The 60,948-nt window shown below is 40.4% G+C and overlaps 2 protein-coding genes across 5 annotated transcripts in view; one reads left to right on the forward strand and one right to left on the reverse strand.

Moving 5' to 3' along the window:
• LOC137622238 (transmembrane ascorbate-dependent reductase CYB561-like) overlaps nt 1–9,740 on the forward strand; it is a 335,839-nt gene extending 326,099 nt beyond the window's left edge. For all 4 annotated transcript variants that reach the window (XM_068352736.1, XM_068352739.1, XM_068352740.1 and 1 more), the window contains 2 exons: nt 6,066–6,142; nt 8,158–9,740. In XM_068352736.1, the coding sequence (XP_068208837.1) occupies nt 6,066–6,101 (36 nt within the window). In that variant the 3' untranslated portion in view covers nt 6,102–6,142; nt 8,158–9,740. The remainder of the gene's footprint in view (nt 1–6,065; nt 6,143–8,157) is intronic.
• A 10,176-nt stretch (nt 9,741–19,916) lies between these two features.
• Nucleotides 19,917–58,903, reverse strand: LOC137622241 (piRNA biogenesis protein EXD1-like). The gene is made up of 8 exons (XM_068352745.1): nt 58,766–58,903; nt 57,129–57,253; nt 51,673–51,786; nt 44,725–44,841; nt 42,906–43,160; nt 39,577–39,852; nt 38,414–38,557; nt 19,917–22,645 (listed from the first exon to the last, which is right to left on the reverse strand). Exons 2-8 carry the CDS (start codon nt 57,180–57,182, stop codon nt 22,328–22,330), a joined length of 1,278 nt encoding a protein of 425 aa, XP_068208846.1. The 5' UTR covers nt 57,183–57,253; nt 58,766–58,903; the 3' UTR covers nt 19,917–22,327.
• Nucleotides 58,904–60,948: the final 2,045 nt, after the last annotated feature.

Below are 60,948 nucleotides of genomic sequence, written 5' to 3' on the forward strand. Positions count from 1 at the left end.
ATGATAGTTTTTTTCTTTGAATAGTCTTCGTACTGTTTCAAAGATGAACTAACGTTTAGTTTATTTATGCTACGCAGTTTGCGCTCTATCGTTACGATAGAGAGAGAGAGTATCACGGTTTCACTTTGCAGAAAGAGTAAATCGATTCTGACGTTTTGTTCTTTTTTCTTTCAAAGCTTAAATGTTTTAAAGACTATTTTAAAGGAACTTTTAATTGAAAAACCTTTCAGTTTTTTTCTTTGGTCAAATAACCTGTTTATTGACGAAAGGTAAGTGGGCTTTCTCTTCGATGCGAAATCGAGAGAGAGAGAGAGAGAGAGAGAGAGAGAGAGAGAGAGAGAGAGAGAGAGAGAGAGAGAGAGATAGAGACGGAGAGAGAGAGAGGAGAGAGAACGTTCCGATCTTTATCTCGTCCCAAGCGAGTAACGTTGTTCTCGAGTTACTCTCGTCCCTAGTCTCTGTACGGGGAGAAAGGATAAAACGTTTTTAGTTTTTATTCTCGTCCCAAGGCACTGTACGGTGAGAGATTGAAAACGTAGTTTTGAATGAACTAGTGTTTAGTCTCTTCCCCAGCCACTGATTTTTTTATCTTAAAATATGTTTACTGTTTTTTGCTGGTATTAATGTGCTTACATTATACGACTGATTTCGCAATTACAACCTTTTGATGAGGGTAGAATTGCGTGCTTCAGGTAGAAATCAGTTTTATTCATACCTAATGTGAATTGTTAAAAAATTCAATTTCAGTGAAATAAGTGCAAAACAGAAAATCGTAGTCATAAAGTGATATTGCGCAAAGTGTTATCAGTGTTGCGACCGAGGGTTCGTCTGTTCGTGCCTGTCGTTCGCCTAGTCCGGGACCTCTTGCAAGCTCCCAAGCCCAGGGGAGAAGTAATGTCGTACGACTTATGGGTTCGAGAGGCCTTGATCAGCGAACAGACGTTCCCTCTATGGTATCAGGTGTATCTTACCAAGATCACCCCTACCATAAGGCGAGAGAGACGATTTTCTCCTCGTCATCCGAAGGCTTTTCGCATAAGAAACCGTAGAACAAGGTTTCGAGGCCCTTTAAGCGAAAGTCAGTCCTTTCAGGACAGGTCCAGCATCCTGGTTTTAACTATTAGGACAGCTCTGACCCTATGCAGTCATCGGAAGACTGCTCGCCGCCTAACAAAAGCGTAACACAGACTCCGAGAGTCTTTTTGTAGGCAAGGTTTTGCGGTCACAGACGTTACCCTCGTCTCTTACCGCAACCATTCCCGTTGATCCTAAATGGGTTGTACGGCAAGACATGCAGAATAAGCTTGCCTCCCTTATGGAAGACTATTCTGCCGATAAGTCCGTTGAGCCTAGCCGTTTATCTCATCGAGATCCTGGCCTTCAGCCACCCTAACGTTCCTTTGTGCGTCCTGTTGACGTTGGCGTAGCCAAGTTACGTCAGTCAGGTTGTTTAGAACCACACTCGATGCGGTCTCGTGTGGATTTTCAGCCACATTTGGACGTTAGGCCACTTGCTGATGCTCCTGTTGACGTTCAGGACGTTCGCCAACAATCGGAGTTGACTTGTTTTGACGCTGAGCGTCAACCTCCGCATTCTAGAGTTGTTTTGACTGCTCAGTCTAGGCGGTCAAAGCAGTCTCGAGTGGACGCTGTGCGTCCTCACGCACCTGTTGTTGTTGACAGTTCACAGACTGTCAAGCAGTTACATGACGTTGCGTCCTGGTCCGCTACTAATGCACCAGTGCGTGTGGACTCTGCTTGTAAAGCATTGCCACCACGGTAGGTCTCTCCCTTGCTTGAGACTCGGCTATTGTCGGACAAGGTTCCTTCAGATGAGGAAGTTGCTGTTCCCCCTCCTACTGATATTCCCTTGAGGACTCTGTCAGACGGAGAGGAGCCTAAAGCTGCTTATCCCTCTATGGACTTTAAATAAATCATGCTGATTTTTAAGGATCTTTGTCCGGATCTTTTTATAACTGCTGCTCCTCGTTCGCCTAAACGTCAGAGCTTACACTAGGCCTAGCTACTTCGAAGCCGTTGTTTTATAAGCTAGTGCTCTCTCGCTCTTCTAAGAGAGCTTTACGTTTGCTAGGCGACTGGTTTATCACCAGGAGGAGTTTGGGGGAGACAGCCTTTTCTTTCCCTTCTTTTAAACTGGCTTATAGAGCGAGAGTCTGATATGACACGAGAGAAGTTCTCGGCTTGGGAGTTCCTGCCTCTGCCCAGAGAGACTTCTCAAACCTCATAGACTCTCCCCGGCGCCTGGCCATGAGACGCTCCAAGATTTTACAGGTCGACCTCACAGCTATTTTCGAGCCTTTGAAGTTTTGCTGTACAATTATGTCATGCATAAACAAGGCTTTCAGGGATGGCTCCAATGATCTGACAGCCACGTTCTCTGCAGGAACAAGTCCCTCAGGGATGGCTCCAATGATTTGGCAGCCATGTTCACTGCAGGAGTACGTAAGAGGCAAGTGCGCTCAATGTGTTCATTGTCAAGACAAACTTCACGATGAAGTCTACCAGGCTGTCTTGACAGCATTTATGGAAGGCGACTGGATGGTCTCTCGACCTTCAGGAGGCATACTTCCACATTCCTATACACCCGGATTCCCAACCGTTTCTGAGGTTTGTTTACAGGAATGTGGGGTACCAGTTTCGAGCCCTGTGCTTTGGCCTCAGTCCTGCGCCTCTCGTGTTTACGAGGCTCATGAGGAATGTGGCAAAATCCCTCCATCTATCGGGGATCCGAGCCTCCCTGTACTTGGACGACTGGCTTCTCAGAGCATCGTCCAGTCTTCGCTGTCTGCAGGATCTACTTTGGACGTTGAGTCTGGCCAGGGAGTTGGGACTTTTGGTCAACCTAAAAGTCCCAACTGATCCCATCCCAGATTATTCTATATTTGGGGATGGAGATTTGCAGTCAAGCCCTGCTCGAAGTCCAACTAATGCTGAAACGAAACGTTTATTCAGTCAGGAGTTGGAACAGTCTCGTAGGGACTCTCTCATCCCTGGAGCAGTTTGTCTCACTAGGGAGACTACACCTTCTGCCTCTCCGGTTCCATCTAGCCTCTCACTGGAACTAGGACAAAACATTAGAGACGGTATCATTCCCAGTCTCCGAACCAGTAAAGGCATGCCTGAAATGGTGGGACAGCAATATCAGTCTGAGAGAGGGACTATCCCTAGCAGTCAAGAACCCAAACCACGTGTTGTCCTCAGACGCGTCGGATTTGGGTTGGGGTGCGACCCTGGACGGTCGGGAATGCTCGGGTCTGTGGACCTCAAGTCAGAAGAGCATGCACATCAACGGCAAGGAGCTATTAGCAGTCCACTTGGCCTTGATGATATTAGAAAGCTTCTTCGAAACTTAGTGGTAGAGGCAACTCAGACAACACCACAACTTTGGCGTACATCTCCAAGCAAGGAGGCACGCACTCCTTCACGCTACTCGAGATCGCAAGGGACCTTCTCTTATGGTCAAGAATTTGAGGCATCTCCCTGTTGACGAGGTTCATCCAGGGGGACTTGAACGTCTTGGCAGACTGTCTCAGTCGGAGGGGTCAGGTGATACCCACGGAATGGACCCTCCACAAGGACGTGGGCAAGAGTCTTTGGGCTACTTGGGGTCAACCCACCATAGACCTCTTTGCCTCCTCGTTGACCAAAAGGTTACCAATCTATTGCTCTCCGGTCCTAGATACAGAAGCAATCTACATAGACGCGTTTCTACTGGATTGGTCTTTTCTGGACTTATATGCATTCCCACCATTCAAGATAGTCAACAAGGTACTGCAGAAGTTCGCCTCTCACGAAGGGACAAGGTTGACGTTGGTTGCTACCCTCTGGCCCGCGAGAGAGTGGTGCACCGAGGTACTTCAATGGCTGGTAGACTTTCCAAGAAGTCTTCCTCTAACGGTAGATCTGTTACGTCAGCCCCACGTAAAGAATGTCCATCAAAGCCTCCCCGCTCTTCGTCTGACTTCCTTCAGACTATCGAAAGACTCTCAAGAGCTAGAGGCTTTTCGAAGGAGGCAGCCAGTGCGATTGCAAGAGCTAGGAGAGCTTCTACCATTAGAGTATACCAGTCGAAGTGGGAAGTCTTTCGAGACTGGTGCAAGTCAGCATCTGTGTCCTCGTCCAGTACCTCTGTAGCCCAAATCGCAGATTTTCTTTTACATCTGAGAAAGGTTCACTCCCTTTCAGCTCCCACGATTAAGGGCTACAGGAGCATGTTGGCTTCGGTCTTTCGACATAGAGGCTTAGATCTTTCCAACAATAAAGATCTCCAAGATCTCCTTAAGTCTTTCGAGACCTCTAAGGAATGTCGTTTGGCAACTCCTGGATGGAACTTAGACGTGGTCCTAAGGTTCCTCATGTCAGACAGGTTTGAGCCATTACATTCAGCCTCCCTGAAGGATCTCACCCTCAAGACACTTTTCCTAGTGTGCTTGGCTTCGGCTAAAAGGGTCAGTGAACTTCATGCCTTCAGTAAGAACATCGGCTTTTCTACAGAAAAAAGCCACTTGTTCACTTCAACTTGGTTTCCTGGCCAAAAATGAACTGCCTTCTCGTCCTTGGCCTAAATCTTTTGATATTCCTTGCTTATCAGAGATCGTAGGCAACGAACTGGAAAGAGTATTATGTCCTGTTAGAGCTCTTAAGTTCTATTTAGCTCGTACTAAGTCATTACGAGGGAAATCTGAGGCATTATGGTGCTCAGTTAAGAAACCTTCATTGCCTATGTCAAAGAATGCTTTGTCATATTTTATCAGATTTTTTTAATACGAGAAGTTCATTCTCACTTGAATGAGAAAGACCGATGTTTGCTTAAGGTTAAGACGCACGAAGTTAGAGATATAGCAACCTCCGTGGCCTTCAAGCAAAATAAATCTCTGCAAAGTATTATGGACGCGACTTTTTGGAGAAGCAAGTCAGTGTTCGCGTCATTTTACTTAAAAGATGTCCAGACTCTTTACGAGGACTGCTACACACTGGGTCCATTCGTTGCAGCGAGTGCAGTAGTGGGTGAGGGTTCTACCACTACACTTCCCTAATTCCAATATCCTTTTAATCTGTCTCTTGAAATGCTTTTAATATTGTTTTATGGGTTGTTCGGAAGGCTAAGAAGCCTTTCGCATCCTGGTTGATTTGGCGGGTGGTCAAAGTCATTTCTTGAGAGCGCCCAGATTAGGGGTTTGATGAGGTCCTGTTGTATGGGTTGCAACCCTTGTTACTTCAGCTCCTGGGAGTCTTTCAGCATCCTAAGAGGATCGCTGGGCTCCATGAGGAAGACAGACTTACAAGGCAGAGTAATCGTCTAAGTCAACTTCCTTACCAGGTACCTATATATTTTGGTTTTGTTATATTGATAACTGTCAAAATGAAAAAACTTTTAGCTTATACGCTGTAAACTTAATTAACTCTGGTCTCTACCCACCGCCTTGGGTGTGAATCAGCTATTATATATTCACCGGCTAAGTTAAATATTTAAAAATGATATTTTAATTATAAAATAAATTTTTGAATATACTTACCCGGTGAATATATAAATTAAATGACCCTCCCTTCCTCCCCAATAGAGACGCAGCGGGACGAGAAGAATTGAAGGTTTTGTTTACATGCAAGAGTGGTATCTGGCCGACAGTTGGCGCTGGTGGGCACACCCGCAACCTTCATAGCGATCGCTCGCGAGTTTTTTGAGTGTGTTTTCTGTCGAGCCGCAGAGTTGCAGCTATTATATATTCACCCGGTAAGTATATTCAAAAATTTATTTTATAATTAAAATATAATTTTTTTGAAAAAATTCAGGCATTTTCCAAGAGAATGAGACCAACCTGACCTCTCTCTGACAAAAATTAAGGCTGTTAGAGCAATTTAAAAAAAAATATACTGCAAAATGTGCTGGGAAAAAAATAACCCCTTGGGGGTTAAGGGTTGGAAATTTCCAAAGAGCCTGGGGGTAAAAGGGTTAAGATATACATAATACTCATGGACATAAAAGTAATTCCTGTTTTACTGTACATTGAATAGTGTATTTATTGTCCATGTGTTTGTATTTTCAGAGGCCAAATTACCGAAGGATAGTTCAGAATTGGTAGTGCCACCAGCACAGAGACGAATTATCAGTTCATACTTTCCCGTAAGTTTTTTTTAAAAAATAAACTTGGTTGTGCATTTGAACACTTGGCATCAGTAGATTTTGGGGATTGGTACACAAAATTTATAGTATTATGGTAGACTATTTTTGACACAAGTTCTAGAATGAATTCGATAATTATTTAAACATTTTTCATTTATGCGATAATTATCTCAACATTTTTCATTTTTGCGATAAATATCTAAACATTTTTCATTTGTGTGAGGAGGATTGCATTCTTATGAAAAATGACGTGTAAAAATTTCTAAATTCTTTAAAAACTGATATAAAGTGCAGAAGAAAAATTAAAGTAGAAGAAATTTTGTAAATTTTACAAAAGTAGATAACATTTTTGTATTAAAAAATAAAATTACAGAAATTTTTGTCTTTGGTAATAGAAATTTAATTTTTTAATTTTACGAAAGTAGATGCAAATTTTTTATTAAAAGTAAAGTCATTATTTTTTAAACCAAAAAAGGAAATTTTGCCATAAGTTTACCATCTTATAAAAATTTATCATATTTGACACGAAGAATGAGAATTGTAGGCATACAGTAGTTGATCACATTTAATCATTTCCTTCTTCATATATTGGGAATTGCACAAATAGTTGTACAGTAGAAGATAAAGCAAACAGGCCTCCAAACTGCATCAATGCAAATCTCAACAGTGTATGGTAATCACTTGCAGCACCAGATTTGAAAATTGCTTGTAAAGAAATTTGCATTCTGCACTTTGTCTGACATGTTGGGGCACAAGGAAATCTTGCATTGATTTGTATTTTGAGGGAGTGCGAAAACCATAAGGACAATACCCAAATAGTATTACACATGTCCGGTGATTGAATATGTGGTCGGTACTCCTATCCAAAGATGAAATCTCTTGTTTACCTAACAATGCTATTGATACGGAACCAAATTGTAGTTTAATTTAAGTGTAAATGGGAAAAATTCTATGAAGACATATCAATCTTTTCAACACTCAATGAAATTTTGCTGCAGGTACAATTTGGAAGATTATTTTTGTTAATTCCTCGATAGTCAAAGAGGCCACCAAATATATCCCTTTGTGAATGGTGAGCGACATGTTATGTACCGACATTGCTAATCTGTCTTTAAGCCTGGATTTGCTACATCTAACATGTTATATTACCAAGAATTGAATAATAACGTTTTTAAAGAATCACAGCCATAGTAACTTTTTGAGTATTTTCTACAAGGAACCATTTTCTGTAACAATGAAAGGACTATAAATATTTATAAAATCCTCTTTTCTATCAGTAGGTAGTAAAAATGCATATTATCCGCAAAAGTTTCCTAAAGGATGAACGTTCGGCGTAATCCTTAAAGAATATGAGATAGAAATATTTATTTGTGCAGATATAAAGCTATAGATATACTTAATAGACCATTTTGAACGCAGTTCCACATCTTTTTCATTTGTGCCATCAAGAAAAATGCAAGTTTTAGAGACTGGAGTGAGATCATTACATCTATTGTAGAACTCAAGTGGTATTGACTTCTGGTACATGTATATAACACTCACAGCTACAGTATTTTACCTCCCATCCTAATGGCCATTCATAGGTGCACTGCATGTTTAGAAAATGAAAGTAAAGAGCTTTAATGAAATATGCCCTCTTATGTTCCCTCTGATTTTTCAATATTCAAATAACGAAGTCTTTTAAAATCGTACAAAAAGTATGTAATAAGATCCAATGCAAGTTTTGGTTTTGATCAAGATAAAGAATAAGATTCATTTACTGAAAATCCTTTTTTAGAATCAACTTAAACTCATGAAGGCTCATGCATTTCCAAACAGGAAACCTACCCGATACAATTTTTTTTTCTTTTAAAGAAAACTTTCTTATTAGAGACCATGTTTTTTCTTTTAAGGGAAACTTTCATGTTAAAGTCATTCCCACACCACCAAATAGGCTGCAAAATTGACGAGTATGGTGGGAGGTTCCTATTTTCTCCACGGTTAATTCCAAGTTAACTGCTGTCTCCCAATTGCAGCTTTGTTGAATGGCTGACCTGAAAGAGATAATTGAATCCGAGGCCTTGTGAATTCCAGCTCGGCACTGTACCACTCTCAAAAATAAAATATTTGTAAGGTTGACAGGCCACCAAAATAGCCAATCATTTTAAGGTTGAGAATTTTTAATTTCCGTAAATGCCAATACAGTACTGTGCCAGGTAGGTAAGCTAGGTTTTTTATTATTCCAATCTAGTGAATTTTGGAATGGATTCCATAAATTAATAAGTAAAATTTGAACTTGAAAACTTGAAGTGTTTAGCAAATGATACGATTATTGTTCACACATTCAAGTGACTAGATAACATTTTATTATTTCATCCAGTTTAGAATATTTGTAAGTAAATGAAAGTGAGAAAAATATTTATTATACAGTAGATTTTAATGGCTTCTCTCATCATTATTACCTGTCATTATTGCTGTGGAAACTTTATTAAATGTTCATTGATCTGATAAGATATTTTGAAATTTTGCAAATCTCTCATCATTTTCTCCTCTTTAGTTATATTAATTATTTTGTGTTTTGAGGTCAAGAGACATCCATGTTTAAAATTAATAAATGCAGGCCCATTTGAAACTTTCAGAAAAATTATACCCGGTAATTATAAAACGGCGTTATTGTGTAATTACTAATGTTACTTAATTTTTTCTTTGCTATACAGTGTTTTATATACTTTATTGAAATGTCTGAAACTTTTATTTGATGTTTTGAGTAAGGTTCATCTCAAAAGATTTGTAGAAAAAGAACTTATCTTTTTTTATGCCATTAATTTCATTTCCATTTGCATAATAACTACTCTATTAAGTAGTGTTATGATAATTCAAGTTTTGCTTTTTATAAACTGTTTTCCATTTGTTTCTGCTTTTTAAGATGCCATAAAGCGCAAGGGCTCCAAACAGGAAAAATGGCCCAGTGAGAAAAGGAAATAAACTATGAGAAGTAAAAAAGAATGAAATATCTTAGGATCACTAACAACGTTAAAATAGATGTCATATATAAACTATGAAGACAGACTTGTCAGTCTGTTCGTCATAAAAAAAAATCACATGCCAAGAAGGCTGTATTTCATATTCACTTTATTACATTACTGTAATGCATAACCACTGTGTAATCCCCTTCCACTTGTGAAATATTACTCTCGATAATTATTCAATGAGTTTCATAACTTGAACACTGTGAAGCCGCCAAAATCTAGTCATTTAGGGGAACATTTTCTATAACACATTTCAGGTTGAAATGCCCCAGGGTTTTACCATCTGTAGCAATGTGTACTACAGATTTAATGAGAGCAGTGTAACCATCTGTACCCATGTAGTGTTTGGCTGTGTTATAAAACCTGGCATATAATATTGACAGTAGGTTAGGTCACATGTTGTAGTGCCACTCTATAATCATCCATTATTGTTTGACACTACATACAATATTCAATGTGTGGATGTATAAGTATTTTACATAATGATTATTTTTTTACACATAAAGAACATAAGGACTTTAAAGATTTCTTGATTGTTATGAATATGCTGAATTATATATATATTAATGTCTTTTATATGGAGTACAATACCTCTATCTTTCACTTATGCCTAAATGCAAGGTTATTTTCAACAAATTGAAAGCTTGATGACTGGTAGTTTTATTTTAAGGAAGAGCTGACCTTAAGGCCTTTATCACATCTGCCAAATTCTCCCTTTGAACAGATTTAGTGTTAATTGTTAATGGTATGGTACACTGTAAACAAAACTTGATGATGTTTCCATTTTGTTGTTCATCAGTTTAATCTTAATTCTTTGCAGTTCCGCAGTTGCAAAGGTTTACCCATCTGTCCTTTGCCACCCTCTGCAGGCATTACTTGGAGGTTATTGTAGTATCCATTAGGCTCCTAGGTGTGCTTGCTTCATGTTCTACTTTTCATTCTTGCTGCAACTTCTCGTTACTTAATAGTGCAACCTCTTGGGTTTCCCATCAGGTACCATTGAGCCTCTCACAAAACCTACCACTGGAGTATATGGCTCAAATTCATAAATCCAATACAAATTAACCTATTTTTTAACATTTTGCAATTAAAGGGATAACTATTCTCTTATGTGAAACTTGTTTATGTTTCTGTCCAGTAGTAGGTTTTGTGTTTAGTTTCTCATTTAGGTGGAATTGGGGCAGTAAACTTCAATGTATGTTATTTAATATTGTTTATTAATCAAGTTTTTATTCTCTGAGTAAAACGTATTGACCCATAGAGGATAGGAGAACATGGCCAGAACTCATTTCACATCTATGATGAGAACAGGCAACAAAAACTAAGGTGCTAAAATGTCTTAATTTTAGTGTCACCTTTCATAACCCTAATCTTCAGACCTTGCATATACTGTTAATTAACGATAGGATATCGGTCAATACAAACAGGTGATCAAGTTGATTACATGATTTACTGTGCCATACCAGAGAATGTCATATGACTCAGGCTACTGGCTTAATGATCAAGCTCTTCATATGAGCAGACAAGTTATATTTCTTCAAATGCTGTGACCAGCCTTGATCACTTATTGCCTTGTGTGCTAAAACAACTAGATCTTGAGGCATTGTGAGCAGATGGGGCATAATGGTAGTAACCTCCTCAGAAATATGTAACCAAGTGAATAGAATAGGCAATCCTATGTTTATGTGAGACATGATTTTGATGTACAGTACTGTAGTGAATTCTCTTATACCCACAAATAAGAGAATTATGAATGCTGGGACCAACCCAGTAGGAAGGAAATAATCAATTTGATATAACGAAGGTAAAGTTTTATCAGAATAAATACTAGCCAGATCATCAGCAGTGACCTCGCCAGTAAACGGCTTAAACTATCGGTACCGGGTTGGGATCAATCTGCTGCCATGCAAATGCTAGGCAAAGACGTTACCACTTTATTAGCCAGGAGGCTATGAATTTGACTCCATTCAGCATGATCAAGTGTCAAGAAATACCCTATACAGTTTATACATAACCCAAGAGGAATATGGCTTAGGAGAGCAATTCCAGCCATAGAGTGAAAAAGTTACTTTTACGCTATCATTGCTTTTGCCGGAAAATATCTACAGGAGACCTGTTATCGTTGAATTGTAAAAATTCTTTTGTTGCTCATTGACATTTATAATGCTTTCAGCATGAACTAATGGTAAAAATAAGGCTGACCTTCCAGGTAAAGCCCTCATCCAAAATCAAATTTAATTCAGGACAGATCTGAGCAGTACAAACCCAGCAAGTACATAGCTAGCCTTCTTAAACTGCTGGGGTTGACTCGGTCAACAAAATTCTTTTAGGAACCTCATACTTAATGATATGGCAAAGTACTATACTAGGTGGACCTGTCTGTCAAGACGCTAATTGACCTAATCAATTAGCTTTTGTCTGTATGAAAGCTACTGAATACCGTTATGTACACCCTGGACTCAAACATAAGTGAAAATAATTATTTACGCTAACAATCTGTAAACAGATACGAGGAAGAAATGTGACAAAGTTGGTTTACAGCCATTCCGAAGAATTGTTTTGAAAAGAACCTACAAGTGGTCTCAAGCTGAATTGGGCAGTGCAAGGTGCTTTTTCATTTCCATTTTAATGCACTCCTTTGAGTTATTAATCATAAAACTTTTACTGTTTCTGATGGATGTATAAGAGTAATGTAATTAATTAATCACTAACCTGTTATTGAGGCATGAAGACGTGGCTTTAACTGCGTACCAAAATCAGTGTTCTAACTTGATATCGTAATGCAGCAATCAAAGCAAGGCTCAAGAGTTTAGAAAAATAATAGTATATCCTATAGCTCTTCGAAGTCTCCCTGATGCTACTTAAGGTGCGTTCACACGGTTGGACAGTGTCCGTCGAATACAATTGTTACCAGGTAACATTGTGAAAGAAGCATTAATGACGTCAATAACGAGCACCAGTTGGTGTGTGGCTGTGTTTGTAGTTTCTGAGATTCAGACACTCTACGGAGGCGGAGTGGCACTATGGACCAAGTTCTACTTGTTTACCGGATTAGCTTCAACTTTTAGAAGATTAGGTATCACCTTCCCTGTAAACATAACTAGTTGTAATCCAGTTACGGAGAAAAGCTGACTTTGAGATAGAAGAGAGGCTCAGTTGCTAAGCAAACAGTACTGGCAGAGCTCATGCTTAAAAAACATCAAAGCAAATGTTTACAAAGACAAATAAACGTGAAGCAGCAATAAATAAAATAACGTCAGAATTTCTGAGAAGTGGAATCCATAATGGATCATTACATGGAAGAGCTACACAAATTGAAGATATAAAAAAATTCGGAGGTTGGTACAGAAGACATTTGCACAACCAAATTATGGCGTTTCGATATACGAGTATAGCATAACAGAATCCGTTTCAATTAAGGACACGGAAGTCTCATTTGCCAGAAGTGTTTGATCGTGAGGAAAATACTGTACACAATTATCTCTCTCTCTACGAAAACAGGAGAAACAAATTTTAAACAATTTATCTTCATCACTGAAACAATTTGGATTTAGTTAGCAACACATAATCCGAAGTATGACCAGTCAGTCTCAAACATCAGTTATTTCTTGAAATAACAATGGCTATGCATTGCACGTTAATAACTATTTCACTGATAGGTTATTTTAAGTCAGGCATATGTGAGTCTGTAATGACTCCTTGAAAAATGCTTCCTCTCATACATGTGTCCTGCTTAGTTATAAAAGGTTTCAAGTTCTCCGGTAAAATGTATAAAGTGTTTGGGCCCATCAGTATATAGTTTTTAAAGCCTGATTCATAATCCATTTGAAGTTTCTTTACAATGGATGAATGGCTTCTCTCTCCACTTCGTCTTTGCAACTAGTCCTACAATGCACCATTCCATTGTTATCAAAAGGTCAGGAATAATCATGCTACATAACTTAATTTATTGGATTGTGCATTTATTTTATGGTGTACTATGGTTATGATGCTGTGTACTTGAAGCTGATAACTACTACTTGATTCTCGAGTACAGATCCCAGCTGACATCAGCTTTCAGCTTCGATCATTTCTTCCGGTCTTTGTCTGGTAAAAGGAGTAGAAATCGTGGTAGTCAACTTCATCTGGTACCACTGTTTGTTACCATATCAACTTCCCTCATTTCAACGCTTATGACGTCATTCTCTTTCAATTTAGATATGGTAAGTGTTTGTCCGACACACACTGTTCGACTGTGTAAACGCACCTTTAGAGATTGTGTTTTAGGATGTAATCTAGAAACTAAAAAACAGCATGATAGCGACTTCCAATTGTGATAGAAAACCTAATGTCATGATATCAATTATATGCAATCACATGAGATTCAAATGTGTCTGCTTCATTCAGCAGCAATTTATCGCTGTTCTAACCACGTATTTAGGCATAAATAAATGAGATTTGTATCTAAAAGACATGAAATTTATTTTATTTGTAATTGCAAGGCTGTTCTTGTCTTTTCAAGGTCATTCTCAACTTTGCATTTGTAAAACTAATGTCACTTGTGGTAATATTTCTCAAGGTCGTTTACTTCTACTTGATGACCAATTCATGTACCACTTAAAAGCTTTTGGTGATTATCAATTCACAAAAAAAGTTAAAATGCATCTTTTGAGTTGGGGTTAAATATTTGTGGATTTTATGCAGTAATTTCAAGTAATCGGTTAATAATTCTTGTAAGAAAATTTGTTCAAACTTGTGCAAGTTAAATCATTTGTGTGATTGCCGATAATGTTTAGTATACATCTTAACTTTCTTTACATCACGGGAGTGTAGAGAGCATAGTATTTCAGATATATATATTCTATATGTCTTTTTATCATATATGTAGTAAAAAGGTAAATGAAATAAATAAAAGTTATACAGTGGGAGATTTCTACTTACGAAGTCCTGGATTTAATTCTCATGAGATATGTCTCCCATTTGGAATGCTGGTGCACCTGATGCCCTCTCCTCTTGCTAGGAAAATATTTCTTGGATGAGAGTTTTGTGTTACCTTTTGAGAGTTGAGTCATCAGAGGTATCCCACTTAACCGTCGAAGTAGGATACTTGTGAAACTAATGAAATTTTGGAAAGTGATACGAACTGAACACTTATCTAGAAAATCACATATTTTAGTCATATGCATTTCTTTTATCTCTGCAACTCTCATTCTTTTAAATAGGAGTAAGCTCTACTATGCGGACCCGGCTGGAAGAAAAACAATGCATCCTGTAGGAGAGTAGCGGGAGTGTGAGGGAGAGGGAGTTTAGCTCTTCCACCTGGCCCAATTTGCCATTCTGAAGGTTCCTGTCATAGGTTTGTAGCTGTGATGTACAGTAAACATTAAAAGGACTCAGCTTTATATGGTTAGGAAAAATACAAATTACTAAATTTTGATTTGTTCCAATATGAATATAAACCCAAGTCCTTTTAAACAGCACAGACTCAAAGTCAGGAAGGTGGAGACCCTACCAAACACAGATCCCAATAAGGAACCCGAAGAAAGGCACCTACTCTGCCGGCATCTGTTTTCGGACCATAGGAAGAACGAGAATCAGCTCTCTCACCATACAGGCTCTCCCTCTAGGGGTGGGGGAACTTGACAAGGTGCCATCCTTTTTGGCTAACTAGTTGTAGCCCTGCACAAGCTATCATTGAAAGGGGGAAACCCTTGGGCCTTTAAAGGTGTCATCCTTCTAGGCTAAATAAAAGTAACGCGGTTCATTGGTCAAACATTCTCTATCACTCTTCCTGAGGAAAAGATAGTGTTTTGCCTTCTCACACGTCCCAAGATCATGTATCACGAAACATACGCCAAAATATCTCCCCAAGTCTCCTTTTAAGTGAAAGACAAGTGATCAGCAGGAGAAAAAGGAGGGTGATGAAAAGGCCTGTATGTAGTTATTTACACACTTAACCACTTTGTCCAGAAACAGATGAAACCTGGCCGAGAGCCTAAATCACTTGTTGGGCGACTGCAGCAGGCCCCAAGGAAGTGTCCAAAGATCTGTGCATAACCTCCCCAAGGTAGTGAGCCAAGAAGGTCTATTGTCACTTCCATACTCCTTGGCTGCTGCACCTGTCTTACCGAGATGTTTTTCCATTAGGCCACAGTGGTTCTCCCCCTTGCCTTAAGTGAGCCTTAGTAATACTCTTGTATGTCTTCACGATTGTTTCCTTGTAGTCCAGAAGAGATGGTGTTCCCACAGAACTTCTTTACCCTACCTGTGCTGACAAACAGGTTCTGAATGGTAGGTCTGCAGTTTGCCGTCTATTTCAGATACTGACAGACCAGAAAAGCTATTCTAGCTCATCAGATAATGTCTTCAGAGATGGAGAAGAACTCGAACCATTCATCCAGAACTGCTGGGTTCAGAGTCTTTGCTACGAATTTCGGCACGTAGTTGAATGACATTTCTCTCCAACCCTCTGTATGTGAGACATGTTACAAAATACTGAGAATTTCAGACTCTTGGTCGAGGCCAATGTCGGGAGAAAAAAATACCTTATTAGAAAAGTCCAGGTCCGAAATTTCACAGTTCAGATTTTTTTTTTTTTTTTGAGGAATCTCAGGACCTTCCTGACATCCCATTCCAAATGACCTTTCTGGGTGGGCATAGCAGTTTGAAGCTCCTCATGGCCATGGAAATTTACTTGGGGGCACGCAGGTTTTCTTTTTTGAGTTGAAAGATTTGACCTAAATGTCGCCCTTTACTGGTGACTGACTATTGTTTATTTGGAGAAAGATCAGGCAGACTTGCATCACTCAGACTGAGATTGCGGCAATCCTTCCCCTGATACCAAGCACAGAGAGATGCCCATCTACTTCGTAGACTGTTGTGGAAGATTTTAAGAGGAATCCCAACAACTCACTCTCAAACAAAAACTTTTACTGAAGAGGCCCTGGGTTCTGGCATAGGAGGTCTGTTCTCGGCTGGTTCTTGCTGCTCTTCCACAAGGAGGGAGATTAGGTCTCGAGTAGCACTGTGTGAGGGTAATTTAGTGCCAACAAGGTTAGCCGGAGGTTTGGTGCAGCTAGGACCTTGTTGGGGACTTCTAATTGGGAAAAAATGGAGTGATGTCCACATCCATCCCATCCCAATGAGTCTTCAATGTATGCTGCACCTTCGCCACTTGAAGTTGAGGAAGAAAGGACCATTTTGTTCCCATTTGGTCCGTTCGCCTCGATTTATTTGACGTTCCATTTCCCCGGCATAAACCTTTTTGTCAGGCCTGCAACATGCTTATTGACCCATCTCTTCACTTCCAGGATTCCATTGCCCTTGTTTGTTGACATACACCATGAGTAACCTCAAAGAAATGCATTTTTTGCTCCTCTGCTACCTATATTCCCATTTACTACAGGTAGTGCCCGTGGTAGTCTTCAAAAGAGCCATGCACGAGTAGCAAGTGCAAATACCCGTGCTCATACCCTTGAGAACAAGCAATGGGAGTCAGTAAGGGTGCTTGTTCTTGTGAGAACTGAGCACCAGGAACTTGTACATGTACTTGTTCTCTTGAGAACTGAGCACTGGGAGTTAGCGAGTGTGCTCATTCTCACGAGAACCAAAAACCAGGAGCACATTAGAAGGTACACAAGCTCCTGTCTCAGGGAGGGTTCAATCTCAGTACTGTATATGTACACAAACCAATAGAACAAGGCAGGGTTGTATAGTAGGTTCTCTCATACCCGAGGGTATGGTTCTAGTACCGCACTTTTCTCTCACTGGGCTGAAAGGTCCGATTGAATGCTCATATTGTTTTGAGGGGGATTCTTTTCGACAACCATGCAAGCTGAATGTGGCATTCGAGTGCTTATACAATTATTAGAATAGTTCGGGAAGCCCCTGTTCCAATCCCTACAGTGCAATGTAAGTGGAACTTTTGATAAACGCAGTCATGATCAGTGGCTGAGTTTGGGAGCAGTATCGAATCATAGAGATACTAATTGAAGTTATCACCAAAATGTCCCGAGTCAGGAAGTGACAAGGGCAGATATTCTTGTCTAGACCAGCTGTACTTGTGTTCAGTCTCACCCAAGTCTCACTTGGACAGGAATGCAAGCTCTTTTATCCTGTACAGGCATTTACCCCTTGGAGTTGGCTTTGGTGCAACACTGCTCCTTCCACGAAACCATGCAGAGGAATATGCAAAATCTCACAAGAAACCAACAAATCTATTCTGTATTTCAGTTTCACCTACTTCCTATTTGGGCCAAAAAACATTGGGAAGGCACAGGTAACAGGAATAGGTAAGCTAGTTACCTGGTGACTTGAAAGTAACTATCACCTGAAGAGAGAGTAAATTCTTGCTTGCATATCCCCAATTGTGGCTTGCGATAGTACGATTCCTGATTGCAGCTGATGATCGCATGATTCCTGACCACTGATTGTAGCTTTCCAATTGCAGCACATACCTGACTCCATGGGAAACACTGATCATGAAGAATAACTGCAAGGAGACAGGTCTTGCTTGGAAAGAACACCCTCGGAACATTCTCAAGAAGACACACAAAGGAAAAGGCGAGAAGGAAACTCCTCGTATGTAAAGGAAACATCTCTCAGATCATGAACGTGGTTTCAGATCAAACTGAAACTTAACATTCTGTAACCCTATGGTTATGGAAGACTACAAGAACCATATGCTTAATCATTTTCTAGGGATAGGTAACGCTTTCGATACGTAGCTTCTCACCTCCTGTACCCAGCGAGAATAAACGGTCAACCTCCCAAAAATACTTTGTGGGTACGTATTGTAACCATACTTGCGTAAGTGAGGAAAGATCAGAAAAGCTGGAATATACCATGTGGACCCTGAACACCTGGAAATCATGCACTTGTCGATTGTGGCTATGGAAGAACATACTCATGAACAATTGTTTCCCATGCGAGTGGAAGTTTATCGTATTTGTACCGGCTCGTGTGTGTGGAGTCTTATTGTATTTGTGCAGTCTCTCGTTTGTGGAGTAGTTTTTCGACGATCATGCAGAGAACGTGAACTTACCTAAGATCTTGATCAAGCCTATGATCGTGCTTGTGTGAGAGAGGGGGCCAGAGATGAACATTATTGTACTCATGAGCCTTTCTCTCGTGGAGAGTGGGAACAGAGATCAATCCTCACAGATCTATGGGAGGGAGTTGTTCATCAGTCGTGAAAACAAGACGAGAGAAACCCGGTGGACCGTTTAGATTAAAACTCTCAATATCATGCCTGTTCTCGGTAGCACCCATCTCATTGTTCCCAGTGGGCGTTTCCTTCCTAACAGGTGACCCTCATTTTTGAGCACCAGTGCGATGATCACGCTTGGAACAGTGCATGGGGGTGCCTCAGTCCAGTCGTCACACTGGATCTGGACCCCCTCTTGTTTTCCTCCGTACTGGGAGAGGGCGACGAGTGATGGGAACTACTATCCACGTCGTCCTCCGAAGGGTAGGAAGTCAGCGAGTAGTCCCACCTGGTAAAGGAATAGTGATGCATCATCTTTGTTGTCCTAGTCTTCTCTTGATCGATTGCAGAGGATGCTTACGGTGGTGTGCTACTCTCCCCACTAGGGCTGTGTGGCAGAAGGGAAGCATCCGAACATGTGGAGAAAAAGTTTTAGGCAAGTGGAGTATCCTGAACTTATTCTTTCTGGCTGCTATGTCTTGGGAGACCGTATGAGGAGCCAAGGCCAAGGTTATCTTTTTCCCGAAATGATGAAAGATGGAAATCGTCCGCTGCCCTGGAGAATCACCTTTGTCCTTTCCACTTCGCTAGGAGCCTTTCTCTTGAATTCCACACACATCGGGGAAGGGCTCATCACCTGAATGCATATCCCATCCAAAATGCCCGCTCTTGATGAGATCTAAGAAAGATTCTTTAATCTGAAAGTTTCATGGGCAAAGGACTACCAGAGCAACTTAGGGGCTTCCTTTCTCATTGAAAGGCATATCTGGGAAGAAAAATTAAGGGCCCCTTCACTAACAAGGACCCTTGGGTTACCTCACCTTGAACATCGCTCATTGGCACGTAGGGACTACCTGTCAAACCTGCACTTTCTCCACCAGAGATGTAGGGGAGGCACAAACGTGGTATCAGCGCCTGGTAAAGAGGGCAGGGGGGTTGACAATCATCTGCAGTCTTAAAAACCAACCCTTTTCAACCTCTTCCTCCTCCTGAAGTAGGATACACAATGGTCCTCCAACCAGAACGTACCTTCTGGACACGTGTCAGAGGAGCACTGTTGGCCTCTGCAAGGAATGAAGGTTGAGTGAGGATCAAACTTGCAGCGACTCATGAAAGTACCGCAATGTTGGTTACAGCCAGGACTTTACATCTCGCGGGACTGCTCCATGAAAATACAGAAAAATAAAAAGGAACCGCATAAACTCTAACAACCTACCAAGAGAAGGCACAACACAAAGGTCAGCTCGAATCATAGTTAGTGGCCTTCCAGTCGAGGTCAGAGCTAGAACCAGAATGGAAAATTGGGCCATGCAAGAGGAAGGGGTTGACCTCTTCCATTACAATTTGGATGTGTATGTTTTGTATGTATTACTATTCCACACAAGATCATATGATTTTCTATCACCCAGGTCATCAGAGCCTAGCTTCTTATTCAAAAGGATAAAATTTAAATTCTTACCAAAACAGTGTTCATAGCACATACTGTAATCAATAACCAATTATAATTAATTGAATTAATTGCAATCACAAAAATGTAGTTAAACTAGTCTTCCAACAAAATTTTAGTGTTGCAAAACAGAAATGAAGAAAGAACCATGTTTATTTCCCAATCACAAAAACAATACGGAATGTTTACATCTTATGTACAAAATAGTATAAAACCAAATTATAAAGAATCTATAAATAATAACTTTTTTTTATAAACTAATATAGGCTGTAAAAATCTTTAAGTACAGCAGATATTAATACTTAATGAATAATTACATTATCAACTTTCCATAAGATACACAAAATAATAATAAACTTGTTACAGCATTTGACTAAGAAAAATGCATAAGTGCATTTGTACTTTGTGCATAAAAAACATAAGGAGCTCATAAAAAAATTAAGAGCAATTACAATTACTGGCCCTCCAAAAAAAAATTGTATAAGTTACAGCACCTAGACACTAGCATATAAACTGTACTTATTTCAAATATCCAAGCACTTCAAGATTAGGTGGAAAGGTTATGGCTAAAACACACACTTTTATTACATATTCTCCAAGATTAAATTAAGGATATAATCTTTCTTGTCGGGCTTCTTCACGGTAAGTCCTTGCCCCTAGAGACACAGTTACTGCAGTAAAATTTGATGCATGAATCCCATAAATCCACTATCTTCCAAATTTCTAATTGAGAAAGGAATAAAATTTAAAATTTCAGTAATAAAGATTCATCATTTGGACCTACCTTTTTAGAGTTTGTTTGGTTAAGCCATCTAACAACATTTCATTATTCCAAAGTAATATCACATCAAAATTGTCTGATGATAAATACAGTAAAACTATCATGTTGAAAGCAGGAACAACTGTCACTCATGATAACGGTAAACGTGTAAAAAATCAAAAGGTCAAAATTTGGAGGGATAATGATACTATACTTCATATAACTAATGCCCAAAATATCTATAACAAAAATGCTGACAAGTTTCGAACCAAATTATAAGGATGGTACCTTTTTCCCCACTTAATTTGGGCACCTGTCAAAGTCATGTAGCCTGCACCTAGTAATGAAAATAATTTCAAATAGAAATAATAAAATTACCACTTTTAACTAAAACATGGGAAAATTAAATCTGATAATCCCTGGTTACTTTTGCTGAACAGAAATCTAAACCTTGTTACACCAACACCCCGTTATACAGTACAAAGACCATGAACGAATATTCGAAGATACAAATCAAATAATTTTGCCTCGTGTGACAATTTACACACCAAAACTTTGAAGTTACAAATATTTTTATTATTAATTTTTAACTAAAAGTAGGTTATTAAATTAAAAATTGTTAATGAAGTCAAAAGTAAGCTTTTATTCTGTGAATTAATAGTATTGTATAGTAATGTAGTTTACATTTGACTTGCTTTTCTTTCAGCCTTCATTAGATGTTTGGATTGTAATTATTTTGTCAAGTAACGAGTAATTTTGATCGGTAATTTGTGCAGCAACTGTAAAATGTTATCAATTTTATAATTGAGTCAAACAGTACGTTTACATTTTGTGAACTATATGTTCCAGCAGTTTACGTTTGTATTGCTAGTGCATTTCATACCGCGACTGCCCACGCTTTTATTTCATGCTTGTAGAGTAACGGATAGCCATTTGATCTTGTAATATTCTTTATAACTAATTAACCCTAACAACGATTGGTAAGTGAAGTACAAAAAGTGCTCAAGAAGCCTGAAAAATTAACAACATTGCAAATCAATTAAATTAGGAAGGAAATACTACTGTATTGAAAATCTTGCTGTGGCATTTTAAATTTCCATTTTTGCTACTCACAGAAACAACATATACAATGGAAACTGATCTTGTCTTATTATCAATATCACTTAATGTTAATGATATAGTTGTTCCGGTCAGTATCCTATTTTATGACTTGGATTGCGAAGTGATTAATTGATTTGAGATTTTCTGGCCTCTTGATCGAAAAGAGTGAACTTTGGGAATGTATCTCACGTTTAAAATGGAAATCAATGTAAAAATACGCTTCAATAAACAAATTATCACTTGGCCAACATTTATTCAAGAACGGAATTCATTTGTATAGCGGGGCATTGGAGTCCTTGGTTTGAAACTTGACTGAAATTTACCATCCATCAATCCACCTGATGAATTGTAAAGAAGTTTTAAAGTCATATAATTCTAGGGTAAGACTACCAGACAGTAATAAAAGTATACATAATTACAATTAAATTGTCTAACCCACTCATAATTTTGTAACTATCAACCCTTTGGCTAGAAAAATAGTGTTATTTCAATGTATTCCCAATACAAAATATGTCGTCACACGACACACTGATAAGTATCTACTACAGTAACAGTATTGTTTACAGCTCCACTTCAGATTCTAGTTACTGTGTAGTGACTAATAAAACCTGTAAATCAAATTCAAAATTCACTACTTCCTACACAGCATTTCAAATGAATAACAGCTAAAATCACAACCTTTTAATTACTTCTGGAGTGCACGAATTTTAACCATATCCTTAGAGCAAGTAATGTATGGGTCAAGGACATCTACGGAGTTGTTGACACGACGACGGCGAAGCCTCTGCACTTCGGCTGGTACTACGTGAGGTTCGATGGTTGCAACCGTTGTGGAGTCCTTGTCTCGCAATGAACCCAAATACAGTCCGATGATTTGCGCCAGATCGACCATCATCAGTCTCACGAGGACTAGGCGAAGTTCACGCAAATACATGACGCTGCGGGCCAATCCTTCACACAAGGCATTTGGGAGGGGACGTTCAAACCAAATAGATTCATCATTCTGTAGAATAATTATACTGCATATACTTTTCATTGTAGAAAAATACTTAAAGAATTCTGAAAACTAAACTAGTAAAATAATTAAATATCCTGATCATACTTACAATTCAGTATTTTAGTCAACCAAAATCTGTTAATCTAAATTTAAGAAAAAGTTAACTTCCCTATTTAGCTACTGTTAGATTAGGTGGTGGAGAAGAATAATGGTCTTAAAAACTAATGGATTAATAGAATGGGTTAACTGGAACATGTGTCCACTAATTCAGATTCATTCAATAACAAAATTAAAATTTTATCTGATAATTTAAATCTACAGAAACATGAGTTAGAACTAAACTTATAAAAAATGTGTTTCTACACATAAGGCACTGCTGTATTAGAAATAATTTGTAAAATATGCAAGAGAAAAAAAATAACTTCATGAATAAATAGATCTAGCATGGAATGCTTTACATCTGAACTGTTTATCATTCAGATATGTTTGGTAAAACAATTATTACTCTTGTATAGTAAAGAAAGTTCTCTACTTAGAAAAATTGGACACATATTTGGAGATATAAACACAAATCCAACTGAAAATAAAGAAATACTATAATAACACAATGTTACATCATTTAATACAGTAAGCAAAACAGCCCTTCCCTTTGATGAAGGAATGATCTAAATGGAAGACAGCCTGTGAATAGTGGTTTTCACACGCCCCTGATGTATACACGACACCCACAAGGTGCTCGCACGAGGGTAGTAACCTCTGCATTCCATGCTTTTATCTTTCTCTGGTATATTTGGAAGATTTATATCAGAAAAGTGTAAAGAAGGACTTTTTCACCGGGCGTCACACGTCTCTCCCCAGAAATAGATTTTTCCTTCGTCAAAATCCCTTTTGTAATAACCTGATTATTTCATATGAAACGGGATTATTTGTTGAATTTTGTAGCTGGAAATTGTAGGTATTGGAGTCAGGTTAGGCTTATCCTATGCCAAAATTCAACGAAATTCAACTTACAAACAGCTTCTTAGAACCTATTAAGTTGAGGACCTTCTGTATTGACAGAATTGAAGGACATGACCTTCAAGAGGTGAACGGGCTTTAACCAATAGCAAATTCATCTAAGATAGTTATTAAAAATTAGCCATGTCCGACTTTATCTGAAAATCAAGCTTATAAAAGGGGGATTGGCAATAATTTTTTTTTTTTTTTTTTTTTTTTTTATCATCCTAACTGCAAGTAATCAGAGTTTGACATAAGTCAAGGATCAGTTCTAATAGATTGATCCAAGTGTCAGGAAAGACACCAAGAACGATGTTGAGCAAAGTGAAACAAATAAGCTACAGTAAGGTGCCTTACAAATGATTTCATAAAATGAGGGAGATGTACAACAAAGGACGAGTGAAGAAAAGGTGAAGTGAGACATTACTAAAAATGAATTAACTACCAATAATTGAGTTACTTCACCCGTACCTATAGCTTTTGAAGGACTAACCCAAGAGAAAGGACGAGTGAAGAAAACAGATTGGGTGAAGGGAGACATTACTAAAAATGAATTAACTACCAATAAATGAGTTACTTCACCCATACCTATAGCTTTTGAAGGACTAACCCAATCTTCTCTACAAGGCCTAACAAAAATGTGGGCCTATATTCTACACTGTACTGCAGTGATGTACAGTATAGGGCTTTATTGAGTACTGGCATAGACTATAATTGACAATGGTAAAATGATATTTTAATTATAAAATAAATTTTTGAATAGCCTATACTTACCCGGTGAATATATAGCTGCAACTCTGTTGCTCGACAGACAAACTCTACGGAAAAAACTCGCCAGCGATCGCTACACAGGTTGCGGGTGTGCCCAACAGCGCCATCTGTCGACCAGATACCCAGCTCTTATGTAAACAAAGACTCAATTTTCTCCTCGTCCCACTGCGTCTCTATTGGGGAGGAAGGGAGGGTCATTTAATTTATATATTCACCGGGTAAGTATATTCAAAAATTTATTTTATACTTAAAATATCATTTTTAAATATTTAACTTAGCCGGTGAATATATAGCTGATTCACACCCAGGATGGTGGGTAGAGACCAGTAATATATGTTTACATTTTATGAGCTAAGAATTTTTTATTTCATTTTAGAAGTTATCAAAATAACAAAAACAAAATAAATAGGTACCTGGTAAGGAAGTCGACTTGAACGATTACTCTGCCTTATAAGTACGTCTTCCTTACGGAGCCTCGCGATCCTCTTAGGATGCTGATCGACCCCTAGGAGCTGAAGTATCAAGGGTTGCAACCCATACAACAGGACCTAATCAAACCCCTAATCTAGGCGCTCTCAAGAAATGACTTTGACCACCCGCCAAATCAACCAGGATGCGAAAGGCTTCTTAGCCTTCCGGACAACCCATAAAAAACAACATTTCAAGAGACAGATTAAAAGGATATGGAATTAGGGAATTGTAGTGGTTGAGCCCTCACCCACTACTGCACTCGCTGCTACGAATGGTCCCAGTGTGTAGCAGTTCTCGTAAAGAGACTGGACATCTTTCAAGTAAAATGACGCGAACACTGACTTGCTTCTCCAATAGGTTGCGTCCATTATACTTTGCAGAGATATATTTTGCTTAAAGGCCACGGAAGTTGTTACAGCTTTAACTTCGTGCGTCTTCACCTTACGCAAAGTTCGGTCTTCCTCACTCAGAGGTGAATGAGCTTCTCGTATTAACAATCTGATAAAGTCTGACCAAGCATTCTTTGACATAGGCAAGGATGGTTTCTTAACTGAACACCATAAAGCTTCAGATTGGCCTCGTAAAGGTTTAGTACGCTTTAAATAGAACTTAAGAGCTCTAACAGGGCATAAGACTCTTTCTAGTTCATTGCCTACGATCTCCGATAAGCTGGGAATATCGAAAGATTTAGGCCAAGGCCGAGAAGGCAGCTCATTTTTGGCTAAAAAACCAAGTTGCAGCGAACAAGTGGCTTTTTCCGACGAAAATCCGATGTTCTTGCTGAAGGCATGAATCTCACTGACTCTTTTAGCCGAGGCTAAGCATACCAGGAAAAGAGTCTTAAGAGTGAGATCTTTCAGGGAGGCTGATTGTAACGGCTCCAACCTGTCTGACATGAGGAATCTTAGTACCACGTCTAAATTCCATCCAGGGGTAGCCAAACGATGCTCCTTGGTGGTCTCAAAAGACTTAAGGAGGTCTTGCAGATCTTTATGTTTGGAAAGATCTAAGCCTCTATGCCGGAAGACCGATGCCAACATGCTTCTGTAGCCCTTGATAGTGGGAGCTGAAAGGGATCGTCCTTTTCTCAGGTATAAGAGAAAATCAGCTATTTGAGCTACAGAGGTACTGGTCGAGGATACAGAAACTGACTTGCACCAGTCTCGGAAGACTTCCCACTTCGATTGGTAGACTCTAATGGAAGACGCTCTCCTTGCTCTAGCAATCACACTGGCTGCCTCCTTCGAAAAGCCTCTAGCTCTCGAGAATCTTTCGATAGTCTGAAGGCAGTCAGACGAGGAGCGTGGAGGCTTTGGAGTACCTTCTTCACGTGTGGCTGACGTAGAAGGTCTACCCTTAGAGGAAGACTTCTGGGAACGTCTACTAACCATCGAAGTATCTCGGTGAACCATTCTCTCGCGGGCCAGAGGGAAGCAACTAACGTCAACCTTGTCCCTTCGTGAGAGGCGAACTTCTGCAGTACCTTGTTGACAATCTTGAACGGTGGGAATGCGTAGAGATCCAGATGTGACCAATCTAGGAGGAAAGCATCTATATGTATTGCTGCTGGGTCCGGGACTGGAGAGCAATAGATTGGAAGCCTCTTGGTCAGCGAGGTTGCAAAGAGATCTATGGATGGTTTACCCCAAGTGGCCCAAAGTCTCTTGCACACATCCTTGTGGAGGGTCCATTCGGTTGGAATTACTTCCCCTTTCCGACTGAGACAATCTGCTATGACGTTCAAGTCGCCTTGGATGAACCTCGTTACTAAGGAGATGTCTTGACCTTTTGACCAGATGAGCAGGTCCCTTGCGATCTCGTACAACGTCAGCGAGTGGGTACCTCCTTGTTTGGAGATGTACGCCAAGGCCGTGGTGTTGTCCGAGTTTACTTCCACCACTTTGCCTCGAAGGAGAGACTTTAAGCTTTTCAAGGCCAGATGTACTGCCAACAGCTCCTTGCAGTTGATATGCATGCTCCTCTGACTCGAGTTCCACAGTCCTGAGCATTCCCGACCGTCTAGTGTCGCGCCCCAGCCCACATCCGATGCGTCCGAGAAGAGAACGTGGTTGGGAGTCTGAACAGCCAGGGGAAGACCCTCTCTTAGGTTGATATTGTCCTTCCACCAAGTCAGACAAGACTTTATCTTTTCGGAAATCGGGATCGAGACCGCTTCTAGCGTCTTGTCCTTTTTCCAGTGAAAAGCTAGATGGTATTGAAGAGGACGGAGGTGTAGTCTTCCTAGTGACAAAAATTGTTCCACGGATGACAGCGTCCCTACCAGACTCATCCACAGCCTGACTGAGCAGCGTTCCTTCTTCAGCATCTTCTGGATGGATAGCAGGGCTTGATCTATTCTGGGGGCTGATCGTCTTGTTGTTCAGCAACGTCCTCATCAGAGGGTTCCTCATCCGAAAACTGATGAGGAAACGGCAACGGAGTGGGCAACGTCTGGCTCGCTGAGTCCGATTGCACTGGTGCATGCGTGACGGAGCCGGACGCAACATCATGGAACTGCTGCACAGTCTGTGAACTGTCAACAACCATGGGTGCGCGAGGAAGCACAGCGTCCATCCGAGACTGTCTAGACCGTCTGGGTTGTGCAGTCAACACCATACCGGGTTGCTGAGGTTGACGCACTGCGTCAAAACAAGTCACCTCTGCTGGTTGTTGAACGTCCTGAACGTCAACAACCACCTCCGAGCGTCGCTTAACGTCAACGTGCGGCTGGCAACCCACACTGGGTCGCATCGGTGGAGGAACCACCTCAACTGGCAGACGCGAGAAGGTTACCTCAGCGTCAACAGGACGCACAACCGACCGGTTGGAAGGTTGTTGGCCAGAAGGTTCGGCAGCAACCTTCTCCGCATTAAAGTCCTGTATCAAGGACGCAAGCTTGGACTGCATGTCTTGCAGCAAAGCCCATTTAGGGTCTACGGGAGCAGGTGCGGCAACAGACGGGGTTAGCGACTGAGGCGGTACCGCTTTCCATCCCTGAAAGCCTTGTTTATGCATGACATAATTGTACAGCAAAACTTCAAAGGCTCGCTTGGAGCGTCTCCTGGCCAGGCGCCAGGGAGAGTCTACGAGATTTGAGAAGTCTATCTGGGCAGAGGCATGAACTCCCAAGCCGAGAACTTCTCTCGTGTCATATCAGACTCTCGCTCTATAAGCCAGTTTAAAAGAAGGGAAAGCAAAGGCTGTATCCCCCAAACTCCTCCTGGTGATAAACCAGTCGCCTAGCCAACGTAAAGCTCTCTAGGAGAGCGAGAGAGCACTAGCTTAAAAACAACGGCTTCGAAGTAGCTAGGCCTAGTGTAAGCTCTGACGTTTAGGCGAACGAGGAGCAGCAGTTACAAAAAGATCCGGACAAAGATCCTTAAAAAAAATCATCATGATTTAATTAAAGTCCATAGAGGGCTAAGCAGCTTTAGGCTCCTCTCCATCTGACAGAGTCCTCAAGGGAATATCAGTAGGAGGGGGAACAGCAACTTCCTCATCTACAGGAACCTTGTCCGATAAAAGCTGAGTCTCAAGCAAGGGAGAGACCTACCGTGGTGGCAATGCTTTACAAGCAGAGTCCACACTCACTGGTGCATTAGTAGCGGACCAGGACGCAACGTCATGTAACTGCTTGACAGTCTGTGAACTGTCAACAACTGAACTGTCAACCACAACAGGTGCGTGAGGACGCACAGCGTCCACTCGAGACTGCTTTGACTGCCTAGACTGAGCAGTCAAAACAACTCTAGAATGCGGAGGTTGACGCACAGCGTCAAAACAAGTCAACTCCGATTGTTAGCGAACGTTTAGAACGTCAACAGGAGCATCAGCAAGTGGCCTAACGTCCAAATGCGGCTGAAAATCCACACGAGACCGCATCGAGTGTGGTTCTAAACAACCTGACTGACGTGACTTAGCTACGCCAACGTCAACAGGAAGCACAAAGGAACGTTAGGTTGGCTGAAAGCCAGGATATTGATGAGATAAACGGCTAGACTCAACGGACTAATCGGCAGAATAGTCTTCCATAAGGGAGGCAAGCATATTCTGCATGTCTTGCCATACAACCCATTAAGGATCAACGGAAATGGTTGTGGTAATAGACGAGGGTAACGTCTGTGACCGCAACACTTTGCCAACAAAAAAGACTCTCGGAGTCTGTGTTACGCTTTTGTTAGGCGGCGAGCAGTTATCCGATGACTGCATAGGGTCAGAACTGTCCTAATGGCTGTAACCAGGACGCTGGACCTGTCCTGAAAGGACTGACTTTCGCTTAAGGGCTTCGAAACCTTGTGACAGGTTTCTTATGCGAAAAGCCTTCGGATGACGAGGAGAAAAAACGTCTCTCTCGTCTTATGGTAGGGGAGATCTTGGTAAGATACACCCGATACCATAGAGGGAAACGTCTGTTCGTTGATCAAGGTCTCTCGAACCCATAAGTCGTTCGACATTACTTCTCCCCTGTTTGGGAGCTTGCAAGAGGTCCCGGACTAGGTGAACGACAGGCACGAACAGACGAACCCTCGGACGCAACACTGTAACACTTTGCGCAATATCACTTTATCACTTCGATTTTCTGTTTTGCATTTATTTCACTGAAATCGAAACTTTTACTGATTTCTACCTGAAACACGCAATTCTACCCTTCATTAAAAGGTAGTAATTGCTAAATCAGACGTATAATGCAAGCTCATTAATACCAGCAAAAAACAGAAAACATATTTTAAGATAAAAAAAAAAAATTCAGTGGCTGGGGAAGAGACTAAACACTAGTTCATATAAACTATGTTTTCAATCTCTCACCGCACATAGCCTGGGGACGAGAATAAAAAACTAAAAACGTTTTATCCTTTCTCCCCGTACAGAGATTAGGGACGAGAGTAACTCGAGAACAACGTTACCCGCCTGAACGGAACGTTTTCTCTCTTCTCTCTCCCTCCGTCTCTATCTCTCTCTCTCTCTTTCTCTCTTGATTTCGCACCTAAGAGAAGAGCCCAATTACATTTCGTCAAAAAAACATGTTATTTGACTAAAGGAAAAAACTGAGAGGTTTTTCAAATAAAAAGTTCCTTTAAAATAGAATTTAAAACATTTAAGCTTAGAAAGAATGAACAAAACGTCAGAACCTATTTACTCTTACTGCAAAGTGAAACCGTGACACACTCTCTCTCTATCGTAACGATAGAGCGCATGTTGAACGTCCTGAACGTCAACAACTGCGTAGCATAAATAAACTAAACGTTAGTTCATCTTTGAAAACAGTACGAAGACTATCAAAGATATTCTTTCATAAAATATTACCTTTAAAAAGTTTTAAATCCTTAGCTCTTTAAAAGCTAATTACGATATAAAGGGCTCAACGTTGATTAACTTCGGTTTCCAAGTTAGGACCGCCTACTCTCAGGAAAGGTCGCATATAAACGAAACATTAAAATTTATTTCTATATGTTTATAATAAATGGAAAGTTAATCAAAGAGGCCTAATAAAGGCGGAGAGATATAAAATATATAGAGGAAAATCTATAAATAATTTATAACGTGATAAGATAATTACTAAAAGCCTAAACACACTTCCGTCTAAGGGAAGGGTCGGCCATTTAAAAGTGAAAGAAAGTCCATACTCTCTTTGTCACCATAATTAAATCTATCCAAAACGAGTTCAAGATTTAAGATGAAGACAAAACACCTGCATTGCGAAAGCTCAAAACCAGAATATAGTACTTCACCAATATGATGTGAAAAACTCCAGTTTAGCAACAGCGAGTAAAGTACGTCTTGTCGACACGTCGACAGAGAGAAAATTGAGTCTTTGTTTACATAAGAGCTGGGTATCTGGTCGACAGATGGCGCTGTTGGGCACACCCGCAACCTGTGTAGCGATCGCTGGCGAGTTTTTTCCGTAGAGTTTGTCTGTCGAGCAACAGAGTTGCAGCTATATATTCACCGGCTAAGTTAAATATTTAAAACCAAGGTTTGAAGTAGAGGCAGGTAATTTAGTCTCAGTTTACAATTACTACAGGCGACCTTTCTTTCTACACCTGATTGCCAAAAAAAAAAAATGTTACGTATATCATTATTATTACAGTATTATTACTTGCTAAGCCACAACCCTAGTTGGAAAAGCAGGATGCTATAAGCCCAGGGGCTCCAACAGGAAAAATAGCTCGTTGAGGAAAGGAAAAAAGGAAAATAAAATATTTCAAGAAGAGTAACAACTATAAATATCTCCTATATAAACTATAAAAATTTTAACAAAGCAAGAGGAAGAGAAATGAGATAGGAGAGTGTGCCCGAGTGCACCCTCAAGCAGGAGAACTCTAACCCAAGACAGTGGAAGACCATGGTACAGAGGTTGTGGCACTACCCAAGACTAGAGAACAATGGTTTGATTGTGGGAGTACATTACTGTACTACATATTTTTAGCTGTTGATGGCTTGTCATCATCCTAATCTTGAAATATGTTATTTTTATTAGTAAAATAAATTTTTGAATATACTTACCCGATAATCATGTAGCTGTCAACTCCGTTGCCCGACAGAATTCTACGGGAGGGATACGCCAGCTATCACTATACTAGAAGGGGGTGTACTCACCAGCGCCACCTGTGGCCAGGTACTACAGTACTTCTTGTTGACACCTCCTCAATTTTTCCTCGGTCCACTGGTTCTCTATGGGGAGGAAGGGAGGGTCGATTAAATCATGATTATCGGGTAAGTATATTCAAAAATTTTATTTTACTAATAAAAATAACATTTTTCAATATTAAACTTACCCGATAATCATGTAGCTGATTCACACCCAGGGGGATGGGTGAAAACCAGTGTACATGACTAAAGGATAGCTAAGTATCCCGTATTTCATATAATCAGTTATCTCAAAATAACAATGAAATAATAAGTACCTGGTAAGGAAGTCGACTTGAACCGTTACTCTGCCTTTATTAAGTTCGTCTTCCTTACTGAGCGCAGCGTTCCTCTTAGGAGGCTGAATCAACTCTAAGGTGCTAAAGTATATAGGGCTGCAACCCCTACTAAAGGACCTCTACACAACCTCTAACCCAGGCGCTTCTCAAGAATGAATTGACCACCCGCCAAATCAAAAGGATGCGGAAGGCTTCTTAGCCTACCGTAACAACCATAAAAACAACAATAAAAGCATTCAAGAGAAAGGTTAAAAAAGGTTATGGGATTAAGGGAATGTAGTGGCTGAGCCCTCACCTACTACTGCACTCGCTGCTACGAATGGTCCCAGGGTGTAGCAGTTCTCGTAAAGAGACTGGACATCTTTAAGATAAAATGATGCAAACACTGACTTGCTCCTCCAATAAGTTGCATCCATTATGCTCTGCAGAGAACGGTTTTTATTAAAGGCCATCGAAGTGGCTACGGCTCTCACTTCGTGGGTCCTTACCTTCAGCAAAGCAAGGTCTTCCTCCTTCAAGTGAGAATGGGCTTCTCTAATCAGAAGCCTTATATAATACGAAACCCCGTTTTTGGACATGGGCATCGAAGGTTTCTTGATTGCACACCATAAGGCTTCTGACTGTCCTCGAATAGGTTTTGACCTATTAAGATAATATTTCAGAGCTCTGACAGGGCAAAGAACTCTTTCTAGCTCGTTACCTACCATGTTGGAAAGGCTAGGAATTTCAAACGATCTAGGCCAAGGACGTGAAGGAAGTTCATTCTTAGCTAAGAATCCGAGCTGTAAAGAACATGTCGCAGATTCGGATGTGAACCCAATGTTCTTGCTGAAGGCATGAACCTCACTGACTCTTTTAGCTGTTGCAAGGCAGACGAGAAAAAGTGTCTTGAGGGTAAGGTCCTTGAAGGAAGCTGACTGGAGAGGTTCGAACCTAGGCGACATAAGGAACCTTAAGACTACGTCTAGATTCCAGCCTGGAGTGGGTAAACGACGTTCTTTAGAAGTCTCAAAAGACTTAAGGATGTCTTGAAGGTCCTTGTTGGAAGAAAGGTCCAAACCTCTGTGGCGGAGAACTGAAGCCAACATACTCCTGTACCCTTTAATCGTAGGAGCTGAAAGGGATCTCTCATTCCTTAGATGTAATAGAAAGTCAGCTATTTGGGTTACAGAGGTATTGGTAGAGGAAACTGCATTGGCTCTACACCAGCTCCGGAAGACTTCCCACTTGGATTGGTAGACTCTACGAGTGGATACCCTCCTTGCTCTGGCAATCGCACTGGCTGCCTCCTTCGAAAAGCCTCTAGCTCTAGCGAATCTTTCGACAGTCTGAAGGCAGTCAGCCGAAGAGCGTGGAGGTTTGGGTGCAACTTGTCTACGTGAGGTTGACGTAGAAGGTCCACTCTTAGAGGGAGAGTCCTGGGGATGTCGACCAGCCATTGTAGTACCTCTGTGAACCATTCTCTTGCAGGCCAAAGGGGAGCAACCAGCGTCAGCCGTGTCCCTTCGTGCGAGATGAACTTCTGAAGGACTTTGTTTATGATCTTGAACGGAGGGAATGCGTAAAGGTCGAGATGGGACCAATTCAGCAGAAAAGCATCCACATGAACTGCTGCTGGGTCTGGAACTGGGGAACAGTACAAAGGAAGCCTCTTGGTCATGGAGGTGGCAAAAAGATCTATTGTCGGCTGACCCCACAAGGTCCAAAGTCTGTTGCACACGCTCTTGTGAAGGGTCCATTCCGTGGGGATGACCTGATCTTTTCTGCTTAGGCGATCTGCTGAGACGTTCATGTTGCCCTGAATGAACCTCGTAACTAGGGTGAGGTTTAGACTTCTTGACCAAATGAGGAGGTCCCTTGCTATCTCATACAGGCTCCTCGAATGGGTCCCTCCCTGCTTGGAGATGTAAGCCAAGGCTGTGGTGTTGTCGGAGTTCACCTCCACCACCTTGCCTAGCAGGAGGGACTTGAAGTTCAATAGGGCCAAATGAACTGCCAGTAGCTCCTTGCAGTTGATGTGGAGCGTTTCCTGTTCCTTGTTCCACGTTCCCGAGCACTCCTGTCCGTTCAAGGTCGCGCCCCAGCCCGAGTCTGATGCATCCGAGAAGAGATGAAGATTGGGGGTCTGAATCGCCAACGATAGGCCCTCCCTGAGAAGGAGATTGGTCTTCCACCACAAGAGAGTGGTCTTCATCTCTTTGGTGACCGGGATAGAGACTGCTTCGAGCGTCAAATCCTTGTCCCAATGAGCTGCTAGATGGAATTGGAGAGGGCGGAGGTGGAGTCTCCCTAGCTCGATGAACAGGGCTAACGATGAAAGGGTCCCTGTGAGACTCATCCACTGTCTCACCGAGCAACTGCTCCTCTTCAGCATGCTCAGGATGCAATCTAGGGCTTGGCTTATCCTTGGGGCCGATGGAAAAGCCCGAAAATCCTGACTCCGAATCTCCATTCCCAGGTACACAATGGATTGGGAGGGAATGAGCTGGGACTTATCTAAGTTGACTAACAGACCCAGTTCCTTGATCAAGTCCAAAGTCCAGTTGAGACTCTCCAGACAGCGACGACTCGTGGAGGCTCTCAACAGCCAGTCGTCTAAATAAAGGGAGGCTCTGATGTCCGATAAGTGGAGGAATTTTGCAATATTCCTCATCAGATGCGTAAACACCATAGGAGCTGTGCTTAGGCCAAAACACAGGGCTTGGAATTGGTACACAACCTTTCCAAAAACGAATCTCAGGAAAGGTTGGGAGTCTGGATGAATAGGAACGTGAAAGTAAGCATCTTTCAGATCCAACGAGACCATCCAGTCCTCCTGCCTGACCGCTGCTAGGACCGACTTCGTCGTCTCCATAGTGAACGTCTGCTTGGTGACATAAGCATTGAGCGCGCTGACGTCCAGCACCGGTCTCCAACCTCCTGTCTTCTTGGCCACCAGAAAGAGACGGTTGTAGAAGCCCGGGGATTGATGGTCCCGGACTATAACCACTGCCTTCTTCTGTAACAGGAGCGACACCTCCTGGTGCAATGCTAGCCTCTTGTCCTTTTCCTTGTAGTTGGGAGAGAGGTTGATGGGAGAAGTGGTCAGAGGGGGTTTGCGGCAGAATGGTATCCTGTAACCCTCCCTCAGCCACCTGACAGACTGGGCGTCTGCACCTCTCTTTTCCCAGGCTTGCCAGAAGATCTTGAGTCTGGCTCCTACTGCTGTCTGGAGAGGAGGAGAGTCAGTGTTTGCCTTTTGAAGTCTTGGAACCTTTCCTAGACTTGCTCCTGGAAGAGTCTGGACGGGAGCTTCCTCGGCTGGGGGCTCTACCACGAAAGGGCGGAATAAACCTCGTAGCAGGAGTATCAGCCACTGGGGTGCGATAAGTCCTGGGGACTGAGGGAGCAACCTTAGTCTTACGAGCTGAAGAGGCCACAAGATCATGAGTGTCCTTTTGAATCAGGGCCGCAGACAAGTCCTTGACAAGCTCTTCGGGAAACAAGAACTTAGAGAGCGGAGCGAAAAGGAGTTGAGACCTTTGACAAGGTGTGATGCTGGAAGAAAGGAAGGTACAAAGCTGCTCCCTTTTCTTAAGAACTCCTGACACAAACATTGAAGCAAGCTCGCCAGATCCATCCCTAATAGCTTTATCCATGCAGGACATTAAAAGCATGGCCGAGTCTTTGTCCGCAGGGGAGGTCTTCTTGCTAAGGGCCCCCAGGCACCAGTCTAGAAAATTGAACATCTCAAAGGCACGAAATACACCCTTTAGGAAGTGGTCTAGATCGGAGAAGGTCCAGCAAACCTTAGAGCGCCTCATTGCTGTTCTACGAGGAGAGTCGACCAAACTTGAGAAGTCAGCCTGGGCAGAGGCAGGTACTCCCAAGCCTGGTTCCTCTCCTGTGGCATACCATACGCCCGCTTTAGAAGTGAGCTTAGTCGGTGGGAACATAAAGGAAGTCTTCCCTAGTTGCTGCTTAGACTGCAACCACTCCCCTAAAATTCTTAAAGCTCTCTTAGAGGACCTTGCAAAGACGAGCTTAGTATATGTTGACTTGACAGGCTGCATGCCCAGCGAAAACTCAGATGGCGGAGAGCGGGGGGTAGCAGAGACAAAATGGTCCGGGTATACCTCTCTGAAAAGAGCCAGGACCTTACGAAAGTCAATAGGTGGAGGAGAAGACTTGGATTCTTCCACGTCTGATGAGGGATCCAGGTGCGCAGCTTCCTCATCAGAAACCTCATCACCAGAGTGTAGCGAAGTGAGAGGTAATGGAACAGTGGTATGCTGAACAGCAGAATCTGAACAAGCGGGTGCAAAAACGCTTGTGGTTTCATCCTCAAGTCTCTGTTGATGAGTTAAAACCTGAGGTTCAGGCTGCAAAGGCTGGTCAAAAAGAGTAGCGGAAGGTAGGCGCATGGGTTGAGGAGGCTGACTCCTGGCATGAGTGTCTTGACTCAAGAGTTGCGCTTGCTGTAAGGGTTGCGGATGCGCAGTAGCAGGTTCCTGAGGAACGAGTTGAGGTTCCTGAGGTGTGAGCTGCGAGAGTTGAGGTAGCGGCTGCGCAGAACGCAGTTCTTGTCTCGCGAGTTGAGGTTCCTGAGGCGCAAGGCTAAGGTGTTGAGGTTCTCGCCTTGAGGAGGGTTGAGGTCGCTGCAGCGAGAGCTGAGGATTCTGACTCATGGATGGGAGAGGTTGTTGTACCTCAAGAGAGTGTTGCCTCACTGGTGGAACTGCAAGTGGAAGCGGAGGAAGCAAGGCATAAGCTTCCTGTTTCCATTGCTGAGGTTGCCTTAAGGAAGGCGGAGGTTGCTGCACACCGCTGGAAACTGGCAACTCAGTACGCGGTAAGGTATCCTGAGGAGCCTCAACATCGTACGCCTGGCAGACTGGACTGCGGTTAGGCGGAGCGATCGCAGGAGGAGGTGTAACCTTCTCAGCCTGACACTCACGCATTAAGACCGCAAGCTGTGACTGCATGGACTGCAGTAAAGTCAACTTGGGGTCGGCAGACACTAAGGTCTGCTGAGGCAAAGCCTTAACAGAAGATGAGGTCTGTTGCGGCAGCACCTTACCCCTCTTAGGAGGTGTGCAGTCACCTGATGACTGCGGAGAGTCAGAGCTAATCCAATGACTGCAGCCAGGTTTTAGAGCTCTCGAGGTCTGTACTTTGCGTTTGAGAGGTCTTGAGACCTGAGTCCAGCGTTTTCTCCCTGACAATTCTTCAGCAGACGAGTAAAAGACGGGCTCAATCGTCTGCGGGTGGGAGTGACGGTCTCTGTAAGACACGCCCGCAACCACCGAGGATACTTCTGTGCGCCGATCAAGGCCTGCCGAACCCTTTTGCCCTTCGACATTGCTTCTCCCCTGGGCTTGGGAGCTTGCAAGAGGTCCCGGACTGGGAGGACGACTGGCACGCACAGAAGTACCCTCACGCACCACACTGACACTGACACTAGCACTTGGCACTGCACTGACACTAGCGCTTGTCACAGCACTGGCACTATTACCTCCCACTGCACTTTTGACCTTAAGTTCCTTGACTTCGGCCATAAGAGACTTATGATCACTAACCACCGATTCCACTTTGTCACCTAAAGCCTGAATGGCACGCAAAACAACAGACATATCAGGTTGAGGGCAAATAGTAGGTTCGGGGGTAGCCACTACAGGGGGAGGAAAAGGTAGGGGATCATGAGGTGAGGAAAAAAGTGAAGAGCGAGAAGAACTCCTCCTAACTCTCTCTCTCTCTAACTTGGTTGAATATTTCAGGAATCGGACAAATTCAAGTTCCGAAAGTCCGGCGCATTCCTCACATCGATCTTCCAACTGACAGGGTCTTTCCCTACAGTCAGAACAAGCGGTGTGAGGATCTACCGAGGCCTTCGGAATACGCCTATTACAAGACCTACATCGTCTATGGGGTGGGGCTTGTGAAATGTCAGACATCTTGAATCAAAGAGTTAGCCAAGGGGATTCCAAATCAAGCAAAAAGATCGTTAACCGTTAATCAGAACTAAATAAAAGCTATCTAAGCTAATATAGAAGTTTTCCAGTATAGCGACAGCCGAAATCTGAGAGAAATGCTTCACCAAAAGCCGTGAACAATACTCCAAGATTATAAGCGTATCCCAGAACGTCTTGCCGGAAGCACGACAGAGGAAAAATTGAGGAGGTGTCAACAAGAAGTACTGTAGTACCTGGCCACAGGTGGCGCTGGTGAGTACACCCCCTTCTAGTATAGTGATAGCTGGCGTATCCCTCCCGTAGAATTCTGTCGGGCAACGGAGTTGACAGCTACATGATTATCGGGTAAGTTTAATATTGAAAATGTAGCTATATCTCTATTCTCTTTAATAACCGTTCTGTTTACTACTCTAAATTTGTTTGGTGCTAAGAGACTGCTAGATTATCAAAATAATTCTCTACTGAACTTAACTATTTTTCTTACGTATAGTACAGTAGCTGAAGAAATGAATTAGGCAAAAGCATTAAATGTTGTTTATAGGAAGAAAAAAATGAGACATTATATAATGAGAATCATTAAACCATCTAAACTAAATACCATCCCATAATTGAATACAGACATATCTATAAACACATTCTGACAAAACACAAACACATACCTTCGAACACTCTTCCCGAACACGAGAAAAGAAAACGTGGTGCTTGGAGAGCTTCAAGTAACGGATGAGCAAGCTGGGTAAGCCTGACGCAAACACTGGGACAGAGTCCTTGTGATTGATCATGTACAGGTATACTTCAGCAGCCTGCAAATGATAAAAAAAAAAAAAAAAAAAAAAAAAAATCATAATGTAATATTTTGACAGCTATTAATGAAAATGCAATAGTTTTTTATATTTCTCTACCAAAGTAATTGTCACTATTTTGACGGCTATTAATGAAAATGTAATAGTTTTTTATATTTCTCTACCAAAGTAATTGTCAAAATTTTGACAGCTATTGATGAAAATGTAATAGTTTTTTATATTTCTCTACCAAAATAATTAAGCAATTTCTCTTGAAAAACAATGTGACATACTCGGGAAGAATAAACCATAACATTCGTATTGGAAAGTGCTGCCAACTGGATGCAGGCCCACATCAAAAAGTGCTCAGAGTCATATATTTAATCTTTGATATTGGAAAATTTCAGAACATTAAAATGTTTCCTTTCTCTGATCAATATTCTTTAGAAACAATGCTAGACAACCATAAAAATTACAATGTTTATCATCTAAGAATAATGTCTTGAAATACCAAAGTGAATTTCACTGTAAATAGAATTACAGTAATTGTGACTTGTCCGATTTCCAAGACTTATTGATGCTAAAGAAATGTGAATCTTATATATAAAAGAATAATTTTGTTGCACATTGACTTCAGGATGCCATTTTTATGTTCAGACTCAGAAATCATACAACAATAACCTCTTAACCCTTTTACCCCCAAAGGACGTACTGGTACGTTTCACAAAACTCATCCCTTTACCCCCATGGACGTACTGGTACGTCCTTGCAAAAAAAATGCTATAAAATTTTTTTTTTTCATATTTTTGATAATTTTTTGAGAAAATTCAGGCATTTTCCAAGAGAATGAAACCAACCTGACCTCTCTATGACAAAAATTAAGGCTGTTAGAGCAATTTAAAAAAAAATATACTGCAAAATGTGCTGGGGAAAAAATAACCCCTTGGGGTTAAGGGTTGGAAATTTCCAAAGAGCCTGGGGGTAAAAGGGTTAAAGTTACACAAATAAAGTTTGATTTTCTGTGCTAGATTCTTGCTTACCTGAGTGTCAAAGACATTATTAAGGTTGATTTTAAACTGATGATGCAGCATATCTTCAACACTTCTACAATCATGTAAAATTTTCAAGATATTTTCATCCAAGAAAACCTCCCCAAGTCCTGCTTTGAATGCTTCAGAGGGTCCTATGTTAACCAGGTCAAAGAGAAAAATGATACTTGATGTTGCAATACATAGCCACGCTAGTGTTCCTGACCGGCCAATATTTTGTCCTTCAATCGCTACAGATATGTCCTTTTCAGAATGAATTATAGAGATCTGAAAAATAAGGTTATTTTATAATATAAACCATCATTTTTATAATTTTACTATTATTGTTTTCATTGTAGTTACCATCTGGTTTAATCACAGTGACCAGTCAGCTTTTCCAACTTTAATTCTTTTTCACTGACATTGTCGAATTACAGGATAAAGACTTAGAGATTTTTGCAACACATTACCTAAACTCCTAAATTCCAATGTTATGGATGCATATTTATCTTGAATAAAATAAATCAAACAAGCAGTGTCTGACACGGCAAACCCCTCCCCCTGTACGTGAACCTTCACAAAAAAAAAAAAAACTACCATTGCTCCAAAGGTTTTTCTCGAGTTACAGTATCTGTCAATGATAGTAAATGAGTATAAATCTGAACTTGCTGATATCAGGTGGTTTAATTTGACCGTTCAAGGTTACAGGTCAATGATCATAGTATAATTTTTAAACCCATATGTGGTTTTTTATGTCAATAACATTAACCAAGTGTGTATCTATACTTGTTTGAGTTACGGCCCTCTGAAATTTGGCGACCTTGAACTTCGAACCTAAGACACTTCAAAAATTAAGCATTTCCTTACAGTACTTTGATATAGAAGATTATATTTTTGGCACCAGAAAATTAAAGACTTTCATCTTGGTTTCATTCAAATGTGATTATTATTTGACAGAGTTAGAGTAAAATTTAGAATCGGACCTTTCTGGACACTGTGACCTTGAACCTATGAGGTCCAAATTTAAATGGGGTCTATAGTGTATATCATACCGCACCTCTCCTGAAAAATTCCAGTAAATCGGTCCAGTAGTTTTCCATATAGTTGCTAACAAAGAAACAAACACCCACACACACAGAAATCTACCATAAACAACACCCCTTGCCCACCTCTCGGTGGGGATTGGGTAATGAAGAATTTGATGTGTTTCAAGTAAATATTTGACAGAGTTATGGTCAAAAATCAATTCTGACCTCTTGGGTCACTGTGACACTAACCCTATGAGGTCCTAATTTCAATTGTCTATGGCTTTGGAAGCAACTGATAACAAAGACTCTACACTTGAGACTTTTGAAAGTCCTACAATATTCTTTCAGCTGTGAAGAACATTGTTAGTGCTTGGGCTGAAGCAAAGCTGACAAACTTGAAGGGAATGTGGAAAAAACTCCTCCCCCGTTCAGTATGTGAATAATTTCCATGGCTTAGAGGAGACTACTATCTCTTCCTGAAAAGGTTTTTTAACCAACTAGCTTGATTTGAAAATGGAAGCCAATTATATCAGAGAGCTATTGCCATCTCATGGAGAGGAGTTATCTGCTGAGGATCTACTTCAACTTGAGGAGGAGGTCATACCGACCCTAGGGTCCAAGAGATATACAACTAAGAACATATCAGAGGTTTATGCGCACGCACAGAGAGAGAGAGAGAGAGAGAGAGAGAGAGAGAGAGAGAGAGAGAGAGAGAGAGAGAGAGAGAGAGAGAGAGAGAGAGAGAGGAATGATTGTTTGTTATTAGAAAGACTTGGTATAATTGGGGTTGTTTGTTTATATTTTTATAGCTAGGTTAGGGCAGTGATGAATGTCTTGGGCAAATGCCTTTTTTTTTTATTTGACTAAAGCAAGAAGCAGTTCTGTGATTGTGAATGCTAGATTATTATTCTTAATTTTACCAGCTTGGAAGTGATATTTTATTTTATTTTTTTTATCCTTTTTTTTTTTTTTTTTTTGCAGGCCGTAATTTCTCCTTTGGATAAATGAATCTAAATGTGGGCTTACAATAAAGGACTTGATTTGAATGCTCCTAGGTACAATATTGATGTGTGTTGATGACGCCTGCCGAATAAAGAAACTGGGATTTGGATTGCTCTTAAATAAATAAAGATAACGAGAATTACGATGGCTTGTAACCATACCAGATAATGGAATTGACTGCTTGTCCGATTAAGTTACTGTACTGAATTTACCGTCAGGCCACGGAACTGTGGTGAAAGTGCCAATTCGACTGTTCAGGCTTGTGTGACCAATGGTGTTCGTATTCAAGCACACATTCTCATAATATATTTTGGTAAATTGGTTGTGTGATATTTAAAGCGAGTGTTTTATAGACATTTGTCTAGTGTGGATAACGAGGTGTTGGTGTGCTGTTAATTTTAAGTTTTATTAGCGTTTTTGTTTAATGGAATGTTGTTGCCGTTATTGGTTATTCAGCTTTTAAGTGTTATTAGTTTTTCTTGAATGTTGTTCCTATATATTGATTAAGTTTTTAAGGATTAAGCTTTATTTGAATGGAGTTTCAAAAGGAGACATTTGTCTGATAAGAGAGATCAAGGGTGTGGGGGTTTCTTGTTGCTACATCCCACCACAACATAGAAATGTTTAGTGAAGTTCGATGCTAAGGAGAGGTACAATAGCCAAGGTGTCGTGGATTTGCTGGTATGTTACAAGCAGATCTTGGAGAAGAGTCGAGTAAATATTCAGGCTAGACAGGAAAGCTACTTCAAGAATGTAAAAGTCTGGCTATAGATCCTGTATCCTCTATCCTCTAAATCAGCTCCTTTACATCTTCCAGCTTTGTCCTTTCTTATTAAGGTGCCTAATTATCTCCAGCACCTTCGGAAGGTTCTCCTGATTTACCAGTTCCAGGATCTCCAAAAACTTCAAAAATATCTTCAGCACCTTCTGCAGGTCCTTCAGACTCGCTTGCCCAAGTATCTCAAGCCCCTTTTGAAGGTTCTCCACCCTTTATAATGCCTCTTCCCGTGCGCAACCCCACCACAGGAATCAAGGGCTGTTGTTTTTTCTTTTACAGTTTTGCATAATTCTACAATATATTTATGTCTAAGTTTTTAGTTCTAGTTGTTTCCATGTCATAGTGTGTTGCTATGTCATGGATTATGACTATTGCATTAGCTTAGGGGGAGGACTTCAACGCTTACATACAGTGGTATTTTAGCCATGTTTCCGCTTATGTCGAAATTCAACTTACACCACGGGATGGGAACAGATTTCCATCATAAACCAATAATATAATGTAATATGGATTAACTATAGAATAATACATACTGCTTTCTTGAAGGCATCACCAGTGGAATCAATGATTACCCACTTCTCTGGGCGCTGCACTTTTGGTGGGGGAGGGGGAGGCGGCAACAACTGTTGGCCATTCTGCCGTCCATTTTGGTCCCCAGGGGTGTGTACTACGCGGCCAAGAAGGACATCTTCATCTATCTCGTGTCCCTCCGTCATCTTAGAGAGATGGGGAGGAACCAACTTCTTCATCAAAAGCTGCTTACCCCTTTTGTCTTCCTGGTAAATGTCCTGACAACAAAAAGAGAAAATATCTGAAAACGATTTTCCAAAGTTAGAAAAAAAATATTTCAATCTTTTTATGCTACAATGAAACAAGCACTGACAACTTATTCATTTTTAATGTTCAACTAACTAAGTAATCTACAGTATTTGAGAACTTTAGAACAGTTTCAAAAAGTCTAACCACTAGTCGAGGACCAAATCACTAAAAGCTATCACTGATCGACTGAAAAGCTCAAATATAAGTTTTCCTAATGTTCCTTGGATTATGAGATGCCCCTCTTAGAAATTCCAATGCTGTACAGAAATTCCTTGACAGTGGTAAAGATTTTTTTATTATTCACCTTAACTTTAATGCCGACTGTGACCGTGTTAATAAAGAGGGCCTAGTTTTCAAATTGAAACAGATGGGAATTGGCGAGTTTTCTTAACATCATTTTTGGGTTATGATTAATTAATTGCAGAAAAGTTGTTGATGGGCATCATAGTGACTATATTGCAATTTGTAATGTTCCTTGGGGTAGTGTTCTTGGTCTATTACTTTTCAGACTATAAACTCCTTTAATACAATCCTGTTGCATATGCAGATGATGCTACCATCTTTGCATCAATGCATTCTCTTGAATATAGACCTGTGGTTGCTGAATCCCTTAAAAGAGATCAAGCTAAAATTGTCCATGGTGCAAGTCATGGGAGATGTTGACACCTAACAAGACTCAAAGTATGATCATACATATGTCAACTACAGTGGCCCTCCTCATCTAGATTTTTGATTGACAAGGTCACAACTCGTCTCAAATTTTAGTTGCGATACTAATTTCAAATTTACTTAGGAGAAACAGATCCTCTCTACATTCTTCAATTGCAGAAAAAATTGACAAATTGGCTTACTTATAAGATTTTCACTGATCAACCTAATCCGAGGAAATGTTTTAATTCTATGTCTTCTATATTTTCAATATTTTTCTCCTTGCCAGTCTTCAACTGTTGACTCTCATCTTCATCAATATTCCACAGTTGTTCAGCTATTTCTCTGAATGTTGCATAAGATTTTTTTAAATTCTGACCATCCTTTGCCCTCATATCTTCCCAGACTGTACCAATCTGTATACAGTTAATTCTAACAGTATTGCCTTCTACATCATAAGGTTCAATACTATACAGTATTTTTTATATTTTATTCCAGCTGTAACCAAATTATGGATTGATCTTCCTAATTTGATGGTTGAATCTGTGAAACTTCCGAAGTCCGAACTTGCTGCAAATTTTCTCATGTTGGACAAGTCTTATTTCATAATTCATATATAACCTAACTACTTTAATGATCTAAATACATAAGTTTCTCATATATAGTTTGTTACATCTCAATTCCTTCTCTGCACTGGGTTGCTTTCCCTGTTGGAGCCCTAGGGTATTTAGCATCATGCTTTACAACTTAGGTTGTAGCCTGGCTGGTAATAATAAGAATTAAAACGTCTAACTATATTCTATTATAACTTGCAACACATGAAGTTAGAAATAAAAGATCCATTATGAAATATGAAATATATCATTAACCATAACACACTCATACCTTCAAGAGTGCTTCCCGGAATTTCTTGTCGACGCCAAAAACAACAACGGTAGTAATCTCAGAAAAATTATAATGCCTCATGCCCATCAATTTCTTTCCAGTCTTAGGGTCGGAAATCTGAAAAGATTTGGCGAAAAAAAGGGTAAACAACACATTGTAGAATCAAGAATAAAATTTCATCATAAATATGACATTTTCTAAACCATAACTAAAGAAATAATATAAATATGAGCTTTTAAAAATACTTTATTTGGGTTATACAATTTCTTGGCAGACATTAAGCTAAAATTAATTTCTAAGTATTTCTCAAAATCGATTCCTTTAATATTACTGTATGATTTCCGCTAAGCTGGAACTCTGCTGTTAAAATTCATAACGAGGTCTTGGTAGTTACGAGTGGGTGGTGGGGAAACCCTGACCCATCGCCAGCACACCAAGTGGCCAACTAGACCTTCAATTAAGACTTGCAGGGTGGTTGAGGTACGAGAAGTAATTAAACGAATCAGGTTTGAACAGTTAGGAAAAATACAAATTACTTTAAAATCTGTGATTTGTTCTTAAACAAGCACAAGGAAATCTGCGATTTGTTCTTAAACAAGCACAAAGAAATCTGCGATTTGTTCTTAAACAAGCACAAGGAAATCTGCTATTTGTTCTTAAACAAGCACAAAGAAATCTGCGATTTGTTCTTAAACAAGCACAAAGAAATCTGCGATTTGTTCTTAAACAAGCACAAGGAAATCTGCTATTTGTTCTTAAACAAGCACAAAGAAATCTGCGATTTGTTCTTAAACAAGCACAAAGAAATCTGCGATTTGTTCTTAAACAAGCACAAGGAAATCTGTTATTTGTTCTTAAACAAGCAAAAGCTCTCATCCTTTATTAGGAGACTTATCCTTCGGAGAGAGGAAGGTCCTATAAACAATCTGGCTAGTTTAAAATCTAGGGGTGTCAGAACACTCAGACCTGTAGAGGTGCGGAAGTGTTGGGCTCCTACCCACTCCCTATTATTTATTTTTATTACTGAAAGGAGGAGATTTACCAGACCAATGAGTCAAGCTCGACTTTTACAGAGCTGGACCGATTAAATTTAGGAATAAAAAATATCTAATATAAAGCTAAAAAATAAAATAAAATAAAATTATAGTAAAAATTAGGGATAAAAAATATATGAAGTAAAAATCTATGATAAATATATATTCAAATCGTTTCTATAAAACCAGTGTTACTTAATAAAGGTAAAATCTTTTAAACAAATTTTCTCCGTGTGATAAAAGGTCAAAGTAAAAATTTTCTCACCAAAACATAAGTTTTTCTTTTTCAAAAACTTTACAATGGCTAAAAATATGTTTCATGGTCAAAATACAGTCACACTCATTGCACCTGGGAACTGCTTCACGAGTTATGGACATCAAATACTTACGTGCACGTTTCGTGTGATCTATACGCAATCTAGCTAAAATTACTCGTCTTCCTTTCTCTTTACAATGACAATACGATTCCCATAAACAACTGGCTTTATTTCTTTTAACTTATTAATATCAGACTCATTATTCCACTGATCTTGTCATTTTGTAGCTATGAAATGCTCCAAGTGGGTTATATAAGCTTTCACAGGTAATGTAAAAGCTTGGCTAGGTAAACTGTTTGAAGATTTAGCTGCAGCATCCACTTTTTCATTGCCCAAAACCCCAACATGGGGCAGGAATCCAACATATTTCTATATTTACCCCACGGGAACAGATCCTGTCAAGGAGCTCTTTAATTTCCAATACCAATTGATTTTTACTATCATAGCTCCTTAAGGCTTCTACGGCACTTCTTGAATTGGTACAAATCATAAACTCATGTTTCACCCCACCTTCAATTGTTTTAATAATCTTCGTTGCTTATGTAGTTGCTGATAGTTCTGAAGTAAAGATTGATGCTTCACTGGGTAATGAGAGCCGACTAATTTTGTCTGAGGACACTACAGCAATGCCAGTACCCATTAGAGATTTTGAGCCATCAGTATATATACCATAAATGAGGTCCTTTCCCATAAATTGTTCAAAGGGATGTTATGGAGGCTCGGAGCATAGCTACTGTATATTTCTTTGACAAATGAGAGCATATTTGTTTTTTCTTTAAGGTCCAAGGTGGAGAAAAGAGATGGTTGAATATCTATCCCCTAACAACCTGATAAAAGTTTCTCGGGTAAAGACTTGGTTTCTGTCAAAAGAGACACAGTCACAGAGGAACCTATATCCTAGAGAGGTTATGATGTCTGAAATGTACAGTAAGATCAATTCAAAGAAATGACTTGTATAAATCATATTCATTCTTCCCCTCAAAAAGAGGATGTGGTAGATAATTCTATCTTTACATGAATAGAAAAGTAGATCAGTAAGGTAACTTACTTGCATCAATGTCCAATCCAGTGAATAATGTCATGACTGCTGCACCCAAAGGGAGAGGATAGAAAAGACGAAAAAGGATCAGACATTCTTATACGTCTTCATAGATTTAGGTTGCAACCGCTACCTTAGACAAGATGTTTCTTGTTCTGTGAAAGATGTAGGTTGTGGGTATACTCCAGCAGATAGTGGACTATGAAAATTGTCTGTCATTTCTAGACTCAAATTGCATCCTTGACAGGTTATTCTGAAAGCTAGCTCTGACTTTGTGACCATGAGCTTGAACAGGTTCTTTTGTATCGTCTTCCAACAGAGGATAAGCTCGTCTGATGGTTTCTCGAAGCCAGAAGGAAATGTGTGTTCTTAGAGATTGTCTTGAATCTTCCTCTGCTCAGGAAAAGATTTTGGTACTACGGTCTGAAGGGCTTAGTCCGCTTCAGGTAGAACCCTCAAAGGACAAAGGAAATCATCTGGATCATTGGTCACATCCTTAAGGGAAGAGATGGAGGACTCTATAACCTGGGTCGAGAACGACAGGTTTCCGAGTTCCCTTCCATCCCACAGTATGACTGATAGCATAAAATATGTTATGATGCTCACTTTCTCATTTCACTGAAACTGGGGAAAAGAGAAAGTGTCTTAAATGTCAGACCTTTTCTGACGCATACGTCTAAGATTCGTACGAGGGCCCCTTGAGAGACCTGAGAACTCGGGTAACATCCCACATAGGCAGTTTGAGTTCCCTAGGAGGAAAAAACTTCTCAAAACCTCCCCATGATCATATAAAGCTCCCACAGAGAGCAAAGGTCTAAGCCCTTCAATCTAAAGACCTGGCTCAAGGCTGAGTGAGCTCAGTGAGGAAAGGGAACAAGGAAAAATAAAATATTTTAAGAAGAGCAACAATATCAAAATAAATATCACTTTATAAACTATAAAAACTTTAACAAAATAAGAGGAAGAGAAATAAGATATAAGATAGAATCGTGTGCCCAAGTATACCCTCAAGCAAGAGAACTCTTACCCAAGACAGTGGAAGACCATGGTACAGAGGCTATGGCACTAACCAAGATTAAAGAACAATGTTTTGATTTTGGAGTGTCCTTCTCCTAAAAGAGCTGCTTACCATAGCTAAAGAGTCTCTTCTACCTTTACAAAGTGGAAAGTGGCCACTGAACAATTACAGTGCAGTAGGAAGAATTGTTTGGAGTGTTGTCAAGGTGTATGAGGACAGAGGAGATTATGTAAAGAATAGGCCAGTATATATCATTACTGTAGACTTCCCCAGTCTTTAGGTATCATTTTCTCTTCTCATGTTGCTCTTAATAAATCCAGCATCCATTCTTCCCCTTCTGTAGCAAGTATCTTGACCATTTCAATTTACAAAGGATAAACGTTGGGCTTTACATTTTTTCACTTTACCCAATGGCCGCTTCACTTCTATATTCAGTATTTCCATCACTGGTCCCTCCATCCTTTGTGCTTCTCAGAGTTCCTCTCTCTCATTTTCAGTACTCAAAAGTTCAAAATATTCTCTCCATCTCTTAATGATTTTCACCACTATGTAATATAATTCCATCTCTATCCTTGATAACTCACAGTTACCCCAAATTCTGTCTTTACCTTTTCCTCAAATTTGAAATCTTACATATCCCTTTCTCCTTCCCTTGTTCCTAGCCTTTCATACAGTTGCTCTACAGCTCTTCCAATATCTATACCTACTCTGAATCTTTTTCCTTTTCTCTGTGAACTGTGCATGCCTTCCTTTCCAGTCCTTAATTGCCTTTGAATTTCTTTGAACTGACTCTTGCACCTCTTGTTCCACCCCCCTTTCTTTTCCTTTCAACAGAACACATCCACTGGTCCTTCCCACTAGTTCCTCAGTTTCCCCTATACATATTGTTTTCAGATCCACCCAGATATTTTCTACTGTTACCCAGTGGAAAGTAGAATTTCCTTTGATGGGAAGCGAGACCTTGCTCAAGCAACTCTAACAGAGTCTTCCTCAGACCAAAGATCTTGAAATCTATACTATCCAAAGCCCCTTGACCAAGCACTGATCAGGAAAAGTCAAGGGCGGGTCTCGAACCTTGAAGAGCATCAAAGCAACGATCAACGGAAGTCATCCCGCCCCTGACAGGTGCTCTAGATGCCTACCCAAGGTCATTGAACTCTTGAATGAGAGGCAACACTTTGGCAAACAATGATTTCATCTCAGGATTTTCTATTTCTGCCGGTGCTGGTCCTGTCAGGTGCCGAAATGGCCAATAATGTCTCTGAACACCACCTCATTTGTGGTGACCTGATGGTAGCTCTTCTGCTTTCATATGTCTCCTTTCGGGGCCCAAGACCAAACCTAGTTGGTAAAAATAATGAAACAGCAACAACAGGGGGTGGTTTTGATTCCTCTTGTGTGTTTTAGGAGACAGGAAAGAGAACTGTGCCAGTGAAGGACACACCAGAGAACTCGAGGAGGAATTGTGGACAGGCGAGATCTTGGGCAGCCTATAAGTCGAAGACAAGGAGTCTCTGTGATGGTTCGATGAAGCCTCTACATGAAGAGGGGACAATCTTCTCCTTGACCCTTTAAGTAAAAGGCAAGGTCTGTCCTCCTCTCTCACAGAGGTAGAATACTGAGGTGAAGGCAGTCTTCTAGCTGGAACATCTGGGTGCAGGAAACTACCAACTGAAGACCTTAAGTGATGGGAAGGGAAGAGAAAATGCCATCTGGATACTCGAACCTCTCGATCACTTGAAGAGATGAGTACCTGGATATCCATTCTGAAGGGGTTGGGTCCTTGTATCTCTTGGGACTGAGTACTATCGCATGAAGTGTGATTGTAAAGTCCTAACTGAAGGAGGTTCCTGGGTGCAACAGTTGCATGACTACCAGCACTCTAAGATCTAGCGCATGATTTGGCACTTTAAAGAATGAGCGTGTTTAGTATAAATGTGTGGGCACCTAGCATGTGGAGAGACTATGCATGCTGAAATGATGAGTGGAACTGCTTGTGGGGACTGTACAAAAAGTCCTGGTGTCTCTAGAAGTAACTCGAGTGAAAGCATTTGTAGGCAAGGTGGAGATTGTGGGTGTGGAGGAGATTGAGCGTGAAGCGTATAAAGAGGCCCGTGCACAAGACACGTAAGTCTCTCATCCTGTCGTAGGTCTCGTTCAGGTCTCTCTTGAATGTTGAGTGTCATGGGTTTCTCACTGTCACACATCACGCTCGCATGAAGGGGAGAAAGAAGTAGTCTATCAAGACTTGGTATGGACATCTTCAGAGATCGGGCAGCATCTGAAGGCTCAGCAGCAGAGGATGAGGTCATAAGCATAACAGGGCTGGGAGGAGGATGAGGGTTAGGTTGTTTCTTGTCCTTGACAGAAAGTTCTTAAGAGGATTTTTCAGCTGGAAGCAAAAACCCCACAGAAGGGGATAATTGAAAATCTTCACCTTCGGTAGGCCAGGATCTGTGCTCCTCCAACAGTAGGGCAGCTAACGAGGAAATAACAGCAGCAGAATTCCTGGGGTCCTAGGATCAGAGAAGACCTTCATTTCTACAGATTGAACGCCATCGATACCCAAGGCAGGCCACAAGGTCTTTACATACAGGTCCCTGGAAAAATCGTTGTCAGCAACTACAGCAATGGGCTCACTTTGAGGACAATGGAAAGGAAAGTCATCTTTAGGGGAAGATGATAAAATTGCCTCACCTCAAGCTTGCTACGAGGGCAGAACAGTCGCCATCCTTTTTTCAGTTTTTCTCCACAGGAATCAGCTCAAGAAGAAACCGAAGGACCCAGCAACAGCTCAAGCACTGAAGAGAGAAGAGTAGAAGCCAGAGGACTTAATCAGTTTGGGGAAAGATCCTGAAGCCAAAGAATCCCCCTTAGCCCTCTTCCTCTTCCTGCCTCATTCGGACAACTTCAAAAGGCAGCCACGACCTACATTCGTCAAAGGGGGATAACTGCGAAGCCATGTCCCCTACACAAAGGGCACAAAGAACAGGGATCCATGTCCTGCACTCAAATACTCAAACCTGATGCAATGCACCCAAGCTCACAAACTGATTCTCCATTGTAAACACACTTGATGTTTTTTTTTAAAAAGACGGCCAGGCTTTGTTTGGCACACAGTACACGTAAATACTGCTCTGAGGCTGAAATCAAAGTGGATACTTACTGTGCTGGCGAGGGGAAGGGGCTTCCTAGCCATCCGACAGTACCTACCGACACAAATTTTAACGCCCGAGTTTAAGCTTCGCTAAAATCCTATTGCAATTAAAGGAAGAGGGTTTGTATTTGTTTAGGAACAAATTAGTGCATGGTCCAAATTACAGGAGATAAATTTAAACTGTGACAACAATCAAGAGCATAATTTTCAGTAGGTGTTAAGGACATTGGACCTCTCCCCACAGCAAAGATCTTGTCACTAAAATTTAAAAACAATGACACCATGATTAAGTCAATAAAACTCTAAAGGGTTTGTGAAAAGTATAATCATAGCCTTCAAATAATTTTATTAATCGTACAAATAACCAGCAGCAATAAACAAACCTTTCCTATTGTTAAGCGGTGATTAGCTGGAAGGACACAGCTGATGACCCCCATCAAGGTACTATGCTTGGTATTCAAAACAACCTTCAAGCCCAAACTGTCGTCGCCTAAATCCTAAAATAGAATTTAAAAAGAAAATCAATAAAGTTGATCCTTAAAAATGCAATTCCACAAAATGGCATTTTATTAACCCTTTTACCCCCAGGCTATTTGGAAATTTCCAACCCTTAACCCCCAGGGGGTATGTTTTTCCCAGTACATTTTGCATTATATTTTTTTTAAATTGCTTTAACAGCCTTAATTTTTGTCATAGAGAGGTCAGGTTGGTCTCATTCTCTTGGAAAATGCCTGAATTTTTTCAAAAAAATTATGAAAAATATGAACAAAAAAATTTTATAGCATGTTTTTGCGAGGACGTACCGGTACGTCCATGGGGGTGAAGGGATGGCTTTTGTGAAACTTACCAGTACGTCCTTTGGGGGTAAAAGGGTTAAAACATATGGTGATAAATAATGAGGACATTGTAGTCTAAATAATAATATAAAGTAGCAGGATTTAGACCTCTAAGCAGGTCTAGATAATCATGGAAATAGGAATGAGTTCACTAAAAGTATCGGTTGGTAATGGTAATTCAATGTACCAGACAGGCTATCTAATAAATAATCAAAGGGATGGAGAGTTTTTTCCAAAAATGTAGAGGTCTTTGACAGTAATGTAGCCTTTACTTCCTCTTTCCAAAATTAAATTTCTCTAATGATTTTGCACACCAAAGGCATAGATAAAGAATCAGACCAGTATTACAAATTCAAAATGCATTTCACATTTAACTCCTTTTCCCATCTGGCTCTTTAGGGGAAACGCCTTCATAGAAATCCAAAATTAAGACAATATGGACATTTGAATGTAATTTACAATATTTAATGAAATACCGATGATTTGCAAAATACACAGCACAGTTTATCTACATCAATCTCAGCAACAGTAAACAGTAAATTTGTATGCTTAAAAAACCTTGAAACCATAATAAAATACTGACTATTTATAAAATCCATGTCAATCCAAGCAACTTAGCCGTAAATAAAGGCTCATTATTTCACCTGCGAGTATTGTGTATTGTCTATTGAATCCAGGCCTTACCTACTTACTGGCGTGGTGACAGCGAATTCACTCTCTCGTCTACTTGAGGAGGAGGAGGAGGAGGAGGAGGAGGAGGAGGAGGAGGAGGAGGAGGAGGAGGAGAAGAAGAAGAAGAGGAAGAAGAAGAGGAAGAAGAAGATGAAGAAGAAGAAGAAGAAGAAGAAGAAGAAGAAGAAGTGGAGGTTGCCGAATAATGAACTGGTTTCTACATACATGCTGGACCTTCACTAAATGTGATAAGCCTTTTCTGGCATTTATTTTGCCCTATGAATGCATTCTGCAATTTTGGGATTTAATACTATTTAATTTGCACCTACAGACCTATGGCCAGTACACACAGGGCACCACAACAATAGTGCCTAGGGAAGTCTGAAACAGTGAATTCTTTTGAAAATTGGAAACAGAATTTACAATATACACTATCATTGGACCCTAACTTCACCCCATTTTTAATTAATGGCACTCAGTGGCTCAAAAAGACAAGGGTCTCTCCTCTACGTGGTTTTATTGATGATGATGATGATACGATATGTCAACGTCACTTCACGGCTCAACAAAAAGTAAATGCACTTGAGTTGATGTTCGGGCAAATTGCAAACTACTGTCCAATTATATTGTGCAACACAATTGTGAGACTCAACTTCCATGAACAATATATGGCGAGTTATAAGGCTTCATTTTGGATTTCAATCTCCTTCCTAGATTATTCCAAAATTTAACTCAAACCAGAGAAGCGCCTGGAGGACCTTTACCAAGGACTTATTGCATTTATGGATGACAATTTATTAAGCAACATTATGGCACAGAATTCACTCACAGACTTTGGCCTCCATAAAACCTGAAATATCAAAGGCCGTCTTCAGTATTGGATGAAATTAACATCACTGACTACACTCAAATCATACGTTCTTCGGCCTCTCGCAACGAATCCCATATGCAAAGGTCTGCTGTTTCACATTCAAAACCATTCCTCAAAAAGAGAAAATTATTTAAACAGTTCAGTTTATGTTTCAGAGACAGTTTCAAGCATGGGCGATGTCCCACTTGAACTCACTAAAGCAAATCCCAGTTCTAAAGGCAACACTTTGAATACTGTTGCTGTTCCAGTGGACCCAGATAACTCCTTCCCTCCAACATACACAGGCAAGTTTAGGGAGTTACTCACCAAATATGACGACATTTTTTATCCTTTAATAACTGGATACAACGGTGCCTCAGGACCCTTTAAATCTGTGGTCAATATGGGCTCGGTAAAACCTCTACAGCGTAAGGCCCGTCTTCCCCTCTATTCAAGAAACAATCTGGTAGAATTGCGACGGATATTCAATGAACTCGAAAACGTGAGTGTTTTTGCTCATCCAGAAGATGTTGGTGTCAATGCCAAATATCTAAATGTCATTCTTTATAAAGAAACCCAGAGGTAGTTTTCGATTAGTCACCGCCTCTCCTGATGTTGGACGATTTAGTAAACTACAGCCCTCCCTCATGTCTGACGAGGATTCCACTATACGTCTTATAAGACACTGGAAGTACACCATTTCAACTGACTTTAGTAATGCATTTTACCAAATTCCACTTGCTGAGGAATAGATGAAATACTGTGGTGTAGCTACACCCTTCAGAGGTGTTCAAGTCTATGTTAGATCTGCCATGGGCATGACAGTCTCAGAAACAGCCCTTGAAGAACTAACCCACTTTTTAGGAGATTTATTAGAAGAAGGTGTAGTTGCAAAGCTTGCTGATGACCTTTACTGTGGTGGGAACACACTGGAGGACCTGTCATTCAGCTGGGAATGTTTGTTAGTGGCTTTGCAAACCAACAATCTAAAATTATCTGCCAAAAAAGCTGTCATTGGTCCATCAACAGTCTGTATTCTTGGTTGGGTGTGACACCAGGGTTCACTCTCTACCAGTCCACATCATATTTCAACTTTAGCAACATGTTTTCCTCCTAAAAAAGTGTCTGGCTTACTCTCCTTCATCAGCGCATACAAGTTCTTGGCATTTGTAGTGCAGGGATGTTCAAAGCTTCTTTCTGCTCTGGATGATGCTGTGGCTTGTCGCCTGAGTCGACAAAATAACTGGACGGAAAGTTTAAACGACACGTTCCGGTCAGCACAGAGAGCATTATCCTCCAACCATACCATCATTCTACCCCGTCCAGAAGATCAGCTGTGGATCGTAACTGATGGGTCTGTCAAGCAGAATGGAATAGGTGCCACACTGTATGTTACCCGTAACGGATCTGAAAGTCTGGCAGGGTCTTTCAGCGCCAAGCTCAGAGGCAAACAAGTAACATGGCTGCCATGCGAGATAGAAGGCCTCTCTATCGCTGCCGCAGTGAAACCTTTTGCACCATTCATTATCCAGTCTGCTCATAAAGCCTACATACTTACAGAAAGTAAACCTTGCATTCAGGCATATAAAAAGCAATACAGAAGAGAGTTCTAAGCTGGTCTAGGAGTTTCTACTTTTCTGTCCACCATTAGCCATTTCCAGGCTTCTCCTTGCCATCTGAAAGGTTCAGTAAACATTCCCTCGGACTTTGCCAGCCGCAACGCACCCGATCGTGACCATCAGCAATGTCAAATGTGTTCCTTCGTAAACAGATTGGAAGACTGTGTAGTTCGAGTATTTAATGTGAATCACATGTCTGGAGACATAAAATTACCATTCACGAGTCGCTTTGCATGGCAATCTCTGCAGTCTGATTGTTCTGATCTTAGATGCACCCGAGCTCATCTGTCCGAAACAGAAGCAGACCTAAATACCTTGACAACTACTGTATTGAGTTATGAGTGTTGGGAGTAAAGTACTGTACAGTAATCCCCTGGTTCCAAGGGGGAGTCTACTCCCAGTTGATACCTACACAAAATGTCTGTTTGAAAATGTTATATATTTGGCCTGAATAATCCTGGAGTGCATGAAGACGAGTCTATCCAGTGATGGCAACTTTAACTTTGTGCCCTCTGAATTGTATACCACACGTCACCTCTGGGTTGTCATTAACAAGAGAGAGATGGTACAGTATAATTTTATGCTTGTATTTTCCATGATATATTAGTTTTGGAAAGTAAAAAAAAAAAAAAAAATGCCTTTTTAAAAGGTGTAACTAGGGACTAAATGTAAGCTGTTACAGATGTATACGTGTGTAGCATAGAGCAGCTTTCTTTCATAAATGTAAACTTATTACATTTTATTCTTATGAAACCTAATTACCTTCAGTACTATAATAGAATATTGTAGTATGTAGCCACTCAATAACAAATAAGACATTTGAAATTCACAATTTACAACCTCTAATGAATTCAATTTTCTGTAAGGTTTGCAGAGGCATAATCCCTATGATCTTACACTTTAGATTTTCTATACTGCCTACGATGCCTTAGATGACCGCGGAGGTAGCAGCAGTAGGGGATTCAGCATTATGAAGCTTCATCTGTGGTGGATAATGTGGGAGGGTGGGCTGTGACACCCTAGCAGTACCAGCTGAACTCGGTTGAGTCCCTTGTTAGGCTGGGAGGAACGTAGAGAGTAGAGGTCCCCTTTTTGTTTTTGTTTCTTTGTTGATGTCAGCTACCCCCCAAAATTGGTGCAAGTGCCATGGTATATGTATGTATGTATGTAAAATAAAGAGATTATTATTTTCAAGAACTCAGAATAGATCTAGGTCTAGTTTACTCTTTATATGAAGGATAATTACTATGTTGAATCAGATGTCAATGATACAATAATTTTATATTTAATCTGATCCATTATCTCTCAAATTAAATGACATCTTTGAAAAGGCAACATTTCAGTCATTCATTATTAGAGCAAAGTAACTACTTTACTGTAGGGGGTTGATACGCGAGTGTTCAATTTCTCCATTACCTCATCTTCCCCACCGTTATCCCAACATTAAGGTGTAGGTGGCCTGGTGTTCCTTCTCTAATGCCTTCTATCAAATGCATATCCTCTCCCACCAAACCTCTTCTCTCCATATCATCCTTCTCCTTACCTCTCCATCTAATTCTCTGCCTCCCTCTTAATCGTCTCCTCCTTACAGGTTCCTCCCAACCTCTCCTTACTCCTTCCCCACCATTCATCCTCAACATGTGCCCACACCATCTCAGTCGTGACAATCTTACCTCGGTAATCTTTACTACACCTTCCATTCTATTACAAACTATTTAGAAAATGCTAACTATAATTTATATACATTGCCTTAAATCAAGAAAAACCTTATGATATGAAATCTAAACAGGAACAAATTGGAACCGATATTAAATCAGATAATAAATCACAACACACTTAGGAAAACTAATTATTACACTTACCAAAATCTGCTCAGAAGTCAGAACTGTTTTCTCCATCTCCAGTGGAACCTCCATAATGTTACTTTATTTGTGCCTTAAACCTAGAAAATGATTGCAGTGCTGTGATATGTGACTGCACACAGGACCTGAAAATATTAATAAAAGCCATGAAACTATCACAAACTTTAAAGCTATTTTCAAATACATAGTCTTAATCATCCTTTAATGCAGCAAACTTAAGGAATTATGGGTAAAAAAAATGGGAAAAGTAGAGAAAAATTATTATCAACAGGATATGGTTTCAAAACAACTTAGTAACGAAAGGTTAACCCTTGTACCCCCAAAGGACGTACTGGTACGTTTCACAAAACTCATCCCTTTACCCCCATGGAAGTACCAGTACGTCCTTGCAAAAAAAATGCTATAACAAATTTTTTTTTTCATATTTTCAATAATTTTTTGAGAAAATTCTGGCATTTTCCAAGAGAATGAGACCAACCTGACCTCTCTTTGACAAAAATTAAGGCTGTTAGAGCAATTTAAAAAATATATACTACAAAATGTGCTTGAAAAAAAATAACCCCTGGGGGTTAAGGGTTAGAAATTTCCAAAGAGCCTGGGGGTAAAAGGGTTATAGGTGAAAGTAAAAAAATAAAGCTTGCTTTGCCAGTCTATCTACCACTTCATCACCATATCGGTACTCTCGGATGCGATTATACCAAACAAATTTTTTCTTAAATGGGAGAGTAGGAAAAGGTGAGGATCAACACTGATTGAAAACCAAGAACAAAGAAGCATTAAGAGGGGAGTAAGAAAAAATTAGATACTGGAATGAGCCTTCTGCTACAGGTAAATCAAGTACTGCATACAAAGCAAACATTTTAATTTTGTTACAGATGAGACCTGGGTACCAACAAGGAAAATGGAGAACTTAAGAGAGTTATGGTAACAGAATGATTAATGGTTGGAATACAGAGAGAAGACCATATTACAAAGACATAATTTATGGAGAAAACTGAACAGGTTATGTGTGTTTATCTAAACATTTATTTAATGGTATCTGACATCCAATGGGGAAAATCTACAAGAACAGTATCAAACATCACAAGGACTAATTTAAGTGAAGGAGCTTAATGTTTCATAAACGTGACGATTAACAATGAAAAAATCAGCCGTACAAGAAAAGAAGAAATCATAATGGTGATATAAGACTGTTGTGATCAAATACAGAAATGTGGGTCTCATAAATATCATCGTTCCTGCTTTCTTCTCCTATAATCTGGATGACCCATCCATCCTTCAGACAATCATATCGTCCCATCTTTGTATAAATACTATGTGATCTTGACAAGATCGGTGGTCTATGCAATGTAAATTAAATTAATTTTATATCCAAATAAATTAAAGAGGATGATCCATACAATTGCTACGAGCATTAAAAATTGTAAAGTTTCTAAACCAAACAATTGCTAGGAGCATTAAAAACTTGAAAAGTTTCAAAGCTAAGTAAATATCATATCGAATTTTCTTGGCACACCCCTCAAAATACTAGTCTATAAATCAGCCTCTCAAAGAACATACAATATGTGCTAAAAATTTCACCTAACTCCAGCCAAGAGACATCATTCCTCCATTTCTGATTTGCATCCAACACTCACCTTAATCCTGCTTGGCTCCCTTGGCAGGAGTTTCCCTGAAAGCTTTGATGATGAATAAAGCCAAGAGGATGTGCAGGATGACGACGGCACATATGGCACTGTAAACGTTGGACGTAGTGTCGCTGTAGCTCAGGATATCTGGAGACAAAAGTTGAAAGAGAACATTATCATCTATATTATAAAATTGTCCAAGATGCATAACAACTTACAACTTACAAATATTCAGAGATACAAATACAAATCCTACTGAAAATAAAGATAAAGAAGTACTGTAATAAAATAATATATCATTTAAACCTTTTACCCCCAAAGATTGAAAGACGTGCACGTGTTTAGGGGTATGGCTAACGGTATGTCTGATCATTTTTTGGTGGAAGGAAAATTAGTTGTAGCAAAAGAGTGGGGGAATAGAGTAGGTGGATGTAAAAGGGAGCTAGTGAGGGTTGAAGAGCTAATAAAACCGGGGGTAAAAAGTAAATATCAGGAAAGGTTGAAAATGGCATATGACGAGGTGAGAGTAAGAGAAACTGGTAATTTAGAGGAGGAGTGGAAGTTAGCAAAAGAAAATTTTGTTGGGATTGCAAGTGATGTATGTGGCAAGAAGGTTGTTGGAGGCAGCATGAAGAAGGGCAGTGAATGGTGGAATGAAGGAGTGAAGGTAAAAGTGGAAGAGAAAAAGAGGGCTTTTGAAGAATGGCTGCAGAGTAATAGTATAGAGAAGTATGAAAAATATAGAGAGCAAAAGGTGGAAGTAAAGCGCAAGGTACGTGAGGCAAAGAGGGCAGCTGACCTGAGGTGGGGTCAGGGACTGGGTCAGTCATATGAAGAGAATAAGAAGTAGTTTTGGAAAGAAGTGAAGAGAGTAAGGAAGGCCGGCGCAAGAATTGAAGAGACAGTGAAAGATGGAAATGGAAGGTTGTTAAAAGGAGAGGAGGCAAGGAAAAGGTGGGCGGAATATTTTGAAAGTTTGCTGAATGTTGAGGATGATAGGGAGGCAGATATAATTGCGGTTCCAGGTGTTGAGGTGCCAGTGATGGGAGATGAGAATGAGAGAGAGATTACAATAGAGGAAGTGAGGAGAGCACTAGATGAAACGAGAGTAGGAAAAGCATCGGGTATGGATGGTGTGAAAGCTGAGATGTTGAAGGAAGGGGGTGTGACTGTACTTGAATGGTTGGTGAGATTGTTTAATGTGTGTTTTGTGTTGTCAATGGTACCAGTAGATTGGGTCTGTGCATGTATTGTACCACTATATAAGGGTAAGGGAGATGTGCATGAGTGTTGTAATTCAAGAGGTATTAGTTTGTTGAGTGTAGTTGGAAAAGTGTATGGTAGAATACTGATTAATAGGATTAAGGATAAAACAGAGAATGCAATCTTGGAAGTACAGGGTGGTTTTAGAAGAGGTAGGGGTTGTATGAATCAGATTTTTACAGTTAGGCAGATATGCGAGAAATATTTAGCAAAAGGTAAGGAGGTGTATGTTGCGTTTATGGATCTGGAGAAAGCATATGATAGAGTTGATAGGGAAGCAATGTGGAATGTGATGAGGTTATATGGAGTTGGTGGAAGGTTGTTGCAAGCAGTGAAAAGTTTCTACACAGGTAGTAAAGCATGTGTTAGAATAGGAAATGAGGTGAGCGATTGGTTTCCGGTGAGAGTGGGGCTGAGACAGGGATGTGTGATGTCGCCGTGGTTGTTTAACTTGTATGTTGATGGAGTGGTGAGAGAGGTGAATGCTAGAGTGCTTGGACGAGGATTAAAACTGGTAGGCGAGAATGATCATGAATGGGAGGTAAATCAGTTGTTGTTTGCGGATGATACTGTACTGGTAGCAGACAGAGAAGAGAAGCTTGACCGACTAGTGACAGAATTTGGAAGGGTGTGTGAGAGAAGGAAGTTGAGAGTTAATGTGGGTAAGAGTAAGGTTATGAGATGTACAAGAAGGGAAGGTGGTGCAAGGTTGAATGTCATGTTGAATGGAGAGTTACTTGAGGAGGTGGATCAGTTTAAGTACTTGGGGTCTGTTATTGCAGCAAATGGTGGAGTGGAAGCAGATGTACGTCAGAGAGTGAATGAAGGTTGCAAAGTGTTGGGGGCAGTTAAGGGAGTAGTAAAAAATAGAGGATTGGGCATGAATGTAAAGAGAGTTCTATATGAGAAAGTGATTGTACCAACTGTGA

This window comes from Palaemon carinicauda, chromosome 29, assembly GCF_036898095.1.
Source record: "Palaemon carinicauda isolate YSFRI2023 chromosome 29, ASM3689809v2, whole genome shotgun sequence".
NCBI classification, from domain to species: domain Eukaryota; kingdom Metazoa; phylum Arthropoda; class Malacostraca; order Decapoda; family Palaemonidae; genus Palaemon; species Palaemon carinicauda.

Excerpts from the sequence above, each read along its gene's own strand:
- LOC137622241 (XM_068352745.1), bottom strand. The coding sequence starts at position 57,182 with ATGGAGGTTCCACTGGAGATGGAGAAAACAGTTCTGACTTCTGAGCAG. Across the intron at positions 38,558-39,576 it reads ATAATGTCTTTGACACTCAG|GCTGCTGAAGTATACCTGTA; the intron begins GTAAGCAAGAAT and ends TATCATTTGCAG. Across the intron at positions 22,646-38,413 it reads TTCGGGAAGAGTGTTCGAAG|AATGATGAATCTATTTGGTT; the intron begins GTATGTGTTTGT and ends ATTATTCTACAG.